General features: G+C 46.6%; 2 protein-coding genes and 1 pseudogene across 2 annotated transcripts; all 3 read left to right on the top strand.

Moving 5' to 3' along the window:
• The first annotated feature begins 26,790 nt into the window (after positions 1 to 26,790).
• On the top strand, positions 26,791 to 37,309 carry CNR2 (cannabinoid receptor 2). Its single transcript, XM_007083688.3, has 2 exons — positions 26,791 to 27,228; positions 34,676 to 37,309. The coding sequence occupies exon 2, from the start codon at positions 34,721 to 34,723 to the stop codon at positions 35,801 to 35,803; it is 1,083 nt and encodes a 360-aa protein (XP_007083750.2). The 5' UTR covers positions 26,791 to 27,228; positions 34,676 to 34,720; the 3' UTR covers positions 35,804 to 37,309.
• Positions 37,310 to 40,678: 3,369 nt separating this feature from the next.
• Positions 40,679 to 54,337, top strand: FUCA1 (alpha-L-fucosidase 1). Its single transcript, XM_042996481.1, has 8 exons — positions 40,679 to 41,086; positions 42,940 to 43,074; positions 45,381 to 45,518; positions 47,687 to 47,792; positions 50,244 to 50,444; positions 51,921 to 52,111; positions 53,257 to 53,356; positions 53,578 to 54,337. The coding sequence occupies exons 1-8, from the start codon at positions 40,713 to 40,715 to the stop codon at positions 53,716 to 53,718; spliced, it is 1,386 nt and encodes a 461-aa protein (XP_042852415.1). The 5' UTR covers positions 40,679 to 40,712; the 3' UTR covers positions 53,719 to 54,337.
• A 445-nt stretch (positions 54,338 to 54,782) lies between these two features.
• On the top strand, positions 54,783 to 54,932 carry LOC122241594 (annotated as a pseudogene).
• Positions 54,933 to 62,346: the final 7,414 nt, after the last annotated feature.

Below are 62,346 nucleotides of genomic sequence, written 5' to 3'. Positions count from 1 at the left end.
CCTGGAGTGCGACCCTGAGGATGATCGGGAGCAGCATCTGGGCCCCCCAGAAATAAAGACCTTGATCAACTAGTCCTGTCTACCACTGACATGTCACTGGGAGCCCCGGGCCTTGCATCCACCTTCCCAGTCTCAAAATGTCACACCTGTTTTCACATGGGAGGATACCAGGATGCGAGCAGGGCGAGGATTTTTGTCTATTTTGTTCACTGTTGTATCCCCAGCACCTAGAACAGTGCCCAACAGGAATTAGGATCTCAATAAACATTCTCAGAACGAATGAAGCAGTTAAGGGATAAAGGTTACATGGGCCGAGGCCAAGGGCGTCACAGCTCTGGGCTTGAGTTTCAGCTCTGCCCCTTGCTAGCTGGATAACATTGGGCAATTTATGTAACCTCCCTCAGGCTCGGCTACTTTCCTTCATTCATTTCTTCGTTCGACAAATATTAGCTGAGCACCTGGTGAGCACCACGCACTGCTCTAGGCACCAGGGATGTAGAAATGACCAAAACAGACACAGATCTCCACTCTAAGGGAGTTTATATTTCTGGGAGGAGCAGGAAAATGAACTACTAAGTGGAGTATACAGTGGGCTTCAGCTGATGATACGGGGTTTGGAAAAAACAAGGAGATGGGGTTCTGGGGTGAGGAGGGAGGAGCTTTACCTCCTGGCCTATGGGACCACGTGAAGATGAGAGTCCAGGGCGCAAAGGACTGACCCAAAGCACCTGGAGCTCGTCCTACTCCTTCCTGGAGAATACTGTGTTATATTTCCACGCGTAACATCACGTGGATATAAAAGTCCTTGCTGCTGCTAAGTGTTGTGAGGCTCTGAAGAGAAAATATCTGAGACGCAGATATATCTGTGCCTGGTACGCAGCTCACTGCATGCAGATTGATATCGCTTTCCTCTCATGTACTCAGTGCACGTGTAAGTAGCCGCAGAAGGTCAGAACCTTCTCTAAATCTTACGGAAGAGGGAGCTAAGGCCTAGACTTGTTCAAGATCACACGGCCACGGCGAGGCCGAGCCAGAACTAGAACTCGGTCCCTCATCCCTGCATTGTTGTTTCCTCCTCCACCCAGGCCTCCCCCGGTGCCCCACCCCCCACCCCTGCACTTGTGGACTGTTTCCTATGTCCACTCATGGGTCCTGCAAGCTACCGTTAAAGAACATTATTCACGACACTCGCTTAGGATCATAAGGGGCAGTGCGGGGTGGGGGGGGGGGGGGGGGGGGGGGGGGCTGTGGATGAAAAATGACTAACAAGAAACAGCAGGAGTAAGGAAGGATTCTTACTGACCTAACGAGATTCTTGCTGCAACTGGGCAATGCAGGAACGAACACAGAAATCCCTGAGAAACTCAGGAGAGACTGAGTGGAGTTTGGTCAAGGGGAGAGTCTTCGTCACTATTCAGTGGATGATTTAAAACCATGAAATAGCTTCGTTTCCCTGGGAGGTTCACGCTAAACCGATCCGTGGCTTCTCGAGCCAACCCTGGGTCAGGAGTATCCCGCCAGGTGGACGCTTTGGCATCTGCCCAGAGTGGAAATTGCAGCTGCAGGCCCCCGGGGTTGCTTAATCACCGGGGGCCCAGCCAGCCCGGCGGCAGGAAGCGCCTCCCTCTGACCCATTTCCCTTGACCCCTGCACTGGGCCCTTGGATGCTGCCTCCTCTTTGTTCAGGGGACAGTTCTTCCTGCTCCTCTCCTGTCTAGCTGGCAGCTCGTTTCGTCCCCAGCCCTCTGTCTGCCCTCCCTCCACTCCTCCGAATTCCTTCGGGCAGGGGTGCAGTTGCGGAGTGAAGAGGGTCCCTCCTTCCTCCAGGAGATTGTCACCCGCTCATAGGCTGCCTTCTCATGATCCCTATTCTCTGAGTCTCGCTCGTGCCAACTCAGTACCTGGACCCTGAATGTGTCTCGGGCCTTTCTGACGCCTCCACTGTCCCAAGCACAGATGGAGGGAGACACTTGAGTACACAAGCAAATACTAATTGGTAGACATGGCCCTTTATGAAAAACAAGCAAACCAGATTGAGAAGTGAGACCGGTGCTGTGGCAGAGATCACTCCCGGCGAGGAAGGACTTGAGTTAAGCCTGGAGGAGTAGAGGTCAAACAGGTGAGCAGCAGGGGTGGGCCCACAGGCTGGCAAAAGGGCAAAACTGAGACGTGGCCGGCGGATTGGGATTCAGACCGAGACGGGAGGCCCTCTAACCAGTGGTTTTCCGACTTTTGTAACCCGGTGGTGAGTGATCAAAATGATTTCTTTGGCTACAAATACCTTTTGTTTTTGTTTGTGTTTTTTGAAACAGAATAGAAGCAAATAAGAGAAAGGAAAATGTCTGAGCATATCCCACATAGTAAGGATTATCATCATTGCCTAAAATTGACCTTGCAATTTTATATACCGTATTAAGTATATATAATTAAGTGTACGGGGTCATGATGTAAAATGAATGGATTACACTTAAACAGAATTATAAAAAAAAAAAAACCTCTTACCAACCACTATTCATCTTACAGATGAGGAGACTGGGGCTCAGAGAGGAAGCTCAAGCAGAACTGGGGCCTAGACCCGGATCTGCTGCCCCACTATCCTCCCCCCCGCCCTGCCCCACTTCCTCTCTCCACAATATCCCACCCTCCTCAGCTGATGGAAGAGATGGAACTCGGTGCTTTAACACTCTGGCTCCTATTAGTTCCAATGTTCCACGTTTTGTTTTGTTTTGTTTTGTTTTGTTCTGTTTTGTTTTGTTTTGTTTTGTTTTAAAGTAGGCCTTAACACCCAGCATGGAACCCAACACGGAACTTGAACTCACAACCCTGAGACCAAGACCTGGGCTGAGATCAAGAGTCAAATGCTCAACCGACTGAGCCACCCAGACACCCCTCCACTTTTTTTTTTTTTTAATTTTTATTTAAATTCCAGTTTGTTAACATACAGCATGATATGAGTTGCAGGTGACAACATAGTGATTCAACACTTCCATACATGACCCGGTGCCCATCACAAGTGCACCCCTTCATCCCCATCACCTATTTCCCCCATGCCCCACCCTCCTTCTGGGAGGAGAGTTTGTTCTCTATAGTTAAGAGTCTGTTTCTCGGTTTGCCTCTCTCTTTCTTTTTCCCCTTTGCTAGTTGGTTTTGTTTCTTAAATGCCACGTATGAGTGAAATCGTATGGTATTTGTCTTTCTCTGACTTTTTTCGCTTAGCATAATACACTCCAGTTCCACCCACATTGTTGCAAATGACAAGATGTCTTTCTTTTTGACGGCTGAGTAATATTCCATATTATATATATGGAGGTATATATATATATATATATATATATATATATACCTTCTATATATCCATATATATATATGGATATATAGAAGGTATATATATATATATATATCTACATATGGATATCTATATATTCATATATAGATGGATATATAGAAATGGATAAAGAAGGTGTGGCATATATATATATGTATATATGCCATATATATATATATATATATATATATATATATACGCTACACCTTCTTTAATCCATTTGTCAGTTGGACACTTGGGCTGTTTCCATAGTTTGGCTATTGTAGATAATACTGCTGTAAACTTTGGGGTGCATGTATCCCTTTGAGTTAGTATTTTTGTATCCTTTGGGTAAACATCTAGCAGTGCAATTGCTGGATCCTAGGGTAGTTCTGGTTTTAACTTTTTGAGGAGCCGCCATACTGTTCTCCAGAGTGGCTGCACCAGTTTGCATTCCCACCAACGGCGCAAGAGGGTTCCCCCTTTTCCGCATCTTCGCCAACACCTGTCGTCTCTCGCGTTGTGGATTTTTAGCTATTCTGACAGGTGTGAGGTGACAGCGCATTGCAGTTTTGATTTGCATTTCCCTGACGACGAGCGATGTTGAGCATCCAGGGACACTCAGCTTTCATTAGTCCAATAAATCCTTGCAGTGAGGGCCTACTCCGGGCTGGGCCCCTGTGCCAGGTACAGGAATAGTATGCCGTTTAGAGTGCCAGTGTGGGATTTACTGCCTCGTACCTGGGTTAACTTTTTAAATTTTTGGTTTCAGATTGGGGATGTTAAGGAGTCTTCTGACACTTGTTTAAACCGCATGGAAGACTTTATTCGAGAATCTTGCAACGCAGAGAGAGATGGGGCTCAACTCCCAACACAGCACAGACAGCTGGGGGTTTACAGTCGAGGAGCACAGTGAGGGGGTCAGTGGACAGATGGTCACCGACAGGAGACATCGAGGGTAGGGGACACCCTCGCTAAACTGACCTAACAGGATTCTTGCTGAAGGCAGGCCAAGGACTTGAACCTCAAAGGTGGGAGATGAATAACCTAATCACGGATCACAGGTGGATTTAGCAGGATTCTTTGCTAAGACAAGGCTGGGCAGGCCTCAGACAGCACAAGGGCCAAGATCAAGGCCTACTTGGAAGAAGGGCTCAGAGGAACCCAACTACAGTTTGGTCAGAGAGATCCTTTGTCAGACAGCATTGCCATCTGTCTTCTGTATCTTGTGTTTTCCTTGTCTCTGATATTTATATGGTCCTTTCTGATTCTTGCATTAAATGCTAGGTAGTAAGGGGCGCCTGGCTGGCTCAGTCGGCTGAGCGTCCGACTTCAGCTCAGGTCGTGATCTCACAGTTCGTGGGTTCAAGCCCCACGTCGGGCTCTGTGCCGACAGCTCAGAGCCTGCAGCCTGCTTCGGATTCTGTGTCTCCTTCTCTCTCTGACCCTCCCCTGCTCACACTTTGTCTCACTCTGTTTCTCAAAAATAAATAAATGTAAAAAAAAAAAAAATTAAATCCTAGGTAGTAGCAGTAGATGGGAAAACTGAGGTTTAAGAAAATCCAGTCACTTGACCAAGGTCACACAGCTGTTCGCTGGCAGAAGAGGGGCCCAGGTCCATCTGTGTTTACAGCCCAGATGCTTAACCACGGTGCTATGTTGCTTCTCGCGGCCAGAACCCAGCTTGAAAATTCAAATCCAGTGTTCTACTGAAGATGCCTGCCACCGTGCTGTTTTTGGAGCCTGGGTGTTATCTGCCTGAAACCCCCCAGGAGAGTCGAGGCTATTCGAGGCTATTATTGAACACTTTGAGTCTCAGAGCCTGGCAGGCTCAGATCTGCCCTCAGCCCCTGCCCACGCTGTTATTTATAGCATCGGTTGTTTACTGCTGGGGCTGGGTCACAAGGGCAAAGAACAGGCTGAAATACCCCTGCGGTGGCCCGGGCACCGGAGCCCAAGGTTGGCTCCAAAGTCAGATTCTGTTGATCAACCCTGTAATGTATCTGTTCAACTGTCCTCCCTCCTCTGTGCCCACGGCCCCCATGGGCACGCTGAGCCCCTCAACACCCCTGGCCTGGATATGTGGCAGCCTAGAGAGAAACACATCGAAAAGTTAGCAATGTTTCCCTCCCCCATTGTGGCAGGATCCAGGGGCGTTTTTGTCTTCTTCCTTGTAGTTTGTAAAATTTCTTAAAAGGCTGCATTGAAAATTATTGCTTTTTCTAGGGGACCGTTGGGTGAGTTTACGGTCTTAAGCAGACCCCTTGGGTCTATGGCTCGCTGTCACTACTCTGTGCAAGGCCCCTCTCGTCCATTGATTTATTGATGCACTGAGCTTGTTTTAAACCCTTTTCTCCCCCCACCCCCACCACAGATAACCCCTCTGGGGTACCTCTTTGGTCCCTAAGTATCCTTGACTTTAAATGCATGCATGTAAAATATGCTGTACTGTTGTGTAAGTGTGTTTTCTAATCTACAAAAAGAGTAGTGTCCTAAGTGTCTTATTCTGCTTCTTCTCTTTTTTACCTTGGCACATAGGTGGACATTGTTACTTCTGTTTACTTTCATAGTCAGAAAAAAAAGGCCTAAGGAGTAACAAAAGTTGAGTCTGATGGATTTCAGGGGGAGCTGAGAATGGCTGTGAAGTCTCTCGTTTCCTTCTTCTGAAATACACAGGCACGCTTTGGGAAAGGGAAGGTACCCCCGGGGAGGGGAATGTGGGTATATTCATCTAGAAGTTTCCAGCCATCCTTGCTGGGAAGGGCAGGAGAGGGAGCAAATGGGCAACACGGAAACACCAGGGAAGGGCCCTCGGGCAAAGGTGGCAGACTGGGGGCCTTCAGGACAGGGCCGGCCCGCAGTAAAACCTGTTATTTGTTCCTCACAGAGTGAGATTAAAAAGTTGGAAGAATTTCACATGCAAATCCAGATTGTTTACTTCTTTTGCAAAATCTGTGGTTTGGCCCTTTGAGCCCGTTCCCGCAAGGACCGAGCACCAGGGCTGGGCAAGGGCTCCCTGGCTGGCCGCGAGCCTCCGTCTGATGCCACACCTACCCCCCCGCAAAGTTGCATTTGCAATACTTGCCCTAGATTTTAGCAGATTCTTTTTTTTTTTTTTTTTTTTAATGTGTACTTACTTTTGAGAGAGAGAGAGTCGGAGTGTGCGTGGGGGAGGGGCAGAGAGAGAGGGAGACACAGAATCTGAAGCGGGTTCCAGGCTCCGAGCTGTCAGCAGAGAGCCCGACGTGGGGCTCGAACTCAAAGACCGCGAGATCAGGACCTGAGCCGAAGCTGGATTTTTAACTGACTGAGCCACTCAGGCGCCCCAAGTTTTATCAGATTCTTAAAGAGGATCACGCTCCCGCAAAACCCTAAGAATTACATTCCAAGGGTGCCAGAACTCGGCTTGTGGACAACTGCTGCCCCTCTTATACCACTACAGACCTCATTAACTGATCATGACATGGTTTCCCACTGAGTTCAGACACCCAGCTTCGGAATCTATGGTCTGATAACACCCACCAAAATACCTGACGTAGCCCTGAAGCTAAAATCTAAGCTGCCATTCCCGGAAACCCAACGGTCTCATTTTCTAGAGGAGACCAAGACCCAGAGAGGGGAAAGGACTCGCCCAAGGTCTTGAGGAGCTCGAGGACGGCCTTGCCCAAGGATTAACATTATGTTCACCAAGTCTACCCCTGATTCCCACGTGCTTCCCAAATAACACTGGAGTGACCTCACCAACATCTACTCGTGCAAAATTTTTCTCGAGCGTCATGTATGTGCCAGGCACTACAGCCAGTTGCAGAGGCGACAACAGTGAATACAGTAGATGGATCTGTGATGCGATGCGGTTTATAGTCTTCAGACAGGGAAGGGCGAGAGTTATAAATAGAAGAACTGCTTATAACAGTGGGGCTTAACCTTGCCTGGGTAGTCAGGGAGGGCTTCTCAGGGGAGGCAATGGCATTGCGGCTGACGTCTGAACAATGAATTAGGAGGGAAGAGCTGTCTGGTTGAGGGAACAGCATTGAACGCCCTGAGGTGGGAGGACGTGTGGGATCTTTGAGAAACTAAAATAAGGACCCATGCCCCAGTGGCTCAAATGTAGAGGGGAGAGGGGTAGAGGCCGATCCCCCCACCCCAAATCCCCACCTCCAGCCCCTGCCCCTGTTGAGCATGTCTTCGTATATTTAACAAGTGGATATCAGCTCATAACATCCAAGCCTTTTGCTTTTTTTTTTTTCCTCTTAATTTATATTGTGAGCATTTTCCAAAGTCATTGTGATAGGGTTTTTTTGTTTTTTTTTTTTTTGAAAGCTTCATTGCTGGGACATCTGGATGGCTCAGTCGGTTAAGCGTCTGACTTCAGCTCAGGTCATGATCTCACGGTTCATGGGTTCGAGACCCACGTCGGGCTCTGTGCTGACAGCTCAGAGCCTGGAACCCGCTTCAGATCCTCTGTCCCCCTCTCTCTCTGCCCCTCCCCCCCCCCACTCTCTCTCTCTCTCTCTCTCTCTCTCTCTCAAAAAATAAACATTAAAAAAAAAGACAGCTTCATTTCTAATAGCTGTATTGCCTTCCAACGCATGGATGTACCATAATTTATTAAATAATTCCTCTATTATCGGATGTTTAGAATGCCTCCTGGTTCTCACCATCATAAATGATACCAATGTAACATCGTTGATCATGTGATTAGTTTGTTAAAATAAGTTTCCACAAGTTAATTACTGTTTCAAATGCTCTCTGTGGGCGTGTTTGAGATTCACGAGAGGAGCCACAACTTTGTGCAGGAGAGGAGCCACAACTTTGTGCAGGACCGCCTCACATACTACCTGCGATCACCCTTTGGAGATTCCCAGGTGAGGAAGCTGAGGCTTGCAGGGGGCTTCACCAGGGTGTCACATAGGTGACAAGGGAGCTGGTTAAGACAGGTGTACTGTCGGGCCCACTTGGACCCGTTGAACAAGCATCTCTGTGCCTCGAACTCTTCCAGCCCTTCTGGTGATCTGATGAAGTCTGACAAACATCGGCCGGCTCCCAGTTGCTCATTTCAAAGGCTGAAGAAATTAAGAAAGTGCTTTGACCAACACAGTATGTTCCCCCCAGGCATTCTAGAATTCCCTAGGTCTAGCCCAGGTCCAGAGGCTGCGCTCAAACCTCTATCCCACACTGCAAAACCCGGAGCCGGCTTCCTTCCAGGCCACACGCCCACTGTGACACGTCTGTCTCACTGCCTGCTTGCCAGCGTCGCTATTGGTTTGGGCTTTTTCTTAGTTTGATACACGAATCACCACATTTTAAACACGCCTTATGCAGCCACCTAAAAGAGTACCTGTGGGGGCGCCTGGGTGGCTCAGTCGGTTAAGCGGCCGACTTCAGCTCAGGTCATGATCTCGCGGTCCGTGAGTTCGAGCCCCGCGTCGGGCTCTGTGCTGACAGCTCAGAGCCCGGAGCCTGTTTCAGATTCTGTGTCTTCCTCTCTCTCTGACCCTCCGCTGTTCGTGCTCTGTCTCTCTCTGTCTCAAAAATAAATAAAGGCTAAACAAAACAAAATTTTTTTTAATACATAAAAAAAAATTTTAAAAAGAGTACCTGTGGTAAAGACTCGTACAGATACACAACCCTTTCCCATATAAATATCACCACCAGCATTTGCACTTAGTGAATTCAGATCACTGGTGTTGGGCTTTCAGAAGCTTCAAGGAGTAACAGTTTGGTGAAAACTTCTACCCCACGGACTTGCAACTGCATTTTGTTTTCATTTTCCTAGGTTAATTCAGGCTCCCACATCCATACCGGAAACTGAGTCATCTGAAGGGGTCAGAAGGCCCAGACCTGACAAAGTCTGCTTCCCTGGGGCCCATTGGGAAATACGTCACCCCTGAATGTTCCTCCTTCAATCAGGTCCTAAAGGTAGCACCATGAGAGGCCCGGCACGGGCTAGATGCATCCAGTAGATGGCAGAATCTCACTGTGCGCGGGCTGGTGAGGCTGGCTGTCCAGAGGGGAAAGCCAGCTGGAGAAAACCAGCTCCTGGACCCTTCCCTGCCGATGCACCTAGCCCTCTCTGGGGAAAAAAAAGAGAACAGACTTCCTTAGCGGGTCCCATCAGCCCTGCCCAGGGCACCCAGGAAACTTGGGGATCCTGGACCGCCCCAGCAAGAAGGTCTCTTATCCGTCATTTCCTTCAGGCTCCCCAAAGTGTGTCCAAGGACCAACAACATCACCTGGGAACTTGTTAAGAATGCAGATTCTCAGACCTCCCCCCAGAATACTTCAGTCAGAAATCTGGGGTGGAAGGGACAGCAATCTGTGTTTTAACAAGCCTTCTGGGCGATGCAGATGCATGCGGAAGTTATAGAAACACCGATTAGCTCCAACTTCCTCATTTTAGGAATGGGGAAATGGATACTACACAAGGGAAGTAACGTCACGCGGCCAGGCAGTAGCCAAGACCACACTAGAACCCAGATTCCCAGTGTTCTTCCTACCTTAACCTTGAAAATTCTTTTTTTATATATATTTTTTTAATGTTTGACCATTTTTGAGAGAAAGAGACAGAACACGAGTGGGGGAGGGGCAGAGAGAGAGGAAGACGCAGAATCCGAAGCAGGCTCCGGGCTCCCAGCTATCAGCACAGAGCCTGATGCGGGGCTCGAACTCACGGAGCGCGAGATCATGACCTGAGCCGAAGTCGGACGCTCAACCGACTGAGCCACCCAGGCGCCCCGCCATCCTACATTCTTACTTGCTGAGTCCGGCACCTCTGCCTCAGGGGCACGATCTCCCTTCCTAAGAACCACAGGCCTAGATCCATCCATTGGGGTCTGGAAAGTGGGGGTAGTAAGTAAAAATATCTAATGAGATAATCAAATGCCATTCATCTAGGAAGGCAGGAACTTTACCATACTCATCTCTGTACCCCTAGGTAGAAGCAGATCTCATTAAATATTCTATCTGATAAGCCATAAAACAGACCCTTAACTATAGAGAACAAACTGAGGGTTGCTAGAGGCGAGGTGGGTGGGGGATGGGCCAGACGGGTGCTGGAGATTAAGGAGGGCACTTGTTGGGATGAGCACTGGGTGTTGTATGTAAATCAGGAATCACTAAATTCTACTCCGGAAACTACTATTACACTGTATGTTCACTGGAATTTAGATTAAAACTTGAAACAATACATAAATACATAAACATTCTATCTGATAACAGGTATGAAAACACCCAGAACTGGGCATTAGGGACACGATCCCTGCCTTCAGGGAGCCCATGATCTAGCAAACGTGAACGGAAAATGGCGTTGGTTTGACCCACATAGCATTTCTAAAATATTTGACTTTGGGGCGCCTGGGTGGCTCAGTCGGTTAAGCGGCCGACTTCGGCTCAGGTCATGATCTCGCGGTCCGTGAGTTCGAGCCCCGCGTCGGGCTCTGTGCTGACACCTCAGAGCCTGGAGCCTGTTTCGGATTCTGTGTCTCCCTCTCTCTGACCCTCCCCCGTTCATGCTCTGTCTCTCTCTGTCTCAAAAATAAATAAAATGTTAAAAAAAATTTTTAAAATAAAATAAAATAAAATATTTGACTTTGTGGTCAACATTCTAAAATTGGAAGCCATTACATAAAGGTCAGGATTTCTATTATCTCTTAGAAAAAGGGGAACATGTTCCAAATGTTTGGGACAGCTGGCAGCCGGGGTCTGCACTCCCATGCAGCAGGGCTTGGCTGGAGCTGAGATGCCAGCCCCCTCTGACTGGGTCATGTGTCTCCACTCCCCCACAGTCCCCGCTACTCTCTCTTGCCCCATACCAGCACCCTTCACCCATTTGTGTTATCTGGCAGGTGCCGATGGGCATTGGATTTCAAAGCTCTGATCTGACAGGCAACAGGGATTGATTGGAACAGAATGTCCTTTGAGGTGATCTGTGTAAGGCTGGTGCATTATCTCCATTTTGCAGATGAAAAAAAACTAAGGTTTGGGAAGGTTAAAGCGAATTGCTCAAGGTCATGAGCGCTATGTTGGATTAGAACCCAAGTCCCTTGGCTCCAGGGCCTATACCTGTGCCCTACGCTGGCCCGAGTTCCTTGTGAGAAACAGCTCAGCTACAGGGACAAGAATGCTGTGGCAGTGGGGTCCCAGAGGGGAAGTGGTGACAGGGACGGAAGGCCAGGCCTCCCCACACTCACTCATCTGTGAGAAAGAGCAAAAGCAAGTGAAAGCTGCTTGGGGTGGCTGTTCAACAGGGCCTCTGACTGGGACCCAGACCCACCACCTAGACACGACTGCCAGGACTCCTCAGCGCCCAGCAGGATCAAGGAGCTCAGCCACAGATCACCGTGAGTAGCTGTCTGCAGCTGTTTTCTTTGGGGCCTCTTCCTCATTTCGGAAAACTGTGTTCTGTGGGGCGCGGCTGGCCTAGCGGTTACTTAGCATATAGCTGCCTTCCAGAACACCTGTGCTCTTACTTCACCCCTTCCCTCCAGGGATGTAAGGAGCTGGGAGGGGGAGGACTGCCCGGGGCCGGGAAATTGCTGCCATATGAGGGGGACTCCTGAGGTTTTTGAGGACCAGTCACAGGAAGGCTCAGGGCTGGTGCCGTCCTCCCCTTTGGACGGGACCACCAAGGTCAGGACAGAAGGAGACACTCACCGACACACAGAGAGCCTTACTGCATGCAGGGCTTGACTTAGTTAACCCTCACATCTGTCTGCAGTCAGGACTGTTATCCCTCCCCGCCCCGCAGATGGGGGAAAGTGACTTACCTAATGTCACATTCAGTGAGACACTGGCTTGAACTCAGACTCTCTGCTCCACAGTCACCCTTTCACCACCGGGGTGTCCTGCCTTACAAGGTCAGGCCTAATGAGCAGACAGTGGGCCCAGAAAGAACCCCAATAGATCGGCTGGAAGAGGCCTTAGAGGTCATCTGGTGAGTACAGGGCCCCTCTGCTGGACGGGGGGGCCGGGGGGGGGGGGCAAGGCTGAGGCTCAGGGAGCACGGCTTCCCCGTCTGGGGCAGTTCCACAGCGTTAGAGCCACACTAGACTCAGGAGGCCAGGGGTCCACTCCATGGAGGTTCCACTTAGCAGGACAGTCGTGTTTCCGAGTGTGCCCTGGGCCAGCACCCAGGTGCATCTCAGCGCTGGTAGGTAACTCCACGGCCTCAGGAAAATCGGTCCCCTTCCTTCCCACGCGGCTCCCTCTTCTGCGAATGTTGGGCCCGATGCCAGCACTCGTGGGCCTGTGGTGAGGGCGGGCTGGATGATGCTGACGCCAGGCGGGCACCTGGGTCAGCAAATGACTACAGTGGAGAGACTCTGATCTTCATCCATCGGCTCCCGCGATGGAGTAGAGATAAGGACGTCATGGCTGCAGGCTGTTTTTCTCTCGAACGGGTGGCAGGTAGATGCCTTGAGGACGCAAAGGCCAGGACTAGGGCAGAGGAGGGGCCGTGGAGGAATCCGGGGAGTCCCTGGGAGTCAGCACCCTAACGACTCTGGCCCTAGCATTAATTTCTACCAATGAAGCGTGGCCTTTACCTTTGGGAGGGTTAAGACCTTGTGGTTAAGGTGGGCAAAATGGGAGCACGGCCCAGCCGAGCAGAGCCCTCCGGTGTATCTCTTCTGTTCCCTCCTCATCTTGGTGCACCTGTTAATCTTACTTACCCTGTGCTCTCAAACGTGCACAGAATGTTCTTTTATTCATTCTTATTAAAGCATGTTCAGTAGGACTCTGAGCTCTCACCCTACTGAGCTGGTCAGCGATGGGGTCTCGGTGCGTAGCGAGTTTCTCTCGCCTTCCAGCAATGCACATGGCGTCCTAGGGTCTCGTACAGAGCACAGAACGAGGGAGGCGCCCGGCCTTGGTGCCACCCTGGTTCCTCCTGTGATAGATGCCCATTGTCCAAAGGGGTTTGATTTCCCTGAAGTCCAGCCCTGTCCATTTCCCCGGCAGGCCTGGAGTCCGGATTCTTTGCCAGGATTTGAAACCACTGTGCTTTGGATTCAACTTCAGGGTGAGCCACCCAGTAACTTCCCCCAGAGGCCCCACCATCTCCCCAAGACAGCAGAGCCCAGGATGTCAACATTCAAGGGACCTGTGACCTCTGGTCCCTTTTTAGCCCGGGGCCATCTGTCCTGTGTCCTTGGCTTTGGGTCACAGATGTAGGCTCTTCTCCCCACCCTCCTGGGACACCCACTTAACCGCACCGCACTCAGATTTTCACAAAGGACAGGAAGAAGGGCTGTCTTCAGACAGTTTCTGCTTTCTACCCCAACCCGTGCAAAAAGGCCCTGAGCCAGGAGAAACCAAGGATACTCTTTGAAGGGAGACAGGCAGCCTGTGAGACAAGGCTCACAGGCAATGGTGACTCATTCAAGGTTGACCTTGAATTCAAGGCCAAGGAAGAGTGTCAAGTCCAGCTCTCTGGGCTCCAAAGCCTGTGCTATCAATCGCTGAATCCTGTGGAAGACACAAGTCCCCCTCCCCAACGAGTCAGATGGCCTTGGGGGAGTCACATCACCTTTCTAACCTACAGTTTGTCCAACTCCAAAAATGAAGCAAAGCCTTACCAATCTGCCGCCAAGGGGAGCTCCTTTCCTTAAGTTAACATTTAGTGAGAGAGTTCACTACCTGCTGGAAGTCTGCCAGCACGGCTGCCTCACCTTGTCCAGTGCTCACGACAGCCTGTGAGGGAGACACATGCTCTCACCACCCACATCTGAGAGGTGAGAAACTAAAGCTCACCCAGGACTAAGACCTAGCCCAAGGTCACACAGCGGGTGGCACACGGCAAAGCCGGGACTCAAACCTGGGTCTGTCTGAAGCCAGAACCGGCTGCACCGTAGTGAGACCCAAACAGAACAGGTGTGGAGAGTACCTTGCAAGCACTGAGGTGTCATGCAGCCTTGAAGAGCCATCAGCCCTCTTCCAGCCGAGCTCGGAAAAGGAAATTGAAGACCATAATTCCCTCTTCCCTCCATCTCCTGGGGAAAGATAGGGTCCACAGAACATGGGGTGTATCCTGTCCCACCCCCATGCAGGGAAGACCCCCCCCAAATGCCAAGGGAAGAAAATGGCAGAGAAAGGCAGATCATCAATAGGGTAGATCAGAAGGGGAGGAGCCCCCCAGTGTCATTAAAGCCAAGCTTGGGGGAGGGCGCCTGGGTGGCTCCATCGGTTAAGCGCCCGACTTCGGCTCAGGTCAGGATCTGGCGGTTTGTGAGTTCGAGCCCTGCGTGGGGCTCTGTGCTGACAGCTCGGAGCCTGGAGCCTGCTTCGGATTCTGTGTCTCTCCATCTCTCGGCCCCTCCCCTGCTCATGTTCTGTGTCTCTCTGTCTCTCAATAACAAATAAACATTAAAAAAAACATTTTTTTTAAAAGCCAAGCTTGGGAAGGAAGGCTGCTGAGGTCCCATCCAAATCAGAAGAATGTTGGGGAGACCTCCGGACAGAAATGGGTTGGGCTGAGTGTCCTATGGGCTTTGCTGCCTCCCTTCTCCTCCCTCCACCTGCTCCTACCCCTCCAGAGGAGGCCCCCAATCTTCTGCTCGCACAGTGAGTCAGAAGCAGCCCCTCCCACTACAGCTACCACCCCGCCTCCGCCCTCCTCTCCCTGGGGGGTTGGGGCCACCCCAAAGTTCCTCCGAGAACCACAGCTGCGTTCACGGTGTTGCCTCTGCTGGACAGTGAATCGTCCTCTGTGGGTCTCCGTGGATCTGCCTGGGTCCTGGGAAATCTGACGGAGCTGAGAGGAGGGGGTGGGAGCCTGCTGAGAACCGGGCGGGGGTGCAGGGTGTCTCACGGACCTTCTCGAAGACTTCACACGAGTCCTATCTTAATAATACCCACTTGGCAGATGAGGTCACCAAGGCCCAGTCAGAGCGGGCAAATGGCAGAGACCAGAGTCGAGCTCAGCTCTGTGCTCCCATTACTTTCCACGAGGTTTTCCCAACAAGGAGGAAGGTATTTCAGAAGGTTCACACACTAGAAGTCCATGGTGCTTGGTTTCATTTTTTTAAAAAATTAGCGAATAATTATTTTTGCTATTTAGAAGATTGTTTTTATTCAGACTGAGAGCTTCTTAAAATAAAAAGAATCAAAAGCAGAAGTCAGTGGTGATCAAATGAATGATAACCTAATGAATTCCCACCCAGGATGTTTCTTATTTGGCGACTAGAGTGGCTTTAGCTGATATATATGGTTTTACACTGGTCTTATTCTTAATTGTTTATTATTTAATTTACACCCTTATTGAACCAATGATCAAAGACAGGATGCAAAAGGAACTCTGATGTCAAAAACACAAGGAAATAAGAAGGAAAATAATACCTCCTCTGAAAATTTGCCTCAAGATTCATGAGTTGTGTTTATCTGATCAAGTTTCTTACAAAGCATTTCAGGGAAGTTCTTATGCTTCTCCACATTTCAAGATTGTTAAAAAGAGAAAATAACGTGTTCTTTCTTCTCCTGTGTTGGGCATAAAGGCGATCCACACTTGCCAGGCAAATGCAGAGAGAGGCTTGCAAATAGGGACCTCAGATTATTTTCTCTTGCCTGTGACAAACATGAGATTCTTTTTAAAAAGGTACAAACTAGGGGCAGCTGGGTGGCTCAGTGGGTAAGTGTCCAGCTTCTGCTCAGGTCATGAGCTCGTGGTTGTGGGTTCGAGTTCTGCGTCGGGCTCTGTGCTGACAGCTCAGAACCAGGAGCCTACTTCAGATTCTGTGTCTCCCTTGCTCTCTGCCCCTCACACTCTGTCTCTGTCTCCCTCAAAAATAAACATTAAAAAAGTAATAAAATTTTTAAAAATGACAAAATAAAGCCATGAGGAATTAAAAAAACTTTTTTAAGTACAAATTGGCTTTCTAAGCATTGAATGCAAGAATTCAAACCTTCAGGGTACTTGGGTGGCTCAGTCGTTAAGCATCCAACTTCAACTCAGGTTATGATCCCCCTGTGCTTGAGTTGAAGCCCCCTGTCGGACCCTGTGCTAACAGCTCAGAGCCTGGAGCTCTGGATTCTGTGTGTGTGTGCTCTCTCTCTGCCCCTGTTTCCTCCCCCTCCTCAAAAATAAATAAACATTAGAAAAATTAAAAAAAAAAAAAAAAGAATTCAAGCCCTCAGGTCATGAAAGTGATTCCCATCCTCTTGTTACATCGCAGCCTATTGTAATGTCCCTTTGGTCCCAATATTAACATTCCCTCAAAATGTGTTCACTAACCAGGCATTTTCTTCTGTTGTGACTGCAAAGCAGAAAGGAGCATACATGCCCCTTGGAAGGTGGGGAGAAGTCAAAAGTTATCTTCACACATCATGCATATAATTTAAAGGGTTTAAAATAAATCTTAGGGAAAATTCTGAAATGATACACGTATTGAAAATAGTACATGTAACTTAAACTCGCTTCCTTTTTCACAAGCCATACACAATTACAAAATGGCTCAAATAATTCCTATTGGGGTTTCTAACATTACATATTACTGTGAAACGGCTCCCAAGTCGGAAGAGATTGGAGATATTCTAGTCTGACGCCCTCACTCTGTTTTGTTTTACTCTTTCAGTTTTGGCCATGACCCTTAGATAACCTGGCACACAGACAGACGACCTTAATTGAGGGTAGATTAAGTGCCGGCCAGGTACTGAGCTATGCATTTGCTACATGCCCCCTGCCCCATATACTCCTCACAACAGCCCTGAGTACTTTCATTATCCCCATTTTACAGATGAGGACACTGAGGCTCAGGGAGGTGAGGCAATCTGCCCAAGACACAACGGACCTAATAAGAGGCAGAATCAGAACTCACAACCGTGACTTGGGGCGGCCTCTTAAACCTCCGTCTGTAGGGGCGCCTGGGTGGCTCAGTGGGTTAAGCGTCTGACTCTTGATGTCGGCTCAGGTCATGATCTCACGGTTTGTGAGATCGAGGCCCATGTTGGGCTCTGTGCTGACAGCACAGAGCTTGCTTGTAAATTTCCTTCTTATTCTCAGTCGATCCTTATCTGTTGACCACCTCTCCTTACGGAAGCAGGAGATGGAACTCCAGGCCTCCTTGCAAGTTGGTGTACCGAGGGAATCAGTGTGCTGGGTCTGATCCCAAATTCTAGGCCAGAAATGGTGACATGCTTTCGTCCTCACTGCCCCAGGGCCCAAAGCAAACAGCGCCACCGGGGCACATTAATTCGCTCTGTAGAAAGCAGTAGGTGGAGTGTGCGTGAGGGTCACCTCCCCAGATGTCTGGCCCATCTCTGGCTTCTCCGCATCTCTCCATGGCCTGACTGCCCACAGCAGGTTTCATTCATTCATCAGCCTGCATCCAGCTGTCCCCGTGGCCCTCTAGCCACTTTGTCACCCCAGATGTTAGGGGCCCAAAGTCTTATGAATCAGCCCCTTTGCTGATGCCAGTTTCCTCGATTATGAAATGGGAATGCTACCAGTCCCCTCGTTGGCTTGTCGTGCAGATTATATGAATTACTGTGCAAAGGGCATAGAATGGTCTGGCACACAGTATACAGTAAGCGCTCATTCAGTGTTACTTTCCATGATTGTCATGATCACCACTGTGTTCCATGGCTCTGTCGCCCCACCACTCCCACCTCCGTTTGGAGAACTGGTCTGAATTGCAACCCCCACGGTGCAACTAGAAACAACCAGAATCAAGGTTAGGGCAGGGACCACACCCTTTGGGATCTGGGCAAGCCAGGAAGGAGTAGAGGAACCTGGGGGAAGCTGCAGGTGATTCAGAATATCCACCACTTAATTAGCCCTTGCCTACTCTCTGCTGTATAGAGAAGCCACCCCGAAAAGTCCCCATCATCACACCTCTCTGCCCCCTCTCTGGTTATAAGGCCTTGTTTGCCCTACAGGGAGCACTTCATGGTCAGAAGGGGTGATCAGCCGCTATACACACACACACACACACACACACACACACACACACGCTTCCCAATGACCAATGACCAAGCTTCGCCCTCAGGGTCAGGGAGATCCATGCACTGTTATCAGTCATGCAGACTTTAACGTGACTGAGTTTCCAAAATTTTCTGTAGCAGGTTTTCTTTGAGAGAGAGGTATAGGCCTTTTTTAAATCCTTGTTACAGAGATAAAGGTAAAAGGCAGGGAATCAGAGTAACAGGCCCTGAATCACAGGGGGGCTCCCTGCTAGGGCAAAACTAAGACACCTGTCATCAGACACCCCATCCTGAGACCCTGAACCCTGGGATCTGGTAAAGCAGGAAACAGGGGACCTCATGCTACTTCCAGAATTTCAAGAAGCGCCCCCGCCCCCTCCTCAGAAAGGACAGAGGTCCTCAGGAGAAAGCTGCAGGGACCCACTGAGCAACTGGGAGGAGAGGTCCCATGATTACGGGCCAAGCCTGGGTTTGAATTGGGCTCTGCCCTTTCGTATGACCTCAGGCAAGTCACTTCATGTCTGTCTGCAATAGGGAGCCGATGATAACAGTGATTATCATGCAGATTAACTGAGTTCACATGCATAGCCAAGCTTGGCGCACAGGAAGCTGTTAGTATTTAGGTTCGATCCCCCAAGACCCCACCCTCTCCTGCACATTTCAGCAGGGCAGGGGAATCTCCTAAAGGCTTGTCCTAAGTGCTCTTGTCGCAGATCCTTTGAGAATCACTTCTGAAACGTCAAGCCCCGCATGTTCTTCCTGCTGATATACATTCCATCAGCCCTTTTCCCCCCCCATACATTTTTTAAAAATGTTTTTATTTATTTTTGAGAGAAAGAGAGATAGAGTGTGAATGGAGGAGGGGCAGAGAGAGAGGGAGACACAGAATCCGAAGCAGGCTCCAGGCTCTGAGCTGTCAGCACAGAGCCCGACGTGGGGCTCGAACTCACAAACCTGAGATCAGGACCTGAGCCGAAGTCAGCCCCTTAACTGACTGAGCTACCCAGGCGCCCCTCTGTAAATAGATCAGTTGTGTCCCCTTTGAAAATCACCCTCCTTGAGGATTTTCACAAGCGTCAGAGAGAAGCCCTTCAGCCGATTCATTCGGAAAACATTTAATTGGGCAGCTACCATGTGCCAGGCACTTGAGACACAGCAGTGAACAAAACAGACGATGAACACCTGCTCTCTTGGAGCTGAGATTCTACCGCCCTCGCAGCTAAGGGTCGTGCTAGAGGCCCAGGTTGGAGCAAAGAGTCCAAAGAGGAAAGGATGAAAAGGAAAGGGAAGAGATTGTCGCCCTGAGTGCGTCCCTCCCACGGACGGGGTCCGCCACGCGCATAGCCACCCAAGCCACCTGCAAGTCGTGTGACCTGGGGCAGATCCATCCAGCTGGGCCCCAGCACCGTCATCTTAAAATAGGGAAAATAAGACAATCCACCCACAAGTGCGGTTTGCAGGATAAAGGAAACAATGCAGGTAAAAAGCCTCTTGGAGAGCCTGCCACAAAGGAAGTAGTAAAGGGTGGTGACAAATTCATTTTCCTCACATACTTTAACCACAATGACCTATGACAATAGGCTGACTGCAGAAGCAGAGATGAGAATCCGGCTGCCAGATAATTAAGAGACTTCCTTTCGCCCAAAACTATTTTCATTAAAAATAGGCTATTTCTGGGGCGCCTGGGTGGCTCCGTCGGTTAAGCGTCCGACTTCGGCTCAGGTCATGAGCTCACGGTCCGTGAGTTCGAGCCCCGGGTCGGCCTCTGTGCTGACAGCTTGGAGCCTGGAGCCTGCTTCGGATTCTGTGTCTCCCTCTCTCTCTGACCCTCCCCTGTTCATGCTCTGTCTCTCTCTGTCTCAAAAATAAACGTTAAAAAATTTTTAAAAAAATAGGCTATTTCTAGGGGCACCTGGGTGGTTCAGTCAGTTGAGCGTCCAACTTTGGCAGAGGTCATGACCTCGTAGTTTGTGGGTTCGAGCCCCACATCTGGCTCACTGCTATCAGCCTGTCAGCACAGAGCCTGCTTCAGATCCCCTGTCCCCCGCCTCTTAGGTCCCCTCCCCCGCTTATGCTCTCCCCCAAATAAATAAATATTTTTTAAAAATAGGTTATTGCTATTAACATGTAATATAGTTTCACTAAACATATTTTTTCAGTTGTCAGGTTTATTTTCTAATACAGTAAAGAGTGAGAGATGTAACCTACATCAATGAAAGCCCTCCAGGGTCTGGTGATTTTTTTAAGATAGTAAAGGGGTGCAGAGAGCCCAGAGTTTGAGATCTGCTGCTCCAGGCTTTCCTAAGCTGACTTTCTCATGCCCAGCTCTTCTGCAAGTGAACAACAACCCCCCTGCCCCATGTGATTAATTGCACAACTTCAAGTTGGAAAGAAGGACCCTTTGAGATGTCATCAAAAACCCCTTTCTGGTACAGATGGGCACACTGAGAAGACTGTTTTGCCTGAGGTTACCCGGCCATCGTTTCCACCCCAAGCTGGAACCAGAAGCCTGTCTCCTTGGCCCAGGGCTCTTGTCCCAATCGCAGGCTGGCAGGTGCTGACTGCTTTACCCCAGCCTGCTTAATAATCCATCAGGCTCCCGGCACATCCTCAGCTTCCGGTTCACTCAATTCCTAACATCCTGAATGGAAACAGGATCTTCTCCCTCTGCTCCCCTAACACTGTCCCACTCTCCATCCTGCCTCTCAACTGCTCTGTTCTCCTAGACCCCCCTCCACCAGCCCAAGGGCACGACAGAAATGACATTGTCCCTTGGTGTCAATTAGCAAAGAACTTGGGGAAGTGAGGAGAAAGCTGTAATATGTACACATATTGTGTGTGTGTGTATATATATATAGTCTCTACTATATATATATATGTATATATATATATATATATATACATATATATATATGTGTGTGTGTGTGTGTGCGCCAGGCATTGTATTAAGCATGATGCTATCTCAATTAATTCTCGTGCTTCACCACCACCGGTGAAGTATGTCCCATTTGTCCCAACAAATAACTATTTGTTATTCCCATTTTATGGATGAGGAAACAGAGGAAAAGAAGTGAATGAAGTGACATTTTTAGTGTTATTTTTGAGAAAGACAGCGTGAGGGGGGAGGGGCAGCGACTAGGAGTGGGTTGGGGGGGGTCAAAGAATCCGAAGTGAGCTCTGCCTTGACAGCTGAAACCCATGAACCGGGGGATCATGACCTAAGCCAAAGTCGGATGCTGAACCGACTGAGCCACCCAAGCACCCCCAGAAGTGACTTTATCTGAGGGCACAAAGCTAACACTTGGCTGTGCCAGTTCTGGAAGTCGGGTCTGTCTGACTCCAAAGCCCCAAGAGCCTGACTGGCAAATCCTTAGGGGTGAGGAGGTCAGGACTCCATCTGGTTGGTGGGGATAAGACTAAAATCTAGATCAGCTAATGTAAGCAAGGGAGGCATTGCTGAGTGAGATTGGTCCAAAAAGGAAAAAGCCAGAAAGAGAAACAATGCAATTTGCCCCTGGGGCTAAAGGACAAAGATTGCCTATTTGCTGTTGTTAGGGCCCCTCGCCCCCGGGCAAGGTCATGCATTGGATCCTGTCCCTTTACCAACCTGACTTTGTCGGAGCACTGGGGCCCAAGTCCTAGCTTTGCCTGGCACTTGCTGTGAATTTTGGGTAAGTGACTTGCCCTCTCTGCACCCATTTGCTCAAGACATGCTACCTGCTTCAGATACCATCGTGAGCCCTCCCCACTGTGCAAACTGTCAAATATGATATGGATGTGGGCACCATTGGTTCATTCTCTGAAAGGGAAGTTGCTGGAACATAAGGTAGTTGAAAAAAGGAAGAAAAGATCTGAAAAGACTCAACCACCCTGTCCTGTGGGAAGATTTCAGATCAGTCAGTTAATTACCAAGACTTAAGGAACAGAAACCAACAGGATGGGACCCTGCGTCTTCAGAGGAATGAACACGTGCCCGGTGCCCCCAGCACGTTTCTTACATCCATCCCTGGGCCCCGCTTTCCTCATCTGGAAAATGTGGAAAATAATTACACCAGCCTTGCAGGGTTGTTTTGAGGTTTCAGTGAGATAATGCGTGGAGGGCGCCAGTACCATGCCAAGCCCTCGTCATCATTATCCTTCGATCTTCTTCTCAGATGGCAGCACTGGGGACAGGGAGGGAAAGCGACCTCTCCATAGCACCAACTGGTGCCAGAGCCAGGCTCAAACCCTGAGCACCCGCGGCTTAGCGTGAGACCCTTTTCTTTCCGCCACATCACACACCAACACGCTATAGTCCATTCAGGCCCCCACGGGACTGCTTGTTTTAAATCGTTACTTAATCTGCACATCAAGAATGCAGGCAGTAATAGTTTCCCCAGTCACAGATGAAGAAACTGAGGCTCAGAGAGTTTGAGTAACTCGCCCTCAGGTCACACAGCCCACCAATGGCAGAGCTGGGGTTTGAAGCCGGCAATGTTTCATTCCAAAGCTTTGGCCCTTTAACCTTTGCTACCGTGGAAAGAGACCTCAGACACCATTTAGCTTAATTCCTCCCAGGAGGGAGGCTGGAGACAATACAGAAAGACGAGGAAGGAAGGTTGAGGGAGAACAAGTGTCCAGACAGCAGGTAGTGATCCCACAGGCCCCTGGTGGGAGCGATGAACAGCGAGTGGATAGCAGACAGGACGGAAACTTCCAGGCCCACAGGGCAGACTCATGGGGAGTGAGATTTTTTTGCCAACCGTTAGATGTTTGAGAAAGGCCTTCATGGTGATCCTTTGCGCCAATTCTATAAATTAAAAATCCTGCCCTTAAAGAACTGGTGGAGGTCTATCTTATGAATTAGGGCAGTGGAAATAAAAGCAGAGCATTAGAAACCACTGAAAGAGAGAAGAAATGAATCAGGAACCAACCTTGAACGAACCAGGACTGCAGGCTTGCATCGTGTTTAGCTCTGAACTTCCTGGCAGCGGAGGGAAAAGAAAATACAAAGTCTCTCTGAAGAAGCCTGCTTTTTTCCCAATAGGACATTTGTTCGTTCATTCATTCAACGTGTTGATTTTAAAATATTTAAGTGCCTACTTTATGCCAGGCCTTGTGCTCAAGTGCTGGAAATCCCAGGAAAAATGTATTAAAGAAATCAATTTGAGGCGCCTGGGTGGCTCAGTCAGTTAAGCATCGGATTCCTGATTTCAGCTCAGGCCATGATCCCAGGGTTGGGGGACCCAGTCCGGCTTCAGGCTCTGCGCTGAGTATGCAGCCTGCTTGGGATTCTTTCTATCTCTTCCTCTGTCCCTCTCCCCTCTTGCTCGTTCTCTCTCTCCCTCTCAAAAAAAAAAAAAAAATTTTTGATTAAAAAAAATAGAAGAAATCGGTCTGCACAGCCCTTTGTATCCCTCCCCTAGGGCAATTTCCATATTTTGCCTCACATCCATAAGCTTCTCCTAGGGCTTATATCACTGGAGAGGTTTCTTTTTAATTTTTTTTAATGTTTATTTATTTTTGAGAGAGAGAGAGAGAGAGACAGAGCACAAGCAGGGGAGGGGAAGAGAGAGAGCAAGACACAGAATCCGAAGCAGGCTCCAGGCTCTGAGCTGTCAACACAGAGCCCGATGCAGGGCTCGAACTCACAGATCGTGAGATCATGACCTGAGCCAAAGTCAGACGCTTAACCCACTGAGCCACCCAGGCGTCCACATCACTGGAGAGATTTTTAAGTTCCTTCACTCACAATCTGTCCCACCTCCTCTGGGATGACTACCGTCGTGGTCTATTTACAAGGTCAAAAAGAGCCTGGACAGTTGCCAACCTTTTAGTTCACTTTCTGCCTTAGACCTGCTGTTTGTGGTTCCCATCTCTTTCTAGAAGGCTGGTTCCCTGGATAAAGGGCACTAGGGTGAGACTCAGGATGACGGGGAATTGGGGCCGATAGGCACTGTCTGTCATGGCTTGGGAACAGGGGGTGGTGGCTCGGGGCCACCTAATTGTCTTGCTTAGCTGGGCTGAGTTCCACCTCCATGAGGGCTGCTGAGCCTAGCTCAGAACCCCTCATTACAAGAACTTCGTTTCAGTGTAAAGGGAACTAGAATACAAAGATGTCTTCCCCCCCTGACCCCCAGATTCAACTCTCAAAACTAGAAGCTCACAATCCAGGAAGCAAGAGGAGACAAATATTACTGATACAAATAACAGAAGGTAGATGGTGATCCATACAGCAGGACTCAATGAGTTTCAACCACCTGGAAGGGTTACGGGAAACCAGAGAATGCTTCCTGGAGAAGGTGGCCTTGATGCAGGACCTGAAAAAAATAGATAAGATCTGGGTAAAGGACAATAGCCTACAGCCCCAAATCCCAGAGAACTTCCTTGCAACTTGCCAAGGGCTATCAAGCACAGAAGGGAAGTAGGAGAAGAAATGTGGAAGGAAGGCCCCGTGACTCCCTTCCTACAGCTGGACATAGCACCAAGAGCCCAGACTGCTGGGAAGCAGGCCAAGAAGGTCATGTGGGTCAAACAGGGTTTTAAAAATGTGATGGTTTGGCCTTCATGGTGATAAAGTGTCAGCTAAGAACGAGCAGAGATCTTTCTATTTGCCTCAGCTCTCAGATGAAGGTCAGACAAGCCTTGAGCACAGAATCCTGTAAGAATTCTAACTCAACTGAGTTCTTTCCTGCCTTTTATTGGACACGTACTGTCAGCCAGGCACAGCACCATGAATTTAGGAAACTTCGGTTACTTAATCGGTACAGCAATGCCATGTGGGTGGTATTTCTCACCGGTTCACAGCTGAATGAAACAGAGGGGAGGTAACTTGCCCAGTGTCACACAGCCCACGAAATGGAGAGCTGGATTCGAATCCAAGGAGGTCTGGGATTCAACATGGTGAATTTCCAGGAGGAGACCTAAGAAATCACCCAGTCTACCCACCTGCTTTAAAGATGCGAAAAGAAAGACCCAGAAAGGAGAAGGGAGCTGCCCAATGACGATCAGTAGCAGAACAGGGACTAGAACCCAGGCCTCTGCACTCCCAGTCAGAGAGAAAAATGACCGCTCTTGACCTCCAATCTCAGCTTTTCACTGCAGGTGTAGCAGCCACATTCAAAGGGTTACGATCCTCCTCGTCCCTGGTGCCCTCAGGCTTTAACGTGGGGCAGCTGTTACCGTGGCGCTCACTTTTTCACTTCACACTTTCAGTTCAGGTAGGAAAACCCCCCAGGGGCACCCACCCACCACCACCGCCCCCCCACATCCCCCTGCCTGAAGGTTCCCTTCCCAGACACTCAGCATGAGGGCTCTAGGACTGCAGGCCCTGCCAACCCACCACAGCCATGGACACGCTGTCTGAGAAGAGTGTCAGGCAGTTTGAGGACTTTGACATGTTTCTTGGGTGGGGATAGCACTTGCCTGGTTCCTTTTTTTTTTTTTTTAGAGAGAGAGAGCGAGGTGGGGAGAGGGGCAGAGGGAGAGAGGGAGAGGGAGAATCTCAAGCAGGCTCCACGCTCAGCACAGAGCCCCATGCAGGGCTCGATCCCATGACCCTGGAATCCTGACCTGAGCCAAAATCGAGAGTCAGAGGCTCAACCAACTGAGCCACCCAGGCGTCCCTGGTTGGTTCTCTTTTTAAAAAAATTTTTTTAACGTTTATTCATTTTTGAGAGACAGAGAGAGACAGAGTATGAGCAGGGAGGGGGCAGAGAGAGAGGGAGACACAGAATCCAAAGCAGGCTCCAGGCTCCGAGCTGTCAGCACAGAGCCCGACGCGGGGCTCGAACTCACGAACCGCGAGATCATGCCCTGAGCCAAAGCAGGCCACTTAACCAACTGAGCCAGCCACCCAGGAGCCCCAAGATTGGTTCTCTTTTCATCTTGCATTTGTACAGAGTCGGCCACAAAATGGTTTTGCATGACTTGGTGCTTCGTACTATTGGGAACTTCATTGACACAGTGATAAATATATATATATGGGGGCGCCTGGGTGGCTCAGTCGGTTGAGCGTCCGACTTCGGCTCAGGTCATGATCTCACAGTTCGTGGGTTCGAGCCCTGTGTCGGGCTCTCTGCTGACAGCTCGGAGCCTGGATCCTGCTCCGGATTCTGTGTCTCCCTCTCTCTCTGCCCCTCCCCTGCTCCTGCTGTCTCTCTCTGTCTCTTAAAAATAAATAAATGCAAAAAAAAAATAATTTAAAAAAATATGAACGCTTTCCCCTAAAAAATGTACAGACATAAAGTCTTACACACACTTTGAAAAGATGGCTACCCCCATCACAGCTCACTGGCTTCAAAAGCCATGGTGGAGGTCATCAACCAATTGGTTTTTCCAAGGAGAATGGGACAGGTATTGTCACTGCCGTTTCGTAAATGAGAAAAGGGGATGGGGGGCGCCCGGGAGACTCCGTCGGTGGAGCGGCCGACTCTTGATGACAGCTCAGGTCATGGTCTCACGGGCTCGTGGGCTCGAGCTCTGCACTGACATCGCAGAGCCTGCTTGGGATTCTCTCTCTTCCTCTCTCTCTCTCTGCCCCTTCCCCTGTCCTCTGTCTCGCTCGCTCTCTCTCAAAATAAATAAGTAAACATTCAAGAAAATAAGTAACTGAGAAAAGGGGCTCAGAAAGTCGAAGGGACTTGCCCGGAGTCACATGATGAGACAAGGCAGAGGTGGAACGGTTCCACCTCTGTCGCGCAGCCCACGCTGGGCCTCTCCCCGTGCCAGGCATTCAGACCAGTCCTCGCCCTGGAGGCAGGCCCGTCCGGGAGCCAGATGCTCTGACTCCAGAAGGTATTTCTATCCGCCCACCGGGAAACCAGACAGGGAGCTGGGTTTCCTGTTGCTTTGTGCATCCTGTTGCCGTCGGATGTTGTCTTGTCAGGCCCTCCCTCTAAGGGCCTGCATTTCCTGACCTTGCCGAATTTGGACACCACCACAGGTCAGTGTCCACGCCAGACCTGGGGGCAGCATAGAATGCCGGCAGCCACCTCTCCGGCATCCCTCTTCTAGGCTGGACGCTGCGTGGGGTAAGCCATGCTCTGGTGGGAAGGGGACCGTTTTCCCAGGGAAATTCAGGGAGAGGGGAGTTTGGCTGGGGCCGCAGGGTGCAGGGAGGAAGCTTCCAGAAGTGACAGGGTGGGGACGTGGGAACCGAGAAAGGTTTGCACTGTCTGTCACTCATTCATGACCAGGGCTGAGAACTCGGCCAGCACCATTTCCTGTCTCAGCTCAGATGTGACTTTGGCGACATTCAGCAAACTGTACGTCTCAGGGAAACACTTCTGTCGGTAGGGTCACCTCTGCGCCTACAGAACAAGAGTCTTGTCTTGTGATTTGGGGGGATGTGAAGTCTAGTTTCAGGTCTGCTGCTCTTTTGCTGGGCGACCTCAGGGATTGTATCCCCACCCTTGGACTATTTTCTTAACGGTAAAATGATGGAGCTGGATTAGACGAGAGGTTTCCGACGTTCCTCGGGTTGCCTTGAAGAGAGGCTACCAGTGACGTGAGCTCAGATTTTACCTGACTTACGAATAGGGGTTCCATCAATTGTAAAAATTATTCTGCTGTCTTAAAATTTTTGAAGCCGTAGCGGCGCCTGGGTGGCTCAGTCAGATGAGCGTCCAACTTCGGCTCAGGTCATGATCTCAGAGTTCACGAGTTCAAGTCCCGTGTCCGGCTCTGTGCTGACAGCTCAGAGCCCGAAACTGTTTCAGATTCTGTGTCTCCCTCTCTCTCTGCTTTCTTCATCTCACGCTCTGTCTCTCTCTCAAAAATAAATAAAAATTGGGGCGCCTGGGTGGCTCGGTCGGTTGGGCGTCCGACTTCGGCTCAGGTCATGATCTCACGGTCCGTGGGTTCGAGCCCCGCGTCAGGCTCTGTGCTGACCGCTCAGAGCCTGGAGCCTGTTTCAGATTCTGTGTCTCCCTCTCTCTCTGCCCCTCCCCTGTTCATGCTCTGTCTCTCTCTGTCTCAAAAATAAATAAACGTTAAAAAAAAAATTTTTTTTTTTAATTTTTAACCTGGATTATAAGGGTTAACATTTATCAAGCTCTTGTGATGTGCCAAGCATGTTATTATTTTTTTTAAGTTTATTTATTTATTTTGGAGAGAGAGAGACGTGGGAAGGGCAGAGAGAGAGGGAGAGAGAGAGAATCCCAAGCAGGCTCTGCACCATCGGCACAGAGCCCGATGCAGGGCTCGAACTCATGAACTGTGAGATCATGACCTGAGCGGAAACCAAGAGTCCGACGCTCAACTGACTGAGCCACCCAGGCGCCCCCTGGCATGTTATTCTTAAGAACCTCATGGAGTAGGTGAGTTATCCCCATTGGAAGATGCTCAGCAGCAGCAGCAGCAGAAGCACTTTCAGATAGTATATTAATGTACTTAAAGCCTCACAAAACCCATTTTACAGATGAGAAATGGGAAGACTGAGGCATTCGGTATCTTCAACAAGGCCACCCTGCTGGAATTTTAACCTACAGGATGTGCTCCCCTCCCCCTCACATTCTTCCTTGGGGTCCACTCCACTTGAGGCAAATGGGGTTCATTCATTAGGGAGTTTTTGAGCACCTACTGTGTAGATGGCAGGCGTTGTGCAAGGCACTAAAAGACCCAGAAATAACGAAAGCCCAGCCCCTGACCTTGCCAAGCTGTGGGACCTCCGCCAAGTGGTTTAACATCTCTGAGCCCACTTTATCTACGCAAGAACAATAACCATAATCTTTATATTGTCAAGGTGTGTGAAGTGGATGGTGGCAAATTACTTTGTAGAATTTCAGTCCCATACAAATGTTGGTTAGTGTGGTTATTCCTCCGGTCGGAGAAAAGCCTAGTGCAGAACTGGTTACAGCATAAGCAGAGTAAGGCTGGGAGCTTCCAGAGCGATGGGGGATCGAGGAAGCCTTCACGGGGCGAAAGATGAGTCCAGAAGGAAGGAAAAGAAGGAAGGTGAGCCAGAAAAGGGAACCCTGGGGCGAAGGTGTGGGCAGAGGTGCAAGAAAGCAGAGCTATCTGGGAACCAGTGGGGCTTCTGGTGGAGCAGCTGAGCCGGATAGGACTGCCAGCCGTGGCTGCTGGGCGCTGTGCCCTGCCCTGCCTGGGCGTCCACTCGCAGCACAGCATGCTGGCGTGGGCCAGCGCCATCCCGCGAAGGCTTCACGTGAGCCACATGTCATTTAAAAAATAAGTAAGGGGGCGCCTGGATGGCTCAGTGGGTGGAGCATCCAACTTTGGCTCATGATCTCACAGCTCGTGAGTTCGAGCCCTGCCTCGGGCTCTGTGCGGACAGCTCGGAGCCTGGAACCTGCTTCGGATTCTGTGTTTCCCCCTCTCTCTGCCCCTCCCCTGCTTGCTCTCTCCCTCTCTCTCTCTGTCTCTCTCAAAAACAAACATTAACATTTTTTTAAAATAAGTAAATACATAGAAACAGGAGAGGTAAGTAAACATCCTTGTTGCTGTCTCCTCGGTCACACGTGTCGGTGTCCCTCAGGAGCATATTCCCGGGAGAGAAGGTGGTGCATTCAAGGGCAGGGGCACATCAACTTTGCCAGATTTTGCCAAACTGCTCTCCACGGTGGTTGTGCCAGCTTACACCCCCGTCGCGGTGCTGAAAATTCTTGTTGGTCTGCTCAGTATCATCAGGTTTAATTTTTTTTTAAGTTTATTTATTTATTTTGAGAGAGAGAGAGAGAGCGAGAGAGAGAGCATGCAAGTGGGGGAAGGGCAGAGAGAGAAAGAGAGAGAGAGAGAATCCCAAGCTGGCTCCGCACTGTCAGTGCAGAGCAAGTTTCAGGGCTCCATCTCACGAACTGGGGTCGTGACCTGAGCCACCCAGGCGCCCCTCTCAGATTTAAGTTTTTACCAACCTGCTTGGAGCGAAACTTACATATCTGTGGCCGTTATCGAGGTTAAACATCTTTTCAAAGGATCATTGACCAAAAACAATAGCAACAATGTCAACAACAAAGGATCATTGACCATTTCTCTTTCACACCATTATTTTTCTCTCCTTTTTTCTTCAGAAATCTTCCCTGAAGGGGCACCTGGGTGGCTCAGGCAAGGTTAAGTGTCTGACTTCGGCTCAGGTCACGATCTCACGGTTCGTGAGTTTGCGCCCCATACAGGGCTCTGTGCTGTCACCACGGAGCTCACTTGGGATCTTCCTTCCCGTTCTTTCTCTGCCCCTTCCCCACTTGTGCTCTCTCTCTCTCACAAATAAAAAAAATAAATAAACATTAAAAAAAAAATCTTTCCTGAGGGTTGCCTATTTTATCACCTTTTCAAAAAACTAGCCTCAGTCTTTTCCAGGCTCCATTAGTTTCCTATGTAATTAATTTCTGCTCTTCTGAGTTGTCTTCTGCCTTCTTTGTATTTATGTTGTTGTCCCTTTTCTAATTTTGTGATGGTTAGCACATTTTTTTTCCTTTTCCACTATGAGCATGTGGGGCTATAGATTTCCTTTTCGGTGCTGCTCAGATGCATCCCACGAATTTTAATGTTACAATTCTAAGTATTTTCGGACTCCCTTTATGATTTCTTGACCCAAGAATTATTCAGAAGTGGGTTTTTTTAATAATTTTTTTTAACATTTATTTATTTTTGAGACACAGAGAGACAGAGCATGAACAGGGGAGGGTCAGAGAGAGAGAGGGAGACACAGAATCTGAAACAGGCTCCAGGCTCTGAGCTGTCAGAACAGAGCCCGACGCGGGGCTTGAACTCACGGACCGCGAGATCATGACCCGAGCCGAAGTCGGACGCTTAACCGACTGAGCCACCCAGGTGCCCCTTCAAAAGTGTTTTTAAAGCTTCGTACTATGAAGTTTGTTAGTTATATTTTTTTAAGTTCTTAATAAATTGCACTATGGTCAGAGAACATGGTTTGTATGTTACAGATTATTTTAAATTTGTTAAAATTTACTTTTCACCTAAGACTTATCCAGTTTTGGTAAATGTTGCTTGAAAACAGTGTATATTCTCTAATTCTTGGGTGCTGAGTTCCATATATGACTATTTTTTAATTTTATTTTTAAGTAATCTCTACACCCAACGTGGGGCTTGAACTCACAACCCTGAGATCAAGAGTCGCATGTACTACCAACTGAGACAGCCAGGTGCCCATCCATATTAACTATTGGATCAAGGTTGTTCATTGAATGTTCAAATATTATACATTCTATTAATTAGTATGTTGTCAATTTAATCTATCAATTTCTGAGAAAGGAATGCTAAAGTCAGTCATTATTCAATTTCACTTCACTTCAAGTCCACAATATTTATTGAGTACCTATTATGTACCAGATACTATTCTAAGACCTTATATGAGTGAACAAAATAGCTCCTTGACCTCATGGAGCTTAAATTCTAGTGGAACAACAGACAATAAACAATAAAACATAATACATAGATAAGTTATGTAGGGTAAAGTGTGTGTTAGAAAGTGGTAAGTGATATGGGAAAAAATAAAACATAGAGCACAGGGAGGGGGACCAGAAGAGCAGGAGGTTGGTGTGAGTTACAGTATTAAATAGAGTGGTAAGAAAGATGTCATTGAAAAGGTAAAACTCGAGCCAAGACTTGAAGAAGGTGAGCGACTAAGTCAAGCATATATCTAGGGACAGTGTGCTCAGATAGAGGGAACAGCCAGTGCAAACGTCCTGTGGCAGGAGGTTAGACACCTCAGGCATCCAGTGTGGCTAAAGCTGGTTGACCAAGGAAAGCATGATATTAGAGATAATAGGGCCAGAACACATAAAGCCCTTTAGGCCATTGTAAGTACCTTGGCTTTTACACCAAATGGAATGGGTCCTATACAAAGTTTCAGACAATGAGTTAGCACCCTCTGACATATTTTAAAAGGATCACTCCAGAAGCCCAGTTAGTAAACTATCAAAGTCAACCAGGTAGGAGATGATGCTTGATTTTTAAAATCCTGAAGTAGATCAATGCCTTTACTCACTTCCTAAATAAAGCTTCCACTCTTTCTCTTTCTTGGCTTGTGTTACTGTCATTCACAATTTTGCTTCCATTTTTTCTTTATGCCCTCCAAACTGATCATCAGCATTCTTATTAGTGTTGTATACAAACTGTTGTTTTTATTTACACATACATTTAGCAATTTATTTGTTCACAGTTCCTTCTTGCCTTCCTATTCTTTCCTCTATGAAAAATTTCTTTCTGGTGATGGCACATCGTTTAAATGTTCTTTCAGTAAAGGTCTGTTACTAGATACGTCTACTTCTATTTATTTATTTTGAGTTGTAGTTTAGTTACCTCCCTCCCACCTCTTTCTTCTGGCATCTATTGTTGCTTTTGGAAAATCAGCTTTTAAATGTAATTATGATTCATTTGCAGGTATTGTGTCCTTTCCCTCTGATTGCTTTTAATTTTTTCTCTGTCTTTGGTGTTCGGAAGTTTAATTATGATATATGTGAATGTTGAATGAGTTTGTTTTTAAAATTATGCTGGGGGGCACCTGGGTGGCTCAGTCGGTTAAGCGTCTGACTTCGGCTCAGGTCATGATCTCACGGTCCGTGAGTTCGAGCCCCGCGTCGGGCTCTGTGCTGACAGCTCAGAGCCTGGAGCCTGTTTCAGATTCTGTGTCTCCCTCTCTCTCGGAACCTCCCCTGTTCATACTCTGTCTCTGTCTCAAAAATAAATAAACATTAAAAAAAAATTTTTTTTAAATAAAATTATGCTGGGGCGTGCAGGGGAACCTGGGTGGCTCAGTCAGGTAAGCATCCAATTTCGGCTCAGGTGATGATGACCTCATGGTTTGTGAGTTTGAGCCTAGGGCTCAGTGCTGACAGTGCAGAGCCTGCCTGGGGTTCTCTCTCTCCCTCTCTCTGCCTCTCCCCCACCTGCATGCACGCGCAAAGTCTCTCTCTCTCTCTCAACATAAATAAATAAACGTTAAAAAGATACTTGTAAAATAAAATAAATAAAATAAAATTCTGCTCAGAGTTCACTGTGATTTCTGAATCTGAGGAGAATTCTGGACGATTCTCCACCATCTGCCTCCCTCTTTGGCCTCCCCAATGCCTACCCTCAATTCTATTTTTCCCTTCTGAAACTCCAATTAGATATATTATACGACTTTTCATTCAGTCCTTCATGCCTCTTAACTTCTCTTTTATCTGTCCCATCTCTTTGTCTCTTTGTGCTACGTTTCAAGAAATCTCTTCAGCTCTACTTTCGGGTTCAGTGCTTTCCAACGAATCTGTTCTGGTTTTTTTGTTTTTTGTTTTTTAATTTTTTTTTAATGTTTTTTATTTATTTTTGGGACAGAGAGAGACAGAGCATGAACGGGGGAGGGGCAGAGAGAGAGGGAGACACAGAAATGGAAGCAGGCTCCAGGCTCTGAGCCATCAGCCCAGAGCCCGATGCGGGGCTCGAACTCACAGACCGCGAGATCGTGACCTGAGCCGAAGTCGGACGCTTAACTGACTGAGCCACCCAGGCGCCCCTGTTCTGTTTTTTTAACCTGCCTTTAAGAGTTTCTTTTTACAAAGACTTTATATTTCAGTTCCAGAAATTCAACTTGATTCGTTTTTAAATCTGCCTAGACAGTCTCCCATTATGTACTCATGTTTTTGAGCCCTTATTGTTTAATTATATTAAACGTATTCCCAAGAATGACACAAAGTCCTGGGAAGTCTCATTCTACTGTCTGACATTTCTGTTAACTCTTGTCCATAGATTCTTAAGTATTTTGTAATTTTGTATTGTGAGCTCAAACACCATGGGCTTCTCCATGTGGGAATCTTGGATCACCTGGCTAGAAAGTGTATCTCTCTAGAGGAATTTCCAGTCTGCTTTCTAGTAATATCTAATGATGTCCCCTATAATATTTGGGAAACCTGGTTCGGTTTTTCTCAATATTTAGAATACTTATACTAAAAAATGATTCATTATCTGACATTCAGGTTTATCTGGATTCCTATATTTTATCTGGCAACCCTAATGGCGTGAGGCCAAAGACTCATCTTTGTTGTTAAAACTTCAGCATCTTACTTACCGAAACCGGCAAACAAAACAAAACCGAACAAAACGCCGATGGAAAAAATCCCCTCCTGCCTTATCACTCTGGATTCCATTTTGTTCTTGGTTTTGATTTCCTCTCAGTTTTTGACGCTTGGAGATTTCTTTTACTTTCAAAGGGAAGTCTCAGGATTGGTCTTTTTGAAAACAAAAGACCAAAAACCTTGCAGGACACTTCTGCTTCTTGAATTCCCACATACCTCTCCTAAAGCAAAGCAACCAGTACAGACCTAGTGACCCAGTGGGATAGAGCAAGGGCAAAATACAGGGGAACAAAACACAAATTTTTTTCAAAAGTTGAAAGGTCTAAATCGCTATGGCAACGCAAGGTCCATCCGCACAGGTAAAGGGTGTGGCTAGAGCCGGTGATTGTGTGAAGTCGTTATTGTGCTAATTGAGAAAGACTCATTTCTTCCCCTCATTGTACTACAGCAAAGGCTTCTTGGCAAGCCCGGCAGGAGCCAAGGGACCCGCCTCATGGAGAGACGCTGGGTGATGGAGGCGGCCAATGGCTGCAAGGATGGCTTGGATTTCAACCCCATGAAAGAGTACATGGTCCTGAACGCTTCCCAGAGGATCGCTATTGCGGTGCTGTGCACCTCCCTGGCCCTGCTAAGCGCCCTGGAGAACCTGGCTGTGCTCTACCTGATCCTGTCCTCCCACCGGCTCCGCAGGAAGCCTTCGTATCTGTTCATCAGCAGCTTGGCTGTGGCTGACTTCCTGGCCAGCGTGATCTTTGCTTGCAACTTTGTCAATTTCCACGTCTTCCACGGCGTGGACTCTAAGGCTGTCTTCCTGCTGAAGATTGGCAGCGTGACCATTACCTTCACAGCCTCTGTAGGCAGCCTACTGCTGACCGCCATTGACCGCTACCTCTGTCTGTGCTACCCACCCACATACAAAGCCCTACTCACCCGTGGGAGGGCGCTGGCAACCCTGGGCATCATGTGGGTCCTCTCAGCATTTGTCTCCTACCTGCCCCTTATGGGATGGACCTGCTGTCCCAGTCCCTGCTCTGAGCTTTTCCCCCTGATTCCCAATGACTATCTGCTGGGCTGGCTCCTGTTCATTGCCTTCCTCTTCTTTGGCATCATCTACACGTACGGGCACGTCCTCTGGAAGGCCCATCAGCATGTAGCCAGCTTGGCTGAACACCAGGACAGGCAGGTGCCAGGAATGGCACGGATGAGGTTGGATGTGAGGTTGGCCAAGACCCTGGGGGTGGTGCTGGCTGTGCTTTTCATCTGCTGGTTCCCAGTGCTGGCCCTCATGGTCTACAGCCTGACCGCCACCCTAAGCGACCAGGTCAAGAAGGTCTTCGCCTTCTGCTCCTTGCTCTGCCTTGTCAACTCCATGGTCAACCCCATTATCTATGCCCTGAGGAGTGGGGAGATCCGCTCCTCTGCCCACCGCTGCCTGGCCCACTGGAGGAAGCATCTGAGGAGACGTGGGCTTGAAGGAAGCAAAGAAGTCCCGAGGTCCTCAGTTACTGAGACAGAGGCTGATGTGAAAATCACCCCGTGGCCAGATTCCAGAGGACTATACTGCTCTGATTGCTGATGAGGCCTCTCACAGTTCAACAAGCTGAGCCAATCATTTCACTCCCTGGAGGAGAGAGAGCAACCTTGACCCTATTGTCTTACTTGAGCCAGCCCCAGGGGCCTGGACACTTACCCCTTTTCACCGATGACTGATGGCACCCACCCTTGGCAGGTAGCCTGGCCACGCCTATTTGCACACAGACTGTTGGAGAGCTAGGCCCTGTGAGGAGTGGCAACGTGGGCCAGAGGCCTGGGCAGGCTCAGTGCTCGTCAGGTTAGGAGAACCTCCCCAACAAGATGGCTTAGTGCTTGCGTCCTCCCGAGACCACAGAGACCGCAGCCAGATGGAGCCTTCAGGCTCAGCAACAAGGGACTTGGAGGACATCTGGGAAGAAGAATGGATTCTTTTCCTGGGATCTCAAAGTATCGGATGGGATGGCTGGCCAACCCTGTTCTTGCTTAATTGTCAGGGCCTCCTTGGCTCTAAGGCTATGAAAGACCCCACTTTCTGGTCATCCTTTCCTACTGAGGACGAAAAACTTTGATATGATGAGGCTCAAGGGGGTTGATCCACCTCTTTCATAGGTAATTGACAAGCCTCCAGCTCAGGGAATCTTGCTATTAGGGCAATGGCCCCACTTGACATCCTGAGAATCTCCACTCACAGCCACTGTGACCTAGGTCCCGGGGATACAGGGGAGGCTGGCACTGTGCAAGACACAGAATTTTCAGAGCATTTTATTGACCCTGTGAAGTCCTATTTGATGGTTTGGTTCCCCTGGAAGCAAGCAGTGCCCCAATCTAATACAGCTCCAAGAAAAAGAAAGACATTCACTAGGATTTCATAAACTCCCAAATTGTTCTCCGCTGTCCCTCAATTCGGCCCCTTTGTCTCTTCCACACCCCTACAGCAAAAAATAAACAGGGCAAGTGAGAGGAGGGGGAAATTCCCTTCCTATGTGCCAGGCATGGGACTGACATCCCACAGTCTGTTATCGCCAGCAAGAACACAGCCCCATGCTTCCGAAGATTCCAGGACACCCATATTTTACATATCAGGGAAGCTGCGTTCCTACCAAAGAAGCTTAAAACAGGCAAGAGAAATTATTGTTGGTGGGGAAGATTACAGAGGCATTCTAATGCAGTTATGTGGGACCACAGACAGAGTAAAAGGAAAGATATTGTTTAAAGATGTCTTCATTTAATGTTTACAAGACAAGGTGTCCACTATTCATTCATTCATTCATTCATTCATGCACCCATCTCACAAATACGTGCCAGGCTTCGTGCTAGGTCCTGTGTGCAGCCATAAATGAGACTCTGCCCCCACCTAAAAGGACTTACATTTTACACTCTGGTGGGAAAGACAGCCACTAACGAAGATAATTACTGGTGGTACAATGAAGGAACTCATTAGTCAAAGGAAAGGGACTAACTGAGACAACTTTAGGTTGGTCATAAATGTCAGCTGGTTTTTTTTAAATTTTTTTTTTTAACGTTTATTTATTTTTGAGACAGAGAGAGACAGAGCACGAACGGGGGAGGGGCAGAGAGAGAGGGAGACACAGAATTGGAAGCAGGCTCCAGGCTCTGAGCCATCAGCCCAGAGCCCGACGCGGGGCTCGAACTCACGGACCGTGAGATCGTGACCTGAGCCGAAGTTGGACGCCCAACCGACTGAGCCACCCAGGCGCCCCAAGGTTTTTATTGAGTCTTTACTATGTGCCACACACCAGGATGAGTGCTTTCAAATGAGATATTTCATTTAGTCCTCATAATAACCTGACCATGAGGGTCTTAAGATCCTTGTTTTATGGATAAGGAACTATCGAAGAGGCAAAATCACTTGCCTGAGGTCACAGTGCCGATATGTACCCCAAACTGGGGTTTCCAACCCTTTCCCACTAACCTTTTGGCTTAGTTCAGCCAAATTCTGTCAATGAGGAATAATACTCAATTTCTGTAACATCAGATTGTTGCTTTCTTAACTCACCATTATTTCTCACTGCACTTCATTGTATGCCCTGTGTTAATTTCCTGTAACAATTTTCCACAAACTGAGTGGCTTAAAACAACAGAAATTCATTATTTCACAGTTCCGGAAGCTACAGTCCAAAATCAAGGCATCAGCAGGGCCATGTTCCTTCCAGAGGTTCAAGGACAGTATCCTTCCTGGCTTCTTCCCACTTCTGGGAGTTCCTGATGTTCTTTGGCTTGTGGCAACAGAACTCCAATCTCTGCCTCCGTCTTCATATGGCCCTCCCCTCCCCACCTCTCCCGGCATCTTCTTTTAAGGACACCAATCATTGAATTAAAGGCACATCCTAATCCAGTATGACTTCATCATAATTTAACAAATGACATCTACAAAGGCTATTTTCAAATAAGGAAACATTCACTGGTTCCGAGTGTACATGAAGTTTGGGGGTGGCCATTATTCATTTCAGTACAACCCCCAAGGACAAATCCTACCCCTCTGTTACAGCCCAGATCATGGACTGTGTTAAATGGCAGTCACTGGCTAGTCTCCCCCCATGAGATGAGCTACACGTTCACCTCCTGATCCCCAGTGCTCCCTGACAACCCAGCATAGAGTCTTAAGAGGGCTGGTCAATACTTGTGGGACTAAACTGCCCCTGAAAACCATTTTGGAAAATCAAACTTTCTTTTAACCCAGATGCCTATCTTTTTGTAAGGCAAAGACATGGAATGATTTTTTTTTAATTTTTAAAAAATGTTTATTTATTTTTGAGAGAGAGAGACAGAGCACGAGTGGGGGAGGGGCAGAGAGAGAGAGAGAGAAAAAGAGAGAGAGAGGGAGAATCCAAAGCGGGCTCCAGGCTCTGAGCCAGCAGCACAGAGCCCAACGTGGGGCTCGAACTCACGAACTGTGAGCTCATGACCTGAGCTGAAGTCGGATGCTTAACTGACTGAACCATCCAGGCATCCTGGCATGATTTTTTTAAGGTGAACTTGTGATTCCTTAAAGTTTGGGCATGCCTTTCTTTAATCATTCGTGGGGTCTGCTCTCATTTTAGCAAAGAAAATGCCCCAAGTGCCTGGCATAAATTGACACTCAGCAAATATTTATTGTTTAACGAATGAAACTGGAGTTTAAAAATCATTTGCACTTCCACACTTCCTACCTCTCTCTTTTCGCATTCACGCTCAATTTCTGCTCTAAGTAAAGAACTCGAGTTTATGGAGGAGGAGAGCAAGTGGGGAAAGGGGTCCGTGGATTTCACTGAGAACTCTCCTTATTATGGAGATGAGAGAACGGACCTAGACAGTGGACGAGACTTGCCCAAGAAGAGCCAACAAGGTGATACCCAGTGCCAAAAATGCAGGTCTCCCAACTTCCGGTTTTGTCCACACCGTCACCATGCCTCTCACCTACCTGTCCCTGCAGATTTACATTTTGGTGAGAAGAATAAGGAGACGTGAAGGTCACAGTGTTCCATTTTACCTTCCCCAAGATAAGTTCCATAACGTCAGAGCCCATTACTCTCTCTGATCACTACAAGATGTGTGCAAATGGGTTGGGTTAGGTTTCTCGAGGTGGTCCATGCTTACTGTTCTGGGCACTATGTTACCATAATCTTGCAGAGAAAGACACACAGAAGATAAACTAGCTGTTCAATCAGCAACACCACTGTATTTCCTTATCACTCCTTGAATGAGGAAGTGCTTGGTTTTGTCAACACAGGCTCCAACCCCTCCCAGAAAGATGCAGCCTATAGAGGAGAGGCACAGATTCCACACCTGGAGACCTGGATTCTGGTCCCACCTCCGGCTCAAACTAGCCTCGTGATCCGCGGGCAACTCCAATCCCCTCTCTGGCTCTCAGTTTCCTCCTCCATAAGTAGGGAAGCGGATAGTGTCCAGGGTCTCCAAAGTCCCTTCGAACTCTGATGTGCCTCAGCTCTCTCACTGATACGTGGGGACTGGCTGTGCCACATGGGGTCATTGGGCTTCCCCCACCTGATGGCCTCACCTGTTTGAGCACACAGCGTGTAAAAGGGTAGAGACAAAGTTGACACGGGCGCTCCTTGGGCCTGGGGCTCTCAATTTTCTCACTCTGCTCTCCTAAAAACGTTCCTTAGTGGCAGCCTGTGCCCGGGTCTTGTTTTTTTGTTTGGTTTTGTTTCATTTGTTTATTTTTAATTTACATCCAAGTTAGTTAGCATATAGAGCAATAATGATTTCAGGGGTAGATTCCAGTGACTCATCCCCTATGTATCACACCCAGTGCTCATCCCAACAAATGTCTTCCTCAATGCCCCTTGACCATTTAGCCCATCCCCCCACCCACAGCCCCTCCAGCCACCCTCGGTTTGTTCTCTAGGGTCTCATTTTTCCAATTAGATCTTACACTCTTTGAATTGCCTCAGAATGCCCAAAGCAAGTTCAGTAAATATTAGACGGGCACAGTGACCACAGAGGCTCTTCCTCTCTCGGCGCCCTCTCTTCCCCCTCTTCTTCCCTGGCAATGCCTCCACCATCACTCTAGCCCGCATTTCTGCCTGGGCCGTCACTATGCCCTTCCATCTGGTATTCCTGCCTCCAGGCTGGCTCTTCTCTACTAACGTTCGAAAAGTCCTCTATGGCTCCCAATGACAAAATGCACTAGTCCCAGCTCTCAGCACTCGCCAGGCCTTCCTCACCCCCACTTTTTAACCCAGCTGTGACTCCCTCATCCCTCAGGGATCACGGTCAACGACCCTTTGCGTTTTTCTCCTTTTGAGCGCCAGAGGGCGCTGCAGGAAAAGCCGCGGCGGAGAGGAATACAGTCGCCAAGCCGCCTAGGTTGACACGCCCCTTTTCCCCTCCGAGCCAATCATTAGTTAGAGTAGGCGGAACCGGGCGGCCCGCACCTGCGCGTTAAGAAGCGGAGAGGAGGCTCGGAGTCCGCCACTCGGTTCTCCGAGATGAAGTCGCGGGCGGTGGGCGCCGGGCCGGTGCTGCTGCTGCTGGTGCTGCTCCGAGCCGCCTACGTGCGCGGGTTCCGGCCTCAGCCCCGTTATACCCCGGACTGGCAGAGTCTGGACTCCCGGCCGCTGCCGGAGTGGTTCGACAAGGCCAAGTTCGGGGTGTTCGTGCACTGGGGCGTGTTCTCGGTGCCGGCCTGGGGCAGCGAGTGGTTCTGGTGGCACTGGAAGGGCGAGGGGCTGCCGCAGTACGAGCAGTTCATGAGGGACAACTACCCGCCCGGCTTCAGCTACGCCGACTTCGGGCCGCAATTCACCGCGCGCTTCTTCAACCCGGACAGCTGGGCCGATCTCTTCCAGGCGGCCGGGGCCAAGTGAGTGTCGCCGCGGGGACCGGCGGAGCTCGCGTTCCCGGCTCGGGCTGACGTTGGGCAGGTGGGAACTGAGTGGGGGCGGGGCGGGAGGCGGGGGGGGGAGGCGAGGCCGCTGTCCCCGGGTCGCACGGCTGCCCGGCTGACTTAAGGTCGCCCCGGGGCCTGTGATTTGCCTCCTGAAGGATGCAGAACTGAATGTAGCACTCCTGATCAGGAGAAGGCGCGTCTGCTGGGGGGTTCGAAGAAAATAAAGCTTTCAGGGAGGTGGTGGTCTGGAAAGCCCCCTGGTCTACACCTGTTGATCGAGACGATTGAGCTCTGATACCTAATGTCCTTCCAGGTCAACAAAACAATCAGGATTCCAGAATTTTAATCCAGTGGTCTGGAGTTTTGTTACCTCCCTGCAGCCTCCTTCCATGGTGATAGAAAGGGGGTGTATTTAGTTCGTTTCAGCCTTAATATCTCCCAGGGGAAGAGGGAGGGGAGGGGAGTTCTGGTGTGCAGTCCATTTGGACGACAGTACCAGTTCTCACTCACCTGCTTCTCAGTGCCCTGCACACAGAAAGTGCTCAAGAAATGTCTGAACTCTTTTGATAACTGTTGGAGCTTGGGTGTGGTCGGTGCAGAGAACTGAGAGTGTGGCATGCTGAAATGGGGAAGGGAGAGGCTGTTAAAGGCTGGGGCCAATCCTGAAGGACTAATCCATGAGGGCAGTGTGTGAAGTCAGGTGTGAAGTCAGGGGATGGTTCCCTTCAGCTTCTAGAAGAATCAGCTTGGCCGGGAGGGAAGCAGGTTGGAAGAGGGTAAGAATGGAGGCAGGGAGGTTTCCGGGCTCCTGGCTTAGAGTGGCCTTCCACCCTTACCTTGTCTTCTCAGTCATTTTCTGGGTTTTGGTTTCTCTTGGATAAGTTCTTTTGTCCTAAAAAAAAATTACAGCTGACTCTTACTAGTGTTTGCCAATAAATATGTGGGAACATAAGGCTTGACCAAATGGAGGTGGTGGTCACTGTCTAATGGGAGCCTTAGAGATCCATACTATACAAATGACAAAAAATTAAAATCTGGGAGACATCCTTTGTCCAGACCCCTTATTTTGTAGCCCAGGTGACTAGCCCAGACAGAGGAAGGGAACTAATGTCCTGCATCCAAATCTCATGACTCCAAGGTGAAGGTTCTTTCCACCACACCAGGGGTCTGCATACTGTGGCCCGAGAGATGGCCTGTTTCTGTAAGTTCCATGAAATGAGAATGGTTTTTACATTTTAAAGGGTTTAAAAAAGAAAAAGGATATGCTATGGAGAGGAGTGGGGGCCACAAAGGCTGAAGTACTATCTGGCCTTTCAAGTCTTAGAGCTCCCTACCTCAGCCAGTGATTAAATTATCACGTGCAGGCTTCCTCTGTTTTTCTGCCATTAAAGCAAATGAGATGTTGAGTGATTTGGTTATTTCAACATTTTTCTCCCCAGTTCTTTTGGTCTTTTGTCACCTCTGTAAGTGAGAGGCAATCCAGGTGACCTTTGCCTTTACTTTTCTATCATCTGCTATTTCCAGAACCGGAGAGCTAAGGTGCACTTCTTTTCCCTTATCTACTCCTCCCTTCCCTCTGGGCGTCCTCCTTGGCTGGGGACTAAAGAATGGTCCTCCTTAAGTTTGCTTCCATTCCTAAAACTCCCCATGGGGGTTTGTGACTGCAGCAGCTCCCTGGGTGTCGCTAATGCAATTACCCATATGCAAGTAAGTTTTCTGTAATCATGTTCTCGGGACCATTTTTAAAACCCTCAGGCATGCTGGGTAAGTTCATGCTTGTGGCCCGCCGCCTGCTTCCTTTGCTCATGTAGTTTTGATGTCCACAGATACGTAGTCCTGACAACAAAGCATCACGAAGGCTTCACAAACTGGCCAAGTCCTGTGTCTTGGAACTGGAACTCCAAGGATGTGGGTCCCCATCGCGATTTGGTTGGTGAGTTGGGAAAAGCTGTTCAGAAGAGGTAGGCATCTACAGATGGTTACTCTTTCATGTCTTTTGATGCACCATTTCCCTCCGATCTTACGTGTCGTCTAAGTTTACGTTCAGCGAGTAGCCTGGCCTTTGAATTAGCAGGCTCTGATGCCCAGCGCTTTTCATGCCTGAACTTTCCATGATACCGTGAGAGAAGGTCATGGCCTTGTTTAGGTGACGGATACCCAGAGTAGCCCACAATGCCTCATTTGCACCCTGTGAAGGATTCTTTCTGGAAGGCCTTGCAACCCAAGGCCTTTTCTGGTGGCTGATGAAGGACTGGGTCTGTCATCTCTGTGTCCCCCTTAGCTGTCAACATGCAGCTTTGCAGGCATTCGGAGAAAGTCTGGCTGAATGGTAGATCCAGAGGGAACTGAAAAGGGCAGTTAGAGCAGCCGAAAAGTGAGGCGAGGAGCCGCTTGGTTGATTCTAATTAATGCTTCCTAATATTTATCAACTTAATAAGAAGTAACTTTCCCAAGGGGCGCCTGGGGGGCTCAGTCAGTTAAGCATCAGACTCTTGATTTCAGCTCAGGTCATGCTCTCACTGTTCCTGGGATGGAGCCCCCCCCCCCCCCCCCCCCCACATCAGGCTCTGTGCCGAGAGCTCGGAGCCTATTTGGGATTTTCTCTCCTTCTCTCTGCTGGTGCACTCGCTCTCTCTCTCTCTCTCTCAAATAAACGTTAAACATTAAAAAAAAAAAAAAAAAAAGTAACTTCCCAAGATCAAAGAGCTAGGAAATGGTAGAGGTGGGCTTTGAACCCCATTATCCTGGTTTTGTGCCCTACAATTCTAGGTATGTTTGCCTGTAGAGAGGAAAAGTAGTGTTTGTCCCCTGCCCAATCCCGCTCTTTTGTGATTTGGTAAACTTGCTGCCCTGCTTCAGGGATAGGCCAGCTGCCTGTTTGTATAAATAAAGTTTGATTGGAACACAGGTACGTCCACTCATTTATGGGTTATGTCTGGGGCTGCTTCAGGCTGCAACTTCAGAGTTGTGATAGAGACCGTGAGGCCCACAAAGTCTAAAATGCTATGTGGCCATAAAGAAAGCGTTTACTGGGGCGCCTGGGTGGCGCAGTCGGTTAAGCGTCCGACTTCAGCCAGGTCACGATCTCGCGGTCCGTGAGTTGGAGCCCCGCGTCAGGCTCTGGGCTGATGGCTCGGAGCCTGGAGCCTGTTTCCGATTCTGTGTCTCCCTCTCTCTCTGCCCCTCCCCCGTTCATGCTCTGTCTCTCTCTGTCCCAAAAAAAAAAAAAAAAAAAAAAAAAAAAACGTTGAAAAAAAAGAAAGCGTTTACTGACTCTGGTCACCTGTTCAATATTCAGTCTCCCAATGCTGTGCTTGGCTCACAGTCCTGCTGTAAAACTCTGAGGTGTTGATGAGATCTGGATTTTACCATCCTTGATTTTTACCTTCTTTGTACCTGGTTAGGCCCCAGGTCATATGATGAAACACTTAACTCTAATTCTTTCTGCCTTATCTGTGCGGTTGCAATGTTATCCTTACTTCTTACTGAGTATAGCATTTCTGTGACACTCACCACTTAGAACTCAAAACAAGTTTTATTGTGTACAAAAATAGGTCACTTTGACCCTTTTTCATTTTGGCTAAGAATTCTTAACATTTCAGTGTTAAGAACTATTAGTAAATCTTAGGTAAATGAAACAATAAACCTGTATTCATTAATTTCAACTAAATAGAAAATGTTACTAATGATCACTTCTGAGAGATAAGATTTTGGATGTTCTTTATATTTTTTTCTATTTTTTCTATTTTTTTATATTTATATATATTTATAATATTAATATATTATATTATATATTATATATTATATATTTGTTATACAATATATTATATATATAATTATATATTATTATATTTATAATTATATATTATATATATTTATATATATTTATAATATTTTATGTTTTCTATTTTTTCTATTTTTCTATTTTTTCTATTTTCCAATATCTTTACTGGAAGAAAAACAGTTCTTAAAAAAGAACTATGTGTCATTACTGAGATAATGGACATAGATAAAATATGGTTTAAATAACATTTGGTGTTAAGATAGTTATGTATAAAAAGTAGTCATGTGTATTATCAAAAACTCAATCATCTTGTTTAAGTTAATGATAAGACATAATTTAAGGAAATGGTTTGGGATCCCACTGCCCTGCATACCCTTACGGGTGAGTTTCACTGAGATGTAAAATGCTGTCACTGATTTTTCTTAAACTAAATTATTTTTTCTTTGCTTACTGGACAGGTACTGTTCTATTTTTCTTTTTCAGGAACATGCGTTATGGACTCTATCACTCACTGTTAGAATGGTTCCACCCACTCTACCTACTTGATAAGAAAAATGGCTTCAAAACACAGCATTTTGTCTATGCAAAAACAATGCCAGAACTGTACGATCTTGTTTACAGGTAAAAAAAAAAAAAAAAAAAAATTATTTTTGGTCTTATGACTTTTATCAGTGAAATTAGAGCTTCCTATAGGATACTGTTAAGTTGGGGGGAAGGGGAAAGGAAGGACTATGGAAAAAAATCTACAAGACATCAAAATAAGAATGGTGGTTTGTATTAAGACAGAGTATATATTTTTTTTTATTTAAAAAAAAATTTTTTTTTTTTTAACATTTATTTATTTTTGAGACAGAGAGAGACAGAGTATGAACAGGGGAGGGGCAGAGAGAGAGGGAGACACAGAATCTGAAATGGGCTCCAGGCTCTGAGCTGTCAGCACAGAGCCCGACGCGGGGCTCGAACTCACGGACCGTGAGATCATGACCTGAGCTGAAGTCGGACGCTTAACCGACCGAGCCACCCAGGCGCCCCAAGACAGAGTATATTTTTTTCCTCCTCTACTTCTCAAAACTCCCATAATGTGGTCATAATTGTCTTTATAGGTTAAAATGAACAAAACCAAGGATGGTGGTTAAGTCAAAACTTCAGGCCCTCTTTACATGTAGTTTTCTCTGTCGGGACCTTGCAGAGGGGCAACAAGCCCCTGCGTAGGATTTGGCATCCGGCAGATTTGCATTTGAACCCTGGCTCTTGTTACAAGCCTTAAATGACTACCCTTCTGAGCTTCAGATTCTCACTGTGTAAAGTAGGGAAATCGTGCCTTTTACATAGGGCTCAGAACAATATGTGAAAAGTATCTGTCACCTTGCCTGTACAGAAAAAGGGTGGCGTTATCATTATTATCATTAAAACGATCACTTTCACATTGGGGTTCAGCACTAGTCTTCACCATGCTTTATTTCTAGTTTGCCCTTCTCGCACCTGGGCGTGCCACCTCGTAGAGGATGGTGAACCTTCAAGACTCTAGCGGCAGCCATCTCTGCCTGGATTCTCATTTTAGACCAAAACAAAAACAAAACTCCTTGCATCCAGATGACTTCCCTAAGGAAATAGTACGGTCGTAAGAGACCCGCAGAGGTTCGGAGTCCCGACGGAACTGGATCTGAAACCCGGTTCTTTTTCTTGCTGGCTGTATGGCCTTGAACAAACTCCTTAATCTGTCTAGATCTCAGTTTCTTTATCTGTGAAAGGAGGTTAATAGACACTGCGGGGCTGTTGTGAAAACTAATGAGGTAATGATGAGTATAAAGTGCCTAGTACAGTTTCTCATACACGGTACCACACAGGCCACCTGCGTTTTATCTTGCCTCTCAGACAGGCAATCTTTTTCCTGAAGTCCACTTGCTGTCCTGCTTACAGAGCACAGCACAGGATCAGGTTCGGGTAAATTTGCACATGAGTTTCAGCTCCTATCACTTACAAGCTTTGCCACCTAAAACACACTGCCCTGCTGAGCATCAGGTTCTTGCTCTCTAAATGGGAATAATCGTGCTTACCTCATAGGTGCGTGTGCTCACGCCGCATAGAGCTCAGAGTGTCAATATGTGAAAGGTGCAGCTGTGGCTCAAGTGGACTCAAAAGATCCTTTATAGTTGAAGCTATGGCAGTTGTCCAAAAACAGTACATTTGGTGGAATAGTTGAAGCTTTTTTTTTTTTTTTTTTTACATTTATTCATTTTTGAGAGACATTGTGAGTGGGGGAGGGGCAGAGAGAGAGGGAGACACAGAATCCGAAGCGGGCTCCAGGCTCTGAGCGGTCAGCACAGAGCCTGATGCGGGACTAGAACTCACAGACCACGAGATCATGACCTGAGCTGAAGTCAGACGCTTAACCGACTGAGCCACCCAGGTGCCCCGAAGCGCTTAATACATCTTAAAAGCAGACACCTTAATCCTACAGTTCTGGAGCACCACTCTTGATCAGAAGTAGTTGCTGGAAGGAAATCAAATTGTATATATACCGATTACGACTCTTTTTTCGGAAGACATTGAAAAAAGATTAGGAGGAAATATACCAAAATATTGTGTATTAAACAGCGGTTATATGAGCAACCATAACAGTTACAGCTGTTGTTTTTGTCTCTTTAGTTTTCCACATTCTCTGCACCATGTAATTTTTTGGTACTTTCAAAATGGGAGAAATTTTTATATTTGTTACAAAATAGATCCGTAAGACCTTACTACGAACAGATTCAGATGATAAACTTTCCTAATTGTGTATCTTTCAGGTATGAACCTGACTTGATTTGGTCTGATGGAGAGTGGGAATGTCCTGATACTTACTGGAACTCTACAGAGTTTCTTTCTTGGCTCTACAATGATAGCCCAGTCAAGGCATGTGATTGTATGACTTCTCTCTTATTTGTCTGTTATGAGAAAAGAAAGAGTAAGGAGCCAAGATCTGGAGTAATAACAGTGACAACAGCAACAATAATAAATACTAATAGCAACGTGGAGGTGGTAGGGACCAGGGGACTTCATGGATAGTAAAAGTTTCTCCTTTCCCCCCCTTCCTTAGAGTATAAGCTTTTCTTTTTCTTCTTTAATTCTTGATTTAAGTTTTTTTTTTTTAATATTTACTTGTTCTCGAGAGACAGAGCATGAATGGGAGAGGAGCAGAGAGAGAGGGAGACAGAATCCGAAGCAGGCTCCAGGCCCTGAGCTGTCAGCACAGAGCCCGACACAGGGCTCGAACTCACAGATTGTGAGATCATGACCTGAGCTGAAGTTGGACGCTCAATGGGCTGAGCCACCTTTGATTCTTGACTTTGACAACAGAGGTTTACATCTTGTTAAATTTAAGGAGTAGAATTTGACAATAAATTTCATATATTAAAAAAAAAAAAAATTTAAGGAGTAGAATAGAAGCAATATGTAGAAATCCCAGAGACTTAGAGAAAGTAAAATATACTATTAAGCACACGAACATTATAAATGAAAAAAAACAAAAACAAAAAAAACAGCCCTCCCCCCCAAATTAATAGACAAAACATAAAAATTAAATGATGGGAATGAGATGTACATATTTATGACTGTACCTAATCTGTGTTGGTCATGTGGTTTAACTCTCGAGGAAATTTCCTTGCCCTTCTATCCAAATTCTTGACGGAACTTTGCCTCCCTCCCCTCCCCCTCCTCCTCCCCCCTGCTACATACTCAGCACTATGACACTGTATAGCTGCCCGTTTCTGGTTTGTATTTCCGTACGCTTACAAAGTCACAGAAGCCTGGGTCTTCACCGCACAAAAATTTAACAATTCTGCATATTCTGGATTTGTTGTGGATTTTCAAGAAAAATCCAAGTATAGCACCAGGTTGTACTGAGCTATCTTGGTAGATTCATAAACCTCCTAAGGAGCTTATTGGGTAACTGTTACTAAATTCAGGAGGTAAAAAGGGAAAAACCGATGTGACACCTAGAAATTAAGAGTGCTTTTCTGGGATTTGCCAAGTGTGGAGGGACTCAGGGGGCACAGCTTAAAACGGGCTTTCCCCAAGGTGCTCACCCTGGACCGGCTCCGATGTGCACCCTCGGGTGGGACGTTGCAGATGCTGTTCTGCACACTCTTGTTCTACGCTTTCTCGTGCGTTAGGAAGGAGGGTTATTTCGGAGCTATGCTCGTCTTGGGAAAGTGCTTTTAGGAGAAGTCCCTTTTCCTTACTGTTCCTTCTGTCCGTAATTCCCACATGGCTCCCTCCTGTGCTTCCTCCAGTCTTCCCCCAGAGCTCATCTGATTCGTGCAGCCTTCCTAGTCCCCCTGTCTGAAATTGCAGCATGCCCCTGTCTCCCTGCTGCCTTTTTCCCTTAGCACTGCCTGGCTTAACATTTTTCAGATGTCACTTGCCTTGTTTCTTAACTCTCTCTCACTAAAGGGTCAGCTTTCTGAGGGCAAGGTTTTGGGTCTATTCACTGCTACATCCCCAACCCCAAGAACAGTACTTAGCCAGTTAGGCACCTAATAAGTATTAGTTAAATGTTAACTAAATCTGGCTCCTGACAATTCATATTCTTTGCTAGAATTAAGAAACACTCCCGGATTAGTGTTTCCCCTTTAAGTTAGGTAATTAACTCTGCTGTGCTGTCATATTGTCCACACGTCTGTCTCCTCAGCCAGTCTCTGCTGGATCTCTAAGGACAAAAACTGTTTTATTCACCTTAGATATGCCAGCACGAGCATAATGGTAGTATTAATCATTAACATTGAGATAATCTGCGTAATTTCTCAGAGTGCAGCAAAGATTTGAAGGAAGGAAAAGAATATTTGCTGACTTTTCTTTACCTAGGAAAAGGAAGTCAGGGTTATATAGTGGAAAGCATCTTGGGCTGGGTTCACCTACCAGCTTCACAATCCCAGTTTCCTGAAACTCTGCCCAGGGATGTGACCTTGGGCAAGTCTTCTCTCCATTTCTCCTTTATAGAAGAAGTGGTTTACCAGATGGTCTTTAAAACAGGCTCTCCCAGCTCTGACGTTACCTATGGGCCTCGCAGGGTTTCTCAGCCTAGCACTGTTGACATTTGGGGCTGGATGTTTTGTTGTGAGACATTTAACAGCATCCCTGGCCTCTACCCATAGATAGCAATAGCACCACCCCGACTGTGGCAACCAAAAATGTCTCCAGACTTTGCCAAAAGTCTCCAGAGTAAAACAGCCCCCAAACGAGAACCACTGTTGTAGACCAAGTCTGCTCCTTCTGTCCAGATACATACTTAATTTACCAAACAGCATTACATAAGGAGGCTAGGTGGTTTTACCTCTGGTGACCCAGTACTCTTTCTTCCTTTAGGACAAGGTAGTGGTAAATGACCGATGGGGTCAGAACTGTTCCTGTCACCATGGAGGATACTACAACTGTCAGGATAAATTCAAGCCAGAGAGCTTGCCAGATCACAAGTGGGAAATGTGTAGCTCCATAGACAAGGTCTCCTGGGGCTATCGTCGCAACATGGTGATATCTGACGTCGCAACTGAGTGTGAAATCATTTCGGTAAGAACACTTACGAGTTAGGTGTTTGTTAACTACTATCTCAAACTAGCCTTCTAACTAAGAGTGGTGGGAGCATTCTGGGATGGAAGTGCAGGTCGATCCGTAGACCCACTGGGGTCATTGAACATACCCACAGAAACCTGTCCTAAGGAAATCATTGTAATTACAGAAGAAGGTTTTACATACAGAGATGTTCTTCCCAGGATTATCTGCAGTTGGACATGCGGATTGTGTTCATTTCTGGCAGCCGTAAGGGGATATTTAAGTAGATTTGGGGATTTTCCTTAACCATTAAAAAGTTTATGAATGTAATATTGGGTCAGTGCCTGGGGATTGTGTGAAAAAATAAGTTATGAATTACCACAGCTATATAAAATCTATTTCCACTGCATAGGAAAAAGACCAGAAGGGAGTATCAAAAGTTGGTGGTGTAGTGTCTTTGGGATACTGTAACAAATTCTCCTTTTTAAAATTTTATGAGTGTAACCATAATTTTTCTGGGCCTCCTTGAAGTGCACCTGTTTGAGGTCATAGTAAATACACACACACACACACACACACACACACACACACACCCCACTCCAGAAGCCTTGAAGAATATATTTCTTTACAGCATCTTTTCCCGGAGAGGCAGCATATACATTTATGTACCCCATTTCTTTTTTTTTTTTAATGTTTATTTATTTATTTTTGAGAGAGGGAGAGAGACAGAGCACGAGTGGGGGAGGGGCAGAGAGAGAGGGAGACATAGAATCCCAAGCAGGCTCCAGGCTCCGAGCTGTCAGCACAGAGCCCGACGCGGGGCTCGAACCCACAAACCGTAAGATCACGACCTGAGCCAAAGGCGGACACTTAACCGACTGAGCCACCCAGGCTACATAGCCCATTTCATACAGAGCGTCCCGAATTCTGCAGATCTCGTCCATGTCCCCAAAGTGCCCCTAGCACCCCCTCAAAATCTCTTCTTGTCTTATCCCCATATTCTCTCTATGTGGCTCCATGGGATCACATCACAGCAAAGTGTTTTGTCCTCCCCTTCCCTGCTCACACTTTGCCCTTCTGACACATGACCTTCCCAGTGCGTGCCGCACCGTGGGGAGTGCAGGCTGACACGGAAGCACCCATGATCACTTCCTGGAATTCAAGTTAATCTATTTCTCCACTCTGTAGCAGGATTTTTTCAGTTTTCTCATATAAGCCCGTCCTGCTTTCATAATGACAAAAAATATATGGCATTTTCAAAAGGGTAAAGGCTATTCACCAAAGGAGATTCTTTTTCTTAATACCTATGTGTTTCAGATTCTGTGTCTCTCTCTCTGACCCTCCCCCGTTCATGCTCTGTCTCTCTCCGTCTCAAAAATAAATAAACGTTTAAAAAAAAATTTTTTTTTTAAATAAAAAAAATACCTATGTGTTCTCAGCATCATGCTGGGCTTGGCACTCGTAGCTACGGTTTCACTGTTCTGCTCTCTCCAGGAACTGGTTCAGACAGTGAGCTTGGGAGGCAACTACCTTCTCAACATTGGACCAACTAAAGACGGGCTGATAGTTCCCATCTTCCAAGAAAGGCTTCTTGCTGTTGGGAAGTGGCTGAGCATCAATGGGGAGGCCATCTATTCCTCTAAACCGTGGAGGAAGCAACTGGAGAAGAACACGACGTCTGTGTGGTGAGCTTGTCCTTCGTTGCGGGCGGGAGCAGGACGCCGGCCCGTCCCAAACTGGCGTCTCCTCAGGTCCGCGGTGTTAGAAGCCAGGCTGGAAGCCATCTTGATTGAGGAAACCCGGAGCCGTTCTTTTGCTGTTAAATTTGTACCCCAGTTTATGTCTGAAGCCACCAGGATATCTTTGACTCGTGAGAGGTGTGGTGGGCTTCGTGAAGGAAGGAGCCACAAGGCATCTGTTAACATACTTGACCTCGTTACCCTATCTCTAAAAATAGTAATAGCCAGTACTTGCACAGCACCTACAGTGTGTTAGGCTCCAATCCAAATTCTTCCCATTCACATAATCCCTTCAGTAGCCCCACCAAGTGGACACTGTTATCATCCCCATGTTGCAAGTGAGAAGGGGACCCAGGGCAGTTCTATACAGTTCCTAACCCTAGGACCACAAAGCTAACTAGTGGAGAAGTTGTGATCGAAACTTGGAATTTCGAATCTAGTTATTTGACCTTGGGCCTGTGTTTTTCAAATGCGAAGCTGGGCAAAGATACTTAACTTCCTGGAGTTGTTGTGATGGTTAAGCGTGATAACTTATGTAAAGCGCCCGAGAGCATGCCCAGCGTATACAAAGTGCTCAGCGAAAGGTATCTGCAGGTGTTACACCATAGCACATAGGTCTTTGGATCGGGGGAAACACGTTGATCCTTCCGTTTCGAGTGAATTTCTATTTAGTGATTTTCATCCTCTTCTCTAAGCCTGGTGAACTCTCAGAACAAATGCGTCTTTATTGTACATCTTGCCCTTGTTAGATCCTCTGCTGTTCTCCCACAGATTTAGGGTTGAAAAAAGATTTGAATAATAAGGGAAGTGGCTTCAATGTGAAATAACTAGTATAAGCGTTAAAATTTTTTAAAGACAATTTCTAGCCCAGTAGAGCAGGAAAATGGAAGAGATCACCAAAAAGAGCCTTCCAAGGCTGTTTTCTTTCCTTCCTGCAGACCTTAACTGGTGTCCGAGTAAGCATCACTTCCTAGCACCAGTGACAGACTCAAGGTCTTGGAGTTGGTAGATAACTGAAAGGGAGATGTATAAGGTTATGTGTCAGGCTCACAAGCCAGGTATTTCTGACAATGGTGTTTCTTTTCTCCCAGGTATACCTCAAGAGAAACAACTGTTTATGCCATTTTCCTGCACTGGCCAGAAAATGGAGTCTTAAGCCTCGTATCCCCCATAACTACCTCGACTACACAGGTAAGGAGCCTCTCAGTCTGTCCTTTCTGAGAGGTAACTTTTTTTAAAGGAATGGGAGGTCATCTCTGTTTCTTCCCTTTGGCCCCAGTTTTCCCCCATTTTGATTCCCCTTTTAGACCGTCTGCCCTCCCCTGGCCCGGTGTGGCCGTCTCCCATCATGTTCAAGCCGTATTCTGTACTCAGTGCACTGATGTGTGATCATTCCCTTTTACTTTCTGCAGATAACGATGCTGGGGATCGAAAAAGATCTGAAATGGTCTCCAGATCCAGAAGGAGGTCTACTCATTTATCTGCCCCAGTTACCACTCCTTACTCTCCCAGTTGACTTTGGTTGGACTATAAAGCTGATAGGAGTGGAGTGACCACTGGAGCTCAGGCAGAACTGTCTTCTCTTTGCTGCTTTGATTTTCCTCTTATAGCACCATCGTTGTAATAAACTACTTCTCTACTCAGAGCTGGATTTTCCAACACATTTTAATCAAAGGAACTGAGGGTCTGTACTGATGTCTCTGTGGATCAGGGATCTGACATCCATGGCTAGCATGTCTCTCTCTGAGCAGAAGGAACTAATCGGTTAAGCTCTGAGTTCATCCTTCTCTTCCCAACTCGGGAAATTCTCTACCCTGGAAACTTCCCTCCATTCTCTGTGTCCGAAACCTGTTTCCTTACTCAGTGACTTCAGGTAAAGAATAAGCCAGTCACCCTATTGCCTGTGGAAGGAGGTGAAAAAGGTTTAGCAAGCTCAACCACATGCTGTTTACCTAGTGCCATTTGTCCTCCCCACCCTTCCAAGAGGTGGAGAGCCTGGAAGGGAAAGAAGAGGCTTGCTAGACTGCACGTGGTCAGCTCTTTGAAAGTTTCCAAAGCAAACTAGGGACTCACAAGTCCAGTTTGTTTACAGAGATATTATGAAGGAAATGAATGTGATTCTGCCTTGCTTTTTAAAATACGATCAAATAAATAAATTTTTATGTCAAATCATTTCTACCAAAAAGCATGTTGTAGTCTTCTTCTCCCAGTTTCTAAATGGACTGCTTATAAAAAGCTTTATATTTCTGTAAAAAGAAAAAAAAAAAAAGACTCGCCAAGTCTCCTTAATGCAGAACAGAGAACATAATTCCTTGGTTTTTTTGCTTCTCTAATACTGCTTCTTTTGAGTTGGCTACCAGTTCAGCCCCCCTCCCCCCTTTAATTATAGATCTAATCAGATTTTCCATTTCTTTTTTATTTGGTAGATATATTTAGACATCTTAACACGACGTTTAAGGAATGTTTGTTTTCTCAAGCACATGGAATATTTATAAATATAAATACCAAAGGAGCACTATCATACAGATGTCTGCAACATCATTAAAGGACCATAAAAACATAAAAACCTGGAGGAAAAAAGCCTATAGTTTGGAAATTTTAAAACATACTTTAAAATAGCTTTGCACAGTGGCAGTATCATAGCCAATGAGGTTTATCCGAGGCACGATTATTGCTAATTAAAACATACTTTAAAATAACTCACTGATCAAAGAAGGCACCATACAGGGAATGAGAAAATGCTTAGAATAATATTGAGAACACTATGTACTGAACCTTGTGAGATGGAATGAAGTCTTTAGAGAGGATGCTGGGAAGATGGCAGAGAGGAGGCACCAGGAATCTATCTCCAGACCTGGACAACAATTGCACTGGCAGAATTTGATGCAACTTTTGTAGAACTGTGGAGTCTACCAAGGCTCCAACTTCCAGAGGAAGATTTGGATGGTGAATTGTGGTTAGTGTTGGTCAACTTAGCTGCCTATTCCCCACCCCCAGCCACGGAACAGGCAGCTATGAATGTGTTCCTGGAACAACTTGCACACAGCTCATGGGAGCCCAAGAGGGCAAAAAGGACCCTGCCCTCCAAATACCTGGGATTTGAGCTCAGATCTCTGATGGCTGCTTCTGGTCACAGAGGTGGGCAGCCATTGTTGTGCCTCCCCCATTGTTGCAAGCCCCTCCTCCTTGGGCTAAAGTGACTTCCAGTGGATTTAAAGGGCTAGTGCCCTCCCCTCTCCCATTCAAATATTACCCATTTGGGGAGCCAGACATTAAAAACGAGGATATTCAAAAGCAACTGCATGTATGAGGAAAATTAGAAAGTGACCATGCATGCCCAGGGAAAGGCTCAGAAAAGACCTGAGGAGACTTTAAGTTTATACCTCTGGATTATCCTCAGCATAGAAACAGCCTTCAATAATCAAAATACAAAAACAATAACAATAAAACCCCAGCAAACCCAGGAGGGTAGTAACTGATTTCCAGAGTTATGACATCAGATTCCAACGTCCAGTTTTAAACAAATCACCAGGCATGCAAAGAAACAGGGAAACATGTCCCTTCAAAAGAAAAAAGTGAATCAACAGAAACTTAAAAACAAGTCTCTGAAAAAGACCTGATGGCAGATAAATTAGACCTTAAAACAGCTGCCTTAAAGACGCTCAAAAAACTAAAGGAAGCTGTGGGAGAAATTCGAGAAAATGATGTATGAATGAAACCTATGTCAATAGATAGCTAGATAACGTAAGAAACCGCACACGCACAAAATTCTGGAGCTGAAAAGTACAATAACTAAAATGAGAATTTCACCAGAGGGATTCAAAGGTAGATTTGACTAGGGAGAAGAAAGGATACCGCACTTGAAGACAGGACAATGGAAATTATGGAGCCTGAGGAACTGAAAGAAGAAAGATTGAAGAAAAGACCATATGTTAGAGCAGAGATCAACAGAATAGAGAACCAAAAAACAATAGAGAAGATAAATGAAACAATTGTTTTTTCAGGGCGCCTGGGTGGCTCAGTCAGTTGAGCATCCAACTCTTGATTTCACCTCAGGTCATGATCCCAGGGTTATGGGATTGAGCCCTGTGTCAGGCTCTGCACTGAGTGTGGAGCCTGCTTAAGATTTTCTCTCTCTGAGCCAAAGCATAAGAGACTGTTAAAAACTGAGAACAAACTGAGGGTTGATGGGGGGTGGGAGGGAGGGGAGGGTGGGTGATGGGTATTGAGGAGGGCACCTTTTGGGATGAGCACTGGGTGTTGTATGGAAACCAATTTGACAATAAACTTCATATATTGAAAAAAAATTTTTTTTAATTAAAAAAAAAAAAAAAGATTTTCTCTCTCTGCCCCCCTCTCCTACTTGCATGTGAACTGTCTCTCTCTAAAAAAAACTTTTTTTAAAGTTCATTTTTTGAAAAGATCAGCAAAATGACAAACCTGTAGCTATGATGAAAAAAGAAGATTCAAATTACTAAAATAAAAATGAAAATGGGGACATTACTACTAATTCTATAGAAATAAAAAGGACTATAAGAGAAAACTAATGAGCAGTTGTACTCCAACAAACTGGATAACCTAGATGAAGTGGGAAATTTCCAAAAAACAAAACCTACCAAGACTGCATCACAAAGAAATAGAAAACCTGAATAGACTTATAACTAGTAAGGAGATTGAATCAATAGTTTTAAAATCTCCTGTCAAAGAAAATCCCTGGACCCAATAGCTTCTTGACAAATTCTACCGTTTAAAGAACTAACTTTTCCAAAAAATTAAAGAGGAGAGAAAACTTCCTAACTTTGCAAGACCAGCATTAAACTCATATCAACCCAGACAAAGACACTACCGGAAGACTACAGACCAATATCCCTATGATCATTGATGCAAAACTCTTCAACAAAATACTAGCAAACCCAAATCAGCAAAATATTCAAAGTATTACACACCATCACCAAGTGGAATTTATTCATGGAATGCAAGGATGGTTCAAGATACAGAAATCAATCGTTATAATACACCACATTAACAAAATGAAGGGGAAAAAACATGATCATCTCAACTGATGAAAGCATTTGACAAAATCCAACACTTTTTTGTGACAAATACACTCAAGAAACTAGGACTAAAAGCAAACTACCTCGACATAATAAAAGCCATATAAAAAACCTGTAGCAAACATCATACTCAATGGTGAAAGACTGAAAGCTTTTCCTCTAGGACCACACACAAGACATGAATTCCTGCTTTTACCACTTCTCTTTGGAAGTCCTAGCCAGAGCAGCTAGTCAAGAAAAAGAAATAAAAGGTATCCAAATTAAAAAGGAATAAGTAAAATACTCTGTTTGCAGATGATATAAGCTGATATGTAGAAAACCCTGAAGATTCCCATACACGCACACACACACACACACACACACACACTGTTAGTTACTAAGTAACCAAACAGCATGGTACTGGCATAAAGCAGACATAAAGTAGATAAATGGATTAGAATAGAGAGACTCAAAATAAATCCTTGCACATGTGGTCAAATTATTTTTGAAAACGGTGCCAAGACATTCACTGGGGGAAAAAAACAGTCTTTTCGACAAATGGTGCTGGGAAAACTAGATATCTATGTGCAAAAGAATGAAGTTAGACCCTTCTCTGATATCATACAAGATTAACTCAAAATGGATCAAATACCTACACGTAAGGCCCAAAAAACAATAAAACTCTTGGAAGACAGATGACATAGGACAAGAGTTCATGATACTGGATTTGGTAGTGATTTTGTGGATACACCAAAGGCACAGAAAACAAAAAGAAATAGACAAATGGACTTAATGAAAATTTTTAAAATTTGTGCATCCAAAGGCACCATCAACAGGATTTATAGAACAAACCTCAGTTAAAAAAAAAAAAAAAGAATGCGGGGCGCCTGGTGGCTCAGTCGGTTAAGCGTCCAACTTCGGCTCAGGTCATGATCTCGCGGTTTGTGAGTTCAAGCCCCGTGTCGGGCTCTGTGCTGACAGCTCAGAGCCTGGAGCCTGTTTCCGATTCTGTGTCTCCCTCTCTCTCTCTGACCCTCCCCCGTTCATGCTCTGTCTCTCTCTGTCTCAAAAATAAATAAATGTTTAAAAAAATTTGTTTAAAAAAAAAGAATGCATGCCTCAGAATGGGAGAAAATATTTGCAAATAATATATCTGATAATATTAAATATTTAATATTATTTTTAATATTAATAAAATATTGATTTTATTTAATATTCTGATTAAAATCCAGAATATAAAGTAGTAGACTCCTAAAACTCAACTAACGAAGGACAGACCAATTTAAAAATGGAAAAGGTCTTCAACATATATTTTTCCAAAGAAAATATACAAATGGACATTAAGAATAAAAAGATGATCGGAATCACTAATCGCTAGCGAAGTAGAAATCAAAACCCCTAGATGGCACTTTACAACCATCAGAATGGCTTTATCAAAAAACAAAAAGACAAACCAGAAAATAAGTGTTGGCAAGAATGAGGAGAAATTGGAACCCTTGTGCGTTGCTGGTGGGAATGTAAAAGGGTGCAACTTTTGTGAAAAACAATGTAGCACTTTCTGAAAAAAATTAGACGTAGACTTACCATATGGTCCAGCAATTCCACTTTGGGGTGTATGCCCCAAAGAACTGAAAACAGAGTCTCAAAAAGAGTATTTATACACCTGTGTTGATACCAGCATTGTTCACAATCATCAAAACATGGAGGTAACCCAAGTGTCTGTTGACAGATGAATGGATAAGCAAACCGAAATATACTTACATATGTGTTTGCTTTTCAATGTATTTCACCTGTATATTGCACAGTTTGCTTAGCCACATATATGTTACTCAATGTCAAAAAGGAAGGAAATTCTGCAATGATACAACATGGATAACCCTTGAGAACATTAAATGAAATCAGCCAGTCACAAGAAGATTCCACTTCTCTGAGATACTTAGCATAGTTCGAATCACAGAGACAGAAAGTAGAGTGGTGGGTACCGGCTGTAGAATTTCAGTTTTACAAGATGAAATCAGTTGTCGTGATGGATGACAGTGATGGTTGTACATTATGAATATTTAATACCACTGAACTGTACACTTAAAAATGATTAAGATGATAAATTGTACGTTATATGTATTTTACCACAATAAAAAATGGGAAAAAATGGAAAAGTGTACTTAAAGGAAATGTATAGCCTTAAATTTATATTGGGAAAAATGAAAGGCTGAGATTTTTTTTTTAATTTTTTTTTTAACGTTTATTTATTTTTGACAGAGAGAGACAGAGCATGAACGGGGGAGGGTCAGAGAGAGAGGGAGACACAGAATCTGAAACAGGCTCCAGGCTCTGAGCTGTCAGCACAGAGCCCGACGCGGGGCTCGAACTCACGGACCGCGAGATCATAACCTGAGCCGAAGTCAGACGCTTAACCGACTGAGCCACCCAGGCGCCCCAAGGCTGAGATTTAATAAGTTATGGAATATCATTGTAAAAACATCAGGAAGCAGGGTTGGGGGGTGGAAACGGAGCACCAATTCAAAGAAAATAATATTTAAGTGATGAAATTAAAAGCAGAAACTCAAGAAGCAGAATAGAATAATGATCAATAGGGCCAATAGTTTATTCTTTGAAATACTAACAATAAACAGAAAAAAGAAAAGAAAAGAAAAGGCACAAATAAACAATCTTAGGAATGAAAACACACTACACAGCAAGATTAAAAAGAGAATAGGGGTGCCTGGGTGGCTCGGTCATTAAGTGTACGACTCTTGATTTCAGCTCCAGTCATGATCTCAGGGTTTGTGAGATCGAGCCCCAAGTTGGGCTCTGTGCTGACAGCATGGAGCCTGCTTGGGATTCCCTCTATCCTCTCTCTCTCTCTCTCTCTGCCCCTCCCCTTGCTCTCTTTCTCTTAAAAATAAAAAAAAAATTTTTTTTTTAATTTTAACATTTAATTATTTTTGAGACAGAGAGACAGAGCATGAACAGGGGAGGGGCAGAGAGAGGGAGACACAGAATCTGAAACAGGCTCCAGGCTCTGAGCTGTCAGCACAGAGCCTGACGCAGGGCTCGAACTCGCGGACCACAAGATCATGACCTGAGCCGAAGTCAGACATTTAACTGACTGAGCCACCCAGGCGCCCCCCAAAATTTAAATTTTTTAAAGAGAATAAGATGGATGATTTTGTACCAATAAAATTTGAAACAAATAAAATAATTCCTTGAAAAAAGCACTAACCCAAATGACTTAAGGAGAAGTAGAAACCTTGAAAGTCCTCTAACATTTAAGGAAACCGAATCAGTACTACACGATCGTCCTGTAAAGAAAACACCAGACCCAGGTGGTTTTACAGTTGAGTCACGCAAAACTTCCAAAGAGGTTGGAAGTCTTACTGTTTTTCAGACAATGGAAAAAGGGGACACACCTCGCGTCATTCATAACACTACCATAATTTTGACACCATAATTAGAGGAAAATAGTAAAATAATAGGATAGCTCTATCCACTCATAAATAAAGATCCAAAAAATTCTTTTTTTTAATTTTTTTATGCTTTTATTTTTGAGACAGAGAGAAAGCATGAGCTGGGGAGAGGCAGAGAGAGAGGGAGACAGGAACCGAGCAGGCTCTGCACTGACCGAGCTGTGAGATCATGACCTGAGCAGAAAGTTTTTTTTAAGTTTATTTATTTTGAGAGAGAGAGAGAGAGAGAGAGAGCATGCGGGGGCAGGGAGAGGCAGAGAGAGAGGGAGAGAGAGAATCCCAATCAGGCTCTGCCCTGCCATTGCAGAGCCCGACCTGGGGCTCATTCACATCAACCATGAGATCATGACCTGAGCCAAAATCAAGAGTCAGACACTCAACCGACTGAGCCACCCATTCACCCCCAAAGATGCAAAAAATCCTAAGCAAAATATCACAAACTGAATCCAGGTAACAGTCATAAAAGTATAACAACACTTGTTGAAATTGGTTGTATAGCAGGAATTTAAGGTTGCCTTTAATATCAGAAAAAAATGCCAGTGAATTCAACACATTAACGGAGTAAAGCTAGATGATCTCAATAGTTTCAGAAATATTTTTTGATAAGTCACATTTGTTTTTTGTGGGTTTTTTTTTTTTTGTAGTTTTTTTAAGTAGGCTCCACACCCAACATTGAGCTTGAACTCATGACCCTGGGATCAAGAGTTGCATGCTCTACCAACTGAGCCAGCCGGGCACCACCCCTGATACATCACATTCGTAATTCAGAATAACAACAACAACAAACCTATGTGAAAAGCAGGACCAGAAGTGGGTATACGCTAACAGTTTACAGCAAACATTATACCTAAAAGGGGGTGTTGAGAAGCAAGCCTTGTAAAGCAGGAGTGAGCTGGGGTGCCCAGTATCACTGTGCTAAGCGCTATTTGGGAGGTCCTAACCCATGCAATAAAACAGGTAAAAGAAATAAGGGACATCAGAATTCGCAAGGAAGAAACCAAGCTGTCACTGTTCTCAGATTGTGTGATTGTCCACATACAAAACCTCAAAGAATATACAAATGAATTCTTAGAAGTAACATGATATGTTAGCAGGTTGTTGGATCCGTAGATAGAAACCAGTTGCATTTCTACAGTCCAGAAACTAGAAAACAATGAAAAACTTCCTTCTTCTGTAACAATGAAAGATACAAGATACCTAAAACAAAATGAGGAACAGTTGTGCCAGAGACTCAACAATTGCCACTCCCCACGGCCCTAACCCCTCATCCCACTGGAAGGAGATGGGGCAGACAATGTGGCCTGCATCTGAAGGCCTCCCAGACGGTATGAAAGGTCCCCAGTAAGTCCTGCTGGCTGAGTTCACTTACAGACCGAGCTCCTGGCAAAATCTTACACACCCCAGGTGTGTCCTCAGCTCTTCAGTCTTTCAGAAGATGCCAAACTGGAGTGCTTCCAGGATGGTTCTCAAGAAGAAGAGTAGATTCAGCTCCTTAGAAATGTAATCCCTTGGGGCGCCTGGGTGGCTCAGTCGGTTAAGCGTCCGACTTCAGCTCAGGTCACGATCTCCCGGTCCGTGAGTTCGAGCCCCGCGTCGGGCTCTGTGCTCACGGCTCAGAGCCTGGAGCCTGCTTCCGATTCTGTGTCTCCCTCTCTCTCTGACCCACCCCTGCTCATGCTCT

This window comes from Panthera tigris, chromosome C1 (genome assembly GCF_018350195.1).
Source record: "Panthera tigris isolate Pti1 chromosome C1, P.tigris_Pti1_mat1.1, whole genome shotgun sequence".
NCBI classification, from domain to species: Eukaryota; Metazoa; Chordata; class Mammalia; order Carnivora; family Felidae; genus Panthera; species Panthera tigris.
Note: the sequence above shows the minus strand (reverse complement) of the source record. Positions and strands in the feature narration are given on the sequence as shown.

What these genes read in the sequence shown, in the direction of transcription:
- CNR2 (XM_007083688.3), top strand. Translation starts at nt 34,721, where the DNA reads ATGGAGAGACGCTGGGTGATGGAGGCGGCCAATGGCTGCAAGGATGGC.
- FUCA1 (XM_042996481.1), top strand. Translation starts at nt 40,713, where the DNA reads ATGAAGTCGCGGGCGGTGGGCGCCGGGCCGGTGCTGCTGCTGCTGGTG. An exon ending in GGAAAAGCTGTTCAGAAGAG is followed by an intron (nt 43,075 to 45,380) that starts GTAGGCATCTAC and finishes TTTCTTTTTCAG; the next exon opens with GAACATGCGTTATGGACTCT. An exon ending in CTGTACGATCTTGTTTACAG is followed by an intron (nt 45,519 to 47,686) that starts GTAAAAAAAAAA and finishes TGTATCTTTCAG; the next exon opens with GTATGAACCTGACTTGATTT.